This window comes from Pongo abelii, chromosome 6, assembly GCF_028885655.2.
Source record: "Pongo abelii isolate AG06213 chromosome 6, NHGRI_mPonAbe1-v2.0_pri, whole genome shotgun sequence".
NCBI classification, from domain to species: domain Eukaryota; kingdom Metazoa; phylum Chordata; class Mammalia; order Primates; family Hominidae; genus Pongo; species Pongo abelii.
The window spans coordinates 29,000,821-29,061,359 of record NC_071991.2 but is presented as its reverse complement, the minus strand read 5'-3'; the positions used below and the strand labels follow the sequence as shown (position 1 = coordinate 29,061,359).

The window sequence follows — 60,539 nt, the reverse complement described above, 5'->3', positions numbered from 1 at the left end:
CCCCTCTTTTGTTATCTTGGCTATTTCTCTGGCACCCATGGCTCCCTTGGGTCCCTTTTCTCCCAGGGCTGTAGGTCTGGGATGTTTGCCCTGTGATGGAGGCTCTGTCACGCAAGTGGGCAGACATGGGGACATGTGACAGGCTGCTGGCTGGCTGGGGCTCTGCCGATGCCACAATCCCCCTCCCCTCCAGCAGCCTCTGAGTCCAGCTTCCGCATTGACGCTGATTTCACCCAGCTCAGGAGCTGTCTGGGGTTGTCTGGGTGCTGTCTTGGCTCTTTAAGGCTGTGCTGCTCAGTGGCCCCTGAGAAAGGTCAGATCCAGGTGCCACCATGCAAGGGGAGTGTCTATGGCTCTACTGCTGGGGTTTCAGTGGGCTGGGCAAGGCCTGGTTGTTGGGGCCCTGATAGGGTTCAGGGCCAGGGCCTGTCTATGGTCCTGGGGGTGTCCAGGGAAGATGTAGAAAGAACAGGGGTTTGGAATCCCTGCTCAAAGCTGCACTGTGGACACCATGAGCCCCGGATGTCCAGGTCCATGGGGAGTTTGGGAGAGAATTCCAACACAGAAATCACCAAAAATCCCATGGTCTATCCTGAGATAGGAACAGGCTTGCCACATCTTGAGCCGCTGGGCCCCCAGAGAGTGGCCTGTTGCCCTGGGCTCTGTGGAATTCTTCTCGTGCTGCTGGGCCTTGGCTTCAGGTCAGCTTCTGGGCTTCTGGAGCTGGGCTGGTGGGCCAGGGAGGGCCAACCTATCCCCCTTGGGGAGGGCCTCCATGCTGAGGGATGCCCGCAGAGGCCTGGGTGCCAGAGACCCTCACTCCAGGACCAGGGCCTTCCTAGGGATCTTTGTATGTTTAGCTGAATGGAAAGCAAACTTGGTCCACTTCTCCCCCAAGCCCATCTGACCTTTGTACGGCTGGGCCCCAGGTATCTGGGTCCTTGGAGTTTTGGGGTCTCTAGTAACCCACCTGGTCTGACACTGAGGAAACACCTACAGCCTGCTGATCCCACAGTGAGGGATGTGTGCCACCCGGGGTATGGGCGCTCATGAGTGAGGGTCCCTGCTGATCCCACAGTGAGGGGTGTTTGTTGCCTGGGGTATGGGAACTCGTGAGTGGGGACCCCTGCTGCACTCTGGCCCTGTTGGTGCTCGCAGCTATGGGTGTGGGCTGGCACAGATGGGACCGAGCCCTCCAGGGGCTTCCAGGGTTTTGTAGGGCAGGAGGGGAAGGGTGTGGTGGGGGGCTTGGAGGGGTCTTGCCCTCATCCCCTGCCCTGTTACTGGGGTGAGTCCAGCACCTGCCCTGGGGCCCAGCTGGCCTGTTTTTAGAAGCTTCTTAAAGAAGGAAGAGGAGAAGGAGAAGGAAGGCCTGGGGAGCAGGGATGGGGGATCCTGGGCACTCCCCACTATTTACTGTCTTAGATGGTGACTCAGGAGGGGACCTGGTGCTGGAGACCACCTTGGGGTCAGTGGTCACAGTGCATGTTTCTGAGCTCAGCCATGGAGGCCTCAAAGTGCTTCACAACCACATCATCATCCATAGCCCAGGTATCGGAGAATGCGTCTTAGGAAAGCTCCCACAGGACAAACAAGAGAGCTTCAGGAGAGGGTCTAGGTTTGGCGCTGGGCATCAGGCCAGGAGGGGTCTCCTGGGAGGGGTCTGTGACTTCACCTTATTTCCGCCATGGGCACCTCACACTAGGCAGTGCTGGGTCCTTTCTAGATACCCCTGGGGTTCAGCTCTGCACAGGAGGCCACTAATGGGGGAAGGCCCAGGCAGGGAAGAGCTTGCCACACTCCTGCCTTTCATCTGAGTTTTGTCAGGGGTGGGTTCGGTTTCCAGGAGGACTCATGGTGCCCTGTCCAGTCCACCAGGCCTGGCTTGGTTTGGCCGTCCCTCTGGGTTAAAGCAGAGGGTCCTGTGGACAGTGTGAGCACTGCCCTCGGGCCGGGTTTGGTGTGCTTGTGTGCTCCCCCAGCACCCTTGGGCACATGGGGACAGGGTTCTGTGCACTTTCAATGCCGCATGTGCCCTGGCTATGAGCATGCGCTTGCCCTGCAGAAGGCAGATGTTCCAGAGCCTGAGGATGAGCTTGTGATGAGCTTGAAGTAGGGGTTTGTGGGAACAGCAGGCATGGGAGGACCTGGCCCTTCACGATGGAGGGCTGGTGGCCTGAGCAGGGCCTACTGGGTGCTCAGTCTGTGGTGCTGGGGGCCCCCTCTGCATGGGATGAGACCTCCCCCAGGAGGCTGGATCAGATAAGGTCCTGCAGCTCCTTATGGGGGTGTTCTCATCTCCATCAAATGTGACCCCTGAAAGAGGGGGCTCCCTGAGTGCTCTCCCAAGATGAGTCTTGGCCCAGTCTGCCCAGGATGCTGGCCCTGAGTCCCAGCCCCAGCCGTGTGATGCCCCCTCTCAGGCAGGGCACGGTTTGTGTGCCCTGCAGGGATCTTCCTCTGCCTCCTGTGCAGAGGAGGGGAGCTGGGTCCTGGAGGAGCCAGACTCCTGGGCAGGGTCCCTGGACTGGGTCTCCTGTGCACACTTGTCCCATCAATCAAGCACTGTAGGAGTCACTTTAAGGTGGCAATCTGGGTGCACAACATTTGCTTGTCTTCAAGGAAGGAGCAGAGGTGTTCAGAATCCCCTGGACTGCCCTGAAAACCTCACTCTTCCAGGCCCCTCTGCAGACCCTTCCCAAGGCCAGATCTCCAGGCAGTAGGGTGCGCTGTCACCCTCTTCTCTGAGACCCTACCCCTGTCCTGAGACCTCCCCACTGCCCCTCAGATCCCCCATCCCTCCAGATTTCCCACTTCCCCTGGCACCCTCCATGCCCCACATGCCTTACTTGATGTTGCAGCGCTCTCTGAACATGGTGTGGCTTGTGAAGGTTTGGCTCACATCTAGGTCATTCTGGTGCATGTTCAGAGGACATCTTGGCCTGCTCCATTTTCTATAGAGCAGGGCCAAGCCTCAGAACAGACACAAGAGTCACTATCAAAACTGCTGTCATAAAACAGCCATTCTGGAAGGAAAGGAGTCTTTTTCTGCAGATACTTCATTTCCAAAGCCAGGAAAGTCATCAGCACACAGCTCACCTGTGTTGCCCTTGCCACTGTCTGCCCAGGATGTATGACTGACCCCTTCCGCCCCTTTGGGGTTGACTTTCCCTCCATCTGGGTAACTGAGCTTCTGACACAGTCTGGCCTATGCATCCTGCTCTAGCTGGGAGTGGAAGGGCCAGACCTGGTGTTTCCCTGGGTTCTTGGCCTTTGTCTTCTCGACATTCAGTAGAAGTGACCATGCTGGGCCCCAGACCTCTGTGAGGATTCCTTTTTAGACCCAATGAGACATTTGTGGACAGAAGATGCTCTGGTGAGACAGACCTCAGGGTGACCCTAAGGGGGATCTGAGCCTAAGGATTCTGGAAGTTTCCAGTCTTTGGCTCCACAGTTCCTCAGGAGAGGTTCAGTCTGCCTAGGACTGGGCCTCCCTTTTCACGAAGAGTGGGCAAGAGCTCAGGTTGTGAACTCTGATCTGGATTTATTCCTTCCTATGGGGTGTCCAGAAGGTGTTCCTGTTCCTGGCTTAGAAGCAGCCCATGCCAAGGCATCAGATTCCTCCCAGCAAGGTGATCCTTGCAGGGATGTGCAGGAGGGCTAGGGACCAGGCCTGTTGTCCTTTCAGTGAGGAAAGTGTGTCCTGCCCTGTCTGAGAGGCAGGCAGCACCAGGAAGAAACCATGAGTACCTGCCCTAAACCCTGAAGAGCAGTCATGGGGGACCCTCACTCACAGCTGTGCCTTCTTGCTGTTCCTAGATTTATTCCGGTTAAGCATTTATAGGCATTTATCTGTGTGTCTGATGCCCTGATGTTTTTGCTGTAGGTAAGAAGTGATGGAGTGAGCTGAGCTGCCAGGCTTCCTGGAGTGATTCTTGGATGCTGGGTCATGTGCTTAGGGGCCCTGATGGGACTGAACTGGAAGGAACCAGAATAGGACAGAACCAAGCCCCTGATGAGTGGGCACTGGTGGCCTGGCCTCATGACCACAGGACACACTGTTCCCAGGGCACAGACACCCTGGGCTTTGGTTGGGTCTTGGCCTCCAGTTAGGGCCCTGTTGGGCAGCGGGCAGCAACTCCTGAGACACTACTGTGATTCTTGGTGGTGGCTGTGGTAAAAAACCTGCAGGGCTAGAGCTTGGGGTGAGATTCAGCAGTAACTGTGGCCTCTCCTAGTGACAGTATGTCACTCCCACTCCCAGCAGGCATGCCCACAGGCCATGGCCACCACATCACAAACCCCCCACCAAGTTGCCCATCTATGGAGCAGCTCCCATACGGAAGGGTCAGGCTCTTACCTCCACCTCCAGGGCACAGACAGGGGGAGCTCTGTCTCACTGTAAGGCAATGAGGAGAGTTGAGGGCCCGGAACAGGCTGGGGGCCGTCCCCTTTCCCGAGCAGGCCTCAGGGAAGGACCAGCCCCATCCCCATCTGACCCAGGTCTCAGCCCAGGAGCCTGCATAGGGAAGAAAGGACAGACAGGGCCTCCGTACTGGCGGACACTCAGGAGGGGCTGGGGCAAGAGAGCAGAGGGAGCGCAGGGCCGGGCAGGGGCTGCTGTATTGATGGGTAAGTGGAGAAAAAAACTGTGGGGGAGGTGTTTGTGTGTGTGTGTGTATAATACATAATGTAACATATTTCAGCTTTTAAAAAGGAGAAGATACTGCCATTTGTGATAACATAAATGACCATGGAGGATATTAAGCTAAGTGAAATAGCTTAGGGAGAGAGAAACATACTGCATAATTTCTGTTACATATGAAACTTTTAAAAAGGTTAAATACATAGAGACACGATAGAATGATGACTGGGGGGAGAAGAGACACAAGTCAACGTTCAGTTACATAAAATAAATGAAACTGGAGTACTAAAGTACAGTTTAAAGGTTATAGTTACTATTTTTATATGATATACTAGTAATTTTTGAATAGGGTAAACTTTAGGTGTTTTGACACCAAAAGAAAACTACATGAGTTCATATGTTAAATTGCTTTACTGTAGTAATCATTTATATGTATATGTATATATGAATATAATTATGGGCTCATTAAATTTAAATATTATAAATAGGTAACAAAGAATAAAGTTAATTGGAAAACTGTGTCATTAGACTTGATTTTGCCTAAATGACAAACTGAAAGTACCTCCTAAATATTAATATTTGTACATCACATAAATTTCATATATTGGAAATATGTTTACAGAAAAGAAATTATGAATTTTAATACAAAATGATGCAGTAAATGCAAAATGGTAGAAAGAGATGAAAATCTGATTAATCAGAGTGGTTAATTCTTAGATATAATTAATGATGTGTTAGGTGTAATTTCAAGACATATACATGTAGATTTAATACCAAAGAGTTCACTGTGTACACAGAGATTAATTAAATGAAAAATTGATACTTTACAATGATATTAATCGATTTTAAAATGATCACAGAAATCAACTGTCTGGTATAGAAAAAATAAAGAGTGTTAAGTAATTATTAGAAAGTTTGAAACTAAAAAAAAAAAAAAAAAAAAAAAAGCCAGGGGCGATGACTTATGCCTGTAATCCCAGCAATTTGGGAGGCCGAGGCAGGTGGATCATGAGGTCGGAAGATCGAGACCATCCTGGCCAACATAGTGAAACCCAGTCTCTACTAAAAATACAAAAATTAGCTGGGCATGGTGGTGCGTGCCTGTAGTCTTAGATACTCAGGCGGCTGAGGCAGGAGAATTGCTTGAACCTGGGAGGCAGAGGTTGCAGTGAGCCAAGATTGCACCACTGCACTCCAGCCTGGTGACAGAGATAGACTTTGTCTCAAAAAAATAATAATAATAAAGAAAGAAAGAAAGTTCGAAACTTTATTAGAAAGTTAATCAAGTGGAAAAGTGATCAGCATTTTGGGGCACTAAACACAGGATGGACAAAATTTTCTAATACCAAGAAAATCATTTAATATTGCAAGGTTTTAAATCTAAATTAGTGTCTTTAACTTCACAAAGGCAGAAACCCTATAAGCAATGATTCTTGAACACTGTAAAATGACAATAAAAATTAAAGTAACAAGTAACATGTAGCCACATGCAAATTTCCTTTCAGATTGTTTTATTTTTTTTTTATTTTAGATGAATTTTTATTTCAATAGGTTTTTGGGGAAGAAGTTGTGTTTGGTTACAGGGATAAGTTTTTTAGTGGTGATTTCCGAGATGTTGGTGCACCCATAACCCAAGCAGAGTACGCTGTACTCAATGCATAGTCTTTTATCCCTAAGATTGTTTTAAATGACATCTAGATTAAACAGAACATTCAAACTGAGATTACTTTTACAGCACTAGAGAAATGCTAAGGAGGAAGCTTCATGACTGAAACCAAAAGACCTGAATTTATATATTTAACTCTACTAACTAACATTCTTAATTTTATAGAAGAACAGCAATTCTGCCCACGTGCAGGAGTTATGCATTAAAGTGGAGTATGATCACTTCAGACATTTGTCTGAAACATAAAAATTCTTCCAAGTATTAAGAAAATATTTATACTTCACAGATAACATTAGTGTATAATACATGGGCATTGAATAAGAAAAATTAAAATTTCTCATGTGGCACTGTTCTACACAAAATATTTATGTAAAAATTTTTACTCATAACACGTGTGTACATTTGATGTTTTAGTACAGAATAACATATTTTCAAAGGTCATTTAATGTAGTAACTTAAAAATCTTTAAATTTTACAAGAATTCTAAAACTGCCCAACAGAACTGATAGAAAAATATAGGAACTTCCCATGACCAGAAGTGAATCAGGAGGCAAATTAACAGTCATGAAAGTGAGAAGTTAGAGCAGCCTTCAAAGACAGCTCTGATTGCAGGGCTGATTACACAGACCTTAAGCCTGTGACGATCGTCCACTCTGCCCCTTGGAATAACAGAGAAAATTGCTAACTGGGGCCATCCCAAATGTGAGATCTCTACAATGTAAGAACTAAATTGTAAATTATGAAGCACACAAAATAAGCTACCCAAAAAAGGGAAAGAAGAAATTATACATCACATAAACTTCATAGATTGGAAACATATTTAAAATAATTCAGTAACACAAATGGGGAAAGAGAATATCAAAATAATTTTGAAAACACATGAAGTTCTAAAGCGGGCACTGGGGGCAGTGGCTCATGCCTGTACTCCCAAGCACTTTGCAGCGGCCAAGGCAAGAGGATCACTTGAGGCCAGGAGTTTGAGACCAGCTTGGGCAACAAAGCAAAAGCTGTCTCTACAATAAATAGATATATAAAAAAATAAGCCAGGCACAGTGGTGTGTGCCTGTAGTGTCAGGTACTGGGGAGGTGGAGGTGAGAGGATCTCTTGAGACGAGGAATTTGAGGTTGCAGTGAGCTATGACCAGCACTGAACTCAAGCCTGGATGACAGATTCTGTCTCAAACACACACACACACACACACACACACACACAAAACAGGCATGTTTTGCAAAGACTCAAATAGAAATTTAACAACTGAAACTTACATAAATTTCATATACAATGTATGGTTTAATATTAAATTAGACCAAGTTAATAACAACAGGATTAGTGAACTAGAATACCGAAATGAATAAAACAACTATAGAAAAACAAAATGATCACAATACAAAAATGATTGTACATGTACAAAGAATAAAATGAGATGAAATCAAACACATTGGTTTCACTAGCTTACATACAAATAACAAATCACACTACTAACAAATATTTATAAATTTCTGAAACTGAATATCAGATAGGAACCCTTGAATGCAGAAGTGTATTGTGATTAAAAGTGACCACCAACAAAAAATACTCAACAGAAATAAAAGTCAAACTGCATAACACCAAAGAAAAGAAAAAAATATTTAAAACCATGAGAGAGAAAAGCAGGGAGAATCAATGAAGGTGAGAGCAAAGTCTCCACAGCCTGTGTTCAGCCAGAAAACAGAGAAATAAGTAAGAGTGCTGAGAGGTTACTGTTCAATCAATAATTAGATACTTCACCAACATATTTTGAATAAGTGAGGATGCACTAAATGATTTCCAAAAGCAAAAAAATGAGGAATCTTATTACCAACATGAGCTTATTAAGAATACACTTCAAAAAGAAAAAAAATTAAAATGAAGTTCAAGGAATCAAAATGAAATGCAAGAAACTGCAAACATATTGGGCTATCAAATCATGGTGGACAATGAACTAAAAGATCCCTCAAGTCTTTGGCAGCATCAGTTTTCAAATGATTAACATAAAATAACAGTGTTAAACTCTATAAATGTAACAAAATAAAATATCAAATTTTCTGATACTTCAATAATTTAACTGGTGTTAGAATCTCTTTTTCAGATAATTATTTTCAAAGAAAAAATATGTGATACTTCTGTCTCATCATTTGCAGAATATCAATTATCCTTTTTTCAGACCTTATTAGCACCAAAGGGCTCACAGTGGCATAGGCCCTGGTCACGCGCCTCTGGACACCTGGGACGACTGGGTCATATGTTGATATAGGGATCGAGTAGGATGAGAGACTCAAATCCATCCAGTACATGACCACAAAGAAACTCACCAATAGCAAGATGGTCTCGGCGGCCCTTTTTTTCTGGAGAGACTCTTGGGGACATTGTTTTTTTTTTTTTTTACTTGCTCAATCTCTTTATTTAGTGGCACGCATAGAATGAATGAATCAGCTCTTAGTTGTGGCATACTTAGTAAGTCTGATCTTGCCTATAGAAATAAGATCTTAATACTTCATTCTCAGAACACTTTAAAACCCAAGCCACAGTTTTTCTTTCAAGGATGTGGAAAGCATTCCTCATTCAAATCTGATTAACGGTTTTATAATGTATGTACCTCATTTTTACTAGTCATTATCTTCATGCTGGATTCTAATGTTCTTTTTGATGGTGGTGTGTTCAATGATAGAAAATTACAGAGAGAAAATTCCTTCCTTCTCAGTTTATAAACAAACATTTTAAAAGCAACATTTTTGACGTGGTAGGAAGACATTTATATGACATATGCAGCTACTGCCTTAAATTGGCAAAAATAACAAAAGAAAAAATTGTTATTTAATCTTTAAATAACGAGTCTCTATTTGCTACAAATCTACAAATATTTTAAATATATTTCCTTCTACTGCAATAAAAATTAAGACAACCCTCTGTTTAACGCTTTTGAAGATGTTAATTTTATAAGGAAATAAAAAAGATTGACTTGCCTCCCAAATATCCAGTGATAAACTGAACCCTAATTTCCCTACTTCAAGAACATAAAAATGATGTAAAGTGGACCAAAGTGTGTAACAATATTAACAATACTAAAAATGATTTTTCATATGGTCTTTCACTAAAGTAATCAATGTAAAAAGAATGTAAAAGTGTGTTTTTGCTTGAAGATTTAGTGAATGTCCAGGGAATCACAATTTTTGAGCTTTTACATCTAGGGTACTATACTATGTGAAAATACTATGGTGCCTCATATAAAAAAGCACAGTGATAAAATTTCATATGTAAAATAGCCTAAATATCAGTAATAATTACATTCTCCATAATCTTTTATTATCTAAAACTTCAAAGCCATCCATCTTTTTCAGTGCTTTGAGTGAGCAATCAAAACAATCGTGTTTATTCAGGTTTAAATCTTAATTTCTCCTCTTGAAATCTGGAGGCATAGATGGAAGAGACACTTAAGGTCATCTTGTCCAACTTCTTAAGCCCACGTATGTGGAAACAGTCTACAACGTTTCATTATATCATCATTGATGCACCTTCTTCACCAGTGGCATCGTGGGAAATATGAAGGTCTTCAAGCATCTCAGCCAGACTAATTCGAGGTGCTCCTTCATTATCATCACTTTCCACAGGGATGATTGACTCTCTGTAAATGTTGACATTTTTTCTAATTGCCTCATCTTCTTCAAGATCTTCAAGAAAATCTTGGTATTGCCTTTCATCATCTGTATCCATGTTCTCTCTCTCGCAAGCTCTTTCAATTTCCAGTTTCTACATCACTGATGTTTGGTCCAGTCTTAGTTCTTCTTGATTAATACCACATCTGGAACTCTATCTGAGTTCATTTTATTGACATGCTCATCATTTAAATTACAGCTGGCCAAATCAAACCCTAACACCAGCTCTCCAGGATTTACAAGATGTCCCAAATGAGTACGACAAAAGTACTGTTTATCTGTATTCATTTCAGATGTCTTCTGTTCCCAGACTTCCCTGAGGGTATGCTTTTTTACATCATTCCAGCATCTGCACCACATTTTATATCTCAGACTATGCTGCATTCCATCACAATAAACTCCTCTAGCTGTTTGGGGTGACATAAACTATTGAAAGAGTGACTCCAGAAAGTGCTCCCATCAATATCCGCAACTTGTAGGATGTTTGGATCAGTGAGGTGAATGGCACTGGTTACTCCAATACACACACAAATGTGGTTCTATTTCCCAGGCTTTGTACCAGTTTTGGAGACAGACAACTTTATCCTTGCATATTGGAACAAGTGTGTGTGTGTATGTGTGTGTGTGTCTGTAGACATACACAAACGTGTAAAGTAGACTCAGAATTGCTAGTCCATACCCTTTTGGGAAGCAAATTGTTCAACTAGAATACAGTGTTTTTGTATAGTTCTTGAGTCTTACAGTATCCAACTAAAGTACTGTTTTCCAAAATTGCTTAGGTCAGGACCTTCCATTCTCACACATAGAATGGGATATAGTTTATCTTAAAAAAAAAAAAAAATAGGCTGGGCATGGTGGCTCATACCTGTAATCCCAGCACTTTGGGAGGCCAAGGCAGGCAGATCACGAGGTCAGGAGTTCAAGACCAGCCTGGCCAATTTAGTGAAACGGCATCTCTACTGAAAATACAAAAATTAGCCGGGTGTGGTGGCGGGTGTCTGTAGTCCCGGTTACTCAGGAATCTGAGGCAGGAGAACTGCTTGAACCCGGGAGGCAGAGAAAGAAGTGAGCCGAAATTGTACCACTGCACTCTAGCCTAGGCGACAGAGGGAGAGTCCATCTCAAAAAAAAAAAAAAAAAAAAAACACCAAAAAATTTAACACATGCTACAACATGTATTAACCTTAAGGACATTATGTCAAGTAAAATAAACCAGTCACAAAACAACAAATTCTAAGTGGTTCATCTTTTATGAGGTACCTGGCATAGGTAAATGCATGAAGACAGAAAGTACAATAGTGGTTGCCAAGGACGGGGGAAGGGAAAACGGAAATTGTTGTTTAATGGGTACAGAGTTACACTTTTCCAAGATAAAAAATGTTCTGGAGGTGGATGGTTATGATGATTGTACAGTAATGTGAATACATTTATTACTTCTAAAGTGTACACTTAAAATAGATACAACTGTAAATTTTATAGTATGTGTGTTTCACCACTATTTTAAAAAGGGAAGTTGTCAGCTTTAGTATAATAATAGGCAAATACTATAAACCTAAAAATAGAAAATAATTAATTATCATTGTGTAAGAATACACACAGTTCTTAAATAATATTTTAAAAAATATATTACTAACTGATAGATGATTGATTCAAACACAAATAACATGAGAAAAACAAACTTAAGCATGATAATTTTATGTGATACTTGGGAAGGCTTCTGTAAATATAAAATAAAACATCAAAGTAATTTAGGATAAGATTAACACATTTGAACGTTTTTTCTGAAAGTTTAAACAGCAACAAAGTGAAAATTAATTAGAGACTATAAAATGAATTACAGTGTATTCTGTAAGCAGATAATTTATTTTAATAAAAACTCCAACAAAACAAAACTAACAAAAGTGGGCAAATTATTTTGAACACAAACAAATATTGCCTAAAAGTAAAAGTTCTCAAACCTACTCATAATTTGAGAAATGTGATTGGATATGAGATGAGAAGTCTATTTAAATAATTTTACCCAATACATAGGCAGTAAAAATTAATTTTTTGAGGCAGGTTCTTGCTCTGTCACCCAGGGTGAAGTGCAGTGGCATGATCTCAGTTCACTGCAACCTCAGCCTCCCAAGTTCAAGTGATTCTTGTGCCTAAGCCTCCCAAATAGCTGCAACTACTGGTATGCACCACCACATCAGGGTAATTTTTGCATTTTCTTTTCCATAGAGATGGGTTTTGCCAGGTTGGCCAGGCTGGTCTTGAACTCCTGGCCTCAAGTGATCTGCCAACCTCAGCCTCCCAAAGGGCTGAGATTACAGGCATAAGCTGCTGTACTCTGCCTAAAGATTAAATATTTCTGAAGACATCCATTGAAAGAAAATGTCAAAGTTGGTAAAATAGGGGAGAACAAAAAGTGGTCCCAAGGAGCCAATGCTACAACCCACAGCTTTCCCTGAAATGGCAAAACAAATCTAGCCCCCTGGGTGAGATTTTGCTAATCAAGGAAATTACCATAAGGAGGCTCACCTGGATGTGAAAAGCAGTGTCCAGAAAAATGAAGCCTCTCTCATAGGCCTGGATTTGACCTCATACCTCTAACCTCCAGTGCAACCACCATCATCTTTTCCACATCTCCCCCATGAAGTCCTCACAGCAACAGGAGGAATTCTAGTCAATTATCTCTTCTGAAAGGCCCTGTCCTTGAATTGTCTCTTCTCTTAGACTCTCAATGTTTCATGCAGCTATTTTCTTTTCTTTTCCTTTTTTTTTTTTTTGAGACAGGGCCTCACTCTGTTGCCCAGGCTGGAGTGCAGTGGTGTGATCTTGGCTTGCTGCAACCTCCACGTCCCAGGTTCAAGCGATTCTCCTGCCTCAGCCTCTCCAGTAGCTGAGATTACAGGTGCGTGCCACCAAGCCTGGCTAATTTTTTGTATTTTTAGTAGAAATGAGGTTTCACTATGTTGGCCAGGCTGGTCTTGAACTTCTTAACTCAGGTGATCCACCTGCCTCAGCCTCCCAAAATGCTGGGATTACAGGCATGAGCCACCGCACCCGGCCCATTCAGCTATTTTCACACAGAGCAGAGATCCATTGTCTGAGACATTAAAGTTTAGATTCCAACCCAGGTTGCACACTTATGCCCTGAGTGTATAGTGAACTGATTGCTATGGAGCAGGAACAGTCCTCAGGCTTCTAAGATGAAACCACAAGAGAACTCCAACACACACGACTCCACTTTCACATTTGGATAACCAACACCAAAGCCTACTTAAAACCATTCAGACACCTGTGTCTCTGACTGCATCTTCTGTGGGCCAATACCCTTGCTGGAGAAGACACACAATATGCACCCAGATATTGGTTCTCCAAGTCATTTACCTGAATAAGCAGCATTGGAAACACCTGAGAACTTGTAAAAAAAAAAAAAAAAAAGAATATTCTTGAGCCATGGACAAGAACTGCAGAGCAAGACATGAAGGAGAGGCCCAGTAATCTGTGATATTTCAAACCCTCCAAGTGATCCAGATGCACACTAAATTGAACAACGTCTGCAGGAATGAAGTCATAGCTCATCCCTGAGTTAACAAATTATACAAGGAATATACCACAGGCATGTGGCAATTTTGGAGTTTTGACTCAACACTCAAAAATATATAAATAAAAATCAATTTGATTGAAGACATACCCTTCATTGACTTTTCACTCTTTTCTGTCTCACTTCTCTCCCTGTCCTCTTTGTACTTCCTGGGATCACCTCCCAAATCAACCTCTTGCACTTATTAAGTATCACAATTTTCTAAAGGAAAACAAATGATAATTTATTCACTAATTTATCAAATACAATAGAAAATTCATACGACAAGCGAGTAGCAGATGGTATATTTGATAACATTTTTATTATTGTAATGTGCTTGATAAGTTTTATTATAAGGCCATAAATAACAATCAAACAAGTAAACAGATTTTCTTTTTTTTTTAATTATTATACTTTAAGTTTTAGGGTACATGTGCACAATGTGCAGGTTAGTTACATATGTATACATGTGCCATGTTGGTGTGCTGCACCCATTAACTCATCGTTTAACATTAGGAATATCTCCTAATGCTATCCCTCCTCCCTCCCCCCACCCCACAACAGGCCCTGGTGTGTGATGTTCCCCTTCCTGTGTCCATGTGTTCTCATTGTTCAATTCCCACCTATGAGTGAGAACATGCGGTGTTTGGTTTTTTGTCCTTGCGATAGTTTGCTCAGAATGATGGTTTCCACCTTCATCCATGTCCCTACAAAGGACATGAACTCATCTTTTTTTTATGGCTGCATAGTATTCCACGGTGTATATGTGCCACATTTTCTTAATTCAGTGTATCATTGTTGGACATTTGGGTTGGTTCCAAGTCTTTGCTATTGTGAATAGTGCCACAATAAACATACGTGTGCATGTGTCTTTATAGCAGCATGATATATAATCTTTTTGGGTATATACCCAGTAATGGGATGGCTGGGTCAAATACTGTTTATAGTTCTAGATCCTTGAGGAATCGCCACACTGTCTTCCACAATGGTTGAACTAGTTTACAGTCCCACCAACAGTGTAAAGGTGTTCCTATTTCTCCACATCCTCTCCAGCATCTGTTGTTTCCTGACTTTTTAATGATCGCCATTCTAATTGGTGTGAGATGGTATCTCATTGTGGTTTTGATTTGCATTTCTCTGATGGCCAGTGGTGATGAGCATTTTTTCATGTGTCTGTTGGCTGCATAAATGTCTTCTTTTGAGAAGCGTCTGTTCATATCCTTCGCCCACTTTGTGATGGGGTTGTGTGTTTTTTTCTTGTAAATTTGTTTGAGTTCATTGTAGATTCTGGATATTAGCCCTTTGTCAGATGAGTAGATTGCAAAAATTTTCTCCCCTTCTGTAGGTTGCCTGTTCACTCTGATGGTAGTTTCTTTTGCTGTGCAGAAGCTCTTTAGTTTAATTAGATCCCATTTGTCAATTTTGGCTTTTGTTGCCATTGCTTTTGGTGTTTTAGACATGAAGTCCTTGCCCATGCCTATGTCCTGAATGGTATTGCCTAGGTTTTCTTCTAGGGTTTTTATGGTTTTAGGTCTAACATTTAAGTCTTTAATCCATCTTGAATTGATTTTTGTATAAGGTTTAAGGAAGGGATCCAGTTTCAGCTTTCTACATATGGCTAGCCAGTTTTCCCAGCACCATTTATTAAATAGGGACTCCTTTCCCCATTTCTTGTTTTTGTCAGGTTTGTCAAAGATCAGATGGTTGTAGATGTGTGGTATTATTTCTGAGGGCTCTGTTCTGTTCCATTGATCTATATCTCTGTTTTGGTACCAGTACCATGCTGTTTTGGTTACTGTACCCTTGTAGTATAGTTTGAAGTTGGATAGCATGATGCCTCCAGCTTTGTTCTTTTGGCTTAGGATTGTCTTGGCAACGTGGGCCGTGTTTTGGTTCTATATGAACTTTAAAGTAGTTTTTTCCAATTCTGTGAAGAAAGTCTTTGGTAGCTTGATGGGGATGGCATTGAATCTATAAATTACTTTGGGAAGTATGGCCATTTTCACGATATTGATTCTTCCTACCCATGAGCATGGAATGTTCTTCCATTTGTTTGTATCCTCTTTTATTTCATTGAGCAGTGGTTTGTAGTTTTCCTTGAAGAGGTACTTCATGTCCCTTGTAAGTTGGATTCCTAGGTATTTTATTATCTTTGAAGCAATTGTGAATGAGAGTTCACTCATGATTTGGCTCTCTGTTTGTCTGTTATTGGTGTATAAGAATGCTTGTGATTTTTGCACATTGATTTTGTATCCTGAGACTTTGCTGAAGTTGCCTATCAGCTTAAGGAGATTTTGGGCTGAGACGATGGGGTTTTCTAGATATACAATCATGTCGTCTGCAAACAGGGACAATTTGACTTCCTCTTTTCCTAATTGAATACCCTTTATTTCCTTCTCCTGCCTGATTGCCCTGGCCAGAACTTCCAACACTATGTTGAATAGGAGTGGTGAGATAGGGCATCCCTGTCTTGTGCCAGTTTTCAAAGGGAATGCTTCCAGTTTTTGCCCATTCAGTATGATATTGGCTGTGGGTTTGTCATAGATAGCTCTTATTATTTTGAGATACGTCCCATCAATACCTAATTTATTGAGAGTTTTTAGCCTGAAGGGTTGTTGAATTTTGTCAAAGGCCTTTTCTGCATCTATTGAGATAATCATGTGGTTTTTGTCTTTGGTTCTGTTTATATGCTGGATTACATTTATTGATTTGCATATATTGAACCAGCCTTGCATCCCAGGGATGAAGCCCACTTGATCATGGTGGATAAGCTTTTTGATGTGCTGCTGGATTTGGTTTGCCAGTATTTTATTGAGGATTTTTGCATCAATGTTCATCAAGGATATTGGTCTAAAATTCTCTTTTTTGGTTGTCTCTGCCCGGCTTTGGTATCAGGATGATGCTGGCCTCAATAAATGAGTTAGGGAGGATTCCCTCTTTTTCTATTGATTGGAATAGTTTCAGAAGGAATGGTACCAGTTCCTCCTTGTACCTCTGGTAGAATTCGGCTGTGAACCCATCTGGTCCTGGACTCTTTTTGGTTGGTAAGCTATTGATTATTGCCACAATTTCAGCTCCTGTTATTGGTCTATTCAGAGATTCAACTTCTTCCTGGTTTAGTCTTGGGAGGATGTATGTGTCCAGGAATTTATCCATTTCTTCTAGATTTTCTAGTTTATTTGTGTAGAGGTGTTTGTAGTATTCTCTGATGGTAGTTTGTATTTCTGTGGGATCGGTGATGATTTCCCCTTTATCATTTTTTATTGCATCTATTTGATTCTTCTCTTTTTCTTTATTAATCTTGCTAGTGGTCTATCAATTTTGTTGATCCTTTCAAAAAACCAGCTCCTGGATTCATTAATTTTTTGAAGGATTTTTTGTGTCTCTATTTCCTTCAGTTCTGCTCTGATTTTAGTTATTTCTTGCCTTCTGCTAGCTTTTGAATGGGTTTGCTCTTGCTTTTCTAGTTCTTTTAATTGTGATGTTAGAGTGTCAATTTTGGATCTTTCCTGCTTTCTCTTATGGGTATTTAGTGCTATAAATTTCCCTCTACACACTGCTTTGAATGCATCCCAGAGATTCTGGTACGTTGTGTCTTGGTTCTCGTTGGTTTCAAAGAACATCTTTATTTCTGCCTTCATTTCGTTATGTACCCAGTAGTCATTCAGGAGCAGGTTGTTCAGTTTCCATGTAGTTGAGCGGTTTTGAGTGAGATTCTTAATCCTGAATTCTAGCTTGATTGCACTGTGATCTGAGAGATAGTTTGTTATAATTTCTGTTCTTTTACATTTACTGAGGAGAGCTTTACTTCCAAGTATGTGGTCAATTTTGGAATAGGTGTGGTGTGGTGCTGAAAAAAATGTATATTCTGTTGATTTGGGGTGGAGAGTTCTGTAGATGTCTATTAGGTCTGCTTGGTACAGAGCTGAGTTCAATTCCTGGGTATCCTTGTTGACTTTCTGTCTCGTTGATCTGTCTAATGTTGACAGTGGGGTGTTAAAGTCTCCCATTATTAATGTGTGGGAGTCTAAGTCTCTTTGTAGGTCACTCAGGACTTGCTTTATGAATCTGGGTGCTCCTGTATTGGGTGCATATATATTTAGGATAGTTAGCTCTTCTTGTTGAATTAATCCCTTTACCATTATGTAATGGCCTTCTTTGTCTCTTTTGATCTTTGTTGGTTTAAAGTCTGTTTTATCAGAGACTACGATTGCAACCCCTGCCTTTTTTTGTTTTCCATTTGCTTGGTAGATCTTCCTCCATCCTTTTATTTTGAGCCTATGTGTGTCTCTGCACATGAGATGAGTTTCCTGAATACAGCACACTGATGGGTCTTGAGTCTTTATCCAATTTGCCAGTCTGTGTCTTTTAATTGGAGCATTTAGTCCATTTACATTTAAAGTTAATATTGTTATGTGTGAATTTGATCCTGTCATTATGATGTTAGCTGGTTATTTTGCTCGTTAGTTGATGCAGTCTCTTCCTAGTCTTGATGGTCTTTACATTTTGGCATGATTTTGCAGTGGCTGGTACTGGTTGTGCCTTTGCATGTTTAGCGCTTCCTTCGGGAGCTCTTTTAGGGCAGGCCTGGTGGTGACAAAATCTCTCAGCATTTGCTTGTCTATAAAGTATTTTATTTCTCCTTCACTTATGAAGCTTAGTTTGGCTGGATATGAAATTCTGGGTTGAAAATTCTTTTCTTTAAGAATGTTGAATATTGGCCCCCACTCTCTTCTGGCTTGTAGGGTTTCTGCCGAGAGATCCGCTGTTAGTCTGATGGGCTTCCCTTTGAGGGTAACCCGACCTTTCTCTCTGGCTGCCCTTAACATTTTTTCCTTCATTTCAACTTTGGTGAATCTGACAATTATGTGTCTTGGAGTTGCTCTTCTCGAGGAGTATCTTTGTGGCATTCTCTGTATTTCCTGAATCTGAATGTTGGCCTGCCTTGCTAGATTGGGGAAGTTCTCCTGGATAATATCCTCCAGAGTGTTTTCCAACTTGGTTCCATCCTCTCCGTCACTTTCAGGTACACCAATCAGACGTAGATTTGGTCTTTTCACATAGTCCCACATTTCTTGGAGGCTTTGCTTGTTTCTTTTTATTCTTTTTTCTCTAAACTTCCCTTCTCACTTCATTTCATTCATTTCATCTTCCATGGCTGATACCCTTTCTTCCATTTGATCGCATCGGCTCCTGAGGCTTCTGCATTCTTCACATAGTTCTCGAGCCTTGGTTTTCAGCTCCATCAGCTCCTTTAAGCACTTCTCTGTATTGATTATCCTAGTTATACATTCTTCTAAATTTTTTTCAAAGTTTTCAACTTCTTTGCCTTTGGTTTGAATATCCTCCCGTAGCTCAGAGTAATTTGATCGTCTGAAGCCTTCGTCTCTCAGCTCGTCAAAGTCATTCTCTGTCCAGCTTTGTTCCGTTGCTGGTGAGGAACTGCGTTCCTTTGGAGGAGGAGAGGCACTCTGCTTTTTAGAGTTTCCAGTTTTTCTGCTCTGTTTTTTCCCCATCTTTGTGGTTTTATCTACTTTTGGTCTTTGATGATGGTGATGTACAGACGGGTTTTTGGTGTGAATGTCCTTTCTGTTTGTTAGTTTTCCTTCTAACAGACAGGACCCTCAGCTGCAGGTCTGTTGGAGCACCCGGCCGACCGTGTAAGGTGTCTGTCTGCCCCTGCTGGGGGGTGCCTCCCAGTTAGGCTGCTTGGGGGTCAGGGGTCAGGGACCCACTTGAGGAGGCAGTCTGCCCGTTCTCAGATCTCCAGCTGCGTGCTGGGAGATCCACTGCTCTCCTCAAAGCTGTCAGACAGGGACATTTAAGTCTGCAGAGGTTACTGCTGTCTTTTTGTTTGTCTGTGCCCTGCCCCCAGAGGTGGAGCCTACAGAGGCAGGCAGGCCTCCTTGAGCTGTGGTGGGCTCCACCCAGTTCAAGCTTCCAGGCTGCTTTGTTTACCTAAGCGAGCCTGGGCAATGGCGGGCGCCCCTCCCCCAGCCTCGCTGCCGACTTGCTGTTTGATCTCAGACTGCTGTGCTAGCAATCAGCGAGACTCCGTGGGCATAGGACCCTCTGAGCCAGGTGCGGGCTATAATCTCCTGGTGCACCGTTTCCTAAGCCCGTCAGAAAAGCACAGTATTCGGGTGGGAGTGGCCCGATTTTCCAGGTGCCGTCTGTCACCCCTGGAAAGGGAACTCCCTGACCCCTTGCGCTTCCCGAGTGAGGCAATGCCTCGCCCCTGCTTCGGCTGGCACACGGTGCGCTCACAAACTGACCTGTGCCCACTGTCTGGCACTCCCTAGTGAGATGAACACGGTACCTCAGATGGAAATGCAGAAATCACCTGTCTTCTGCGTCGCTCACGCTGGTAGCTGTAGACCGGAGCTATTCCTATTCGGCCATCTTGGCTCCTCCTCCTTATCTCATTCTTATAATTTTATTTTATTGCAAATTATTTCATTTATTTCTCTTAATTTTATTGTATTTCTTCATCTTCATTTTATTTTCACTGATCTTAATTACATTTCTCTTTATTTTTCTCTATTTTATTTCAGTATATTTGTCCTATTTTTCAATTACTTTAAATTTTTATATTTCTCTTGATTTCGTTTTTTCTCACTTTATTTTTCTATATTTTGCTTTGTAAAACAGAAGAGATGAGCTATTTTAGATTAGCCCAGCCATACTGGTCAAGACTTGTTTGCTGAGGCTGTCTGGCAGCCACTCTACCCCAGGAGTCTCCAATCCAGGGTATAGTCAGGGCCTTCTAGCAGGATTGCTAAGATCCCTTCACAGATCTTTTATTATTACAGGCCCCCCTAGCATTCAGTGCCATGGGCCATTTCTGCTGCTTTCAGAAGCCCCCTTCAAGCCTCAGTGTTTCTAGGCCGAGGCCCTGACTGACTCTTTGTGTCCTAATGAATCCCCTACCCATAATGCAGGGCACTGACTGTTCTTCCTTCAAGGACAAGGCCACACACACTCCACTCCACAAGGGCATGCCTGGACCATACGTGTCTCTTTTTGTTCTGAAAAAACAATTTTTTTTTTTTTTGAGATGGAGTCTTGCTCCGTCGCCCAGGCTGGAGTGCAGTGACACGATCTCGGCTCACTGCAATGTCTGCCTCCTGGGTTCAAGTAATTCTCCCGCCTCAGCCTCCCAAGTTGCTGGGATTACAGGTGCCTGCCATTTTTTTGTATTTTTAGTAGAAACGGGGTTTCACCATGTTTGCCAGGCTGGTTTCAAACTCCTATCCTCAAGTGATCCACAAGCCTCGGTCTCCCAAAGTGCTGGGATTACAGGTATGAGCCACCACACCTGGTCAAATTTTTTTTTATTTTAACTTGACATATAACTGATTATGAAAATGTCAACTTTATGGGTAGATATACATGCAAATATGTGCAAAAATGCTAATGATGTAAGAAGACGAGCATTTCTACATTTTATCTAATGATTTCATGGAGTTGCTATTTTACCTTTTCCTGTCTTTATATTTTCAATGGGAAAATCCTCAGTGAAGACTCCTCAGTATGATAGACAAAATGATGTGCAATCAATCATTGATAGATGCAGTGAAGTAACTTCTGGTTTTCATTTGGAGCTCTCACAGCCGGGATTAAAACCTCCTGGTTGTAAACTCACATGATGAGGAGTTATACTATGCTGTCCTCTTCTGCACATTTGTCTACCGTCAAAACTTTTAGAATTGCCAAAGGAAAAAGTGGAAAATAGTTTCCCTCAGACCTACTCATCTCCCTTTCATAGGTTTTCAGGTTGTGCATTGTTCAGATTGCTTAGAAGCTCATGATCACAGAGGTCATATTTGTCAAGAGAAAGCTTTGTTGCACAAAGATTAAGTGAAGGTGTTTAGGGCCCATGGTTCCTCCAGAGGCAGGATGAGCTTAAAAACCATCAATGAAGCCAGAACGTGATGACAGAAGTTGAGGGCTGCCAGAGGAGAAAGCAAAATGCTCCCTTTTCTTTCCAAATGGTCACTGCTTATTCTGGCATTAATCTTGCTTCTGACCATGATGTGTTTCTTAGTCATGTTTTTTGGTATTCCACTGATTGTGCATCTAAGAGGCCTGGATAAGAGCGGTAAAGACAATAACTGCATCCTTCCACAGCTGATGCCTTGGTGAGCTTTGAAGCACATTGAGCAGTCTGAAATCCTTCCTCACTATGGGGTAAGTTGTGTCAAATTCGACTCCCATGGAAATGGCACCATGTTGAAGATGTCAAAGAAGAAACTCAGAACCAGTGTATGAGATATGGAGTTTTACTGGGGACTTTTACATAGAAGGGAGAATGTCCAGTGTCTGTGGGCTTAGCAGGATAACCACACCCACTTGCAAAAAGTGTGTAGTTTGTATAGCATTTTTATTTAGCACATTTTTTCTGAACAACTTTTCACCTATCAGCCTTCATTTAACAAAAAAGGAATGGCCTCAATCCCCTGTGTGGCCTGTATTCCATTCCACAGAATGGGACAGACCAGGGGCTCAGATGTTCCTCATAGATACAAAATAATCTCCAGATTGGCCTCTACTAGAATTTTTAGCTTGGGACTCCAAACACTCAGAAGCATTTTTTAATACAGGGTCAGTCTCCAGGTATGCCCAAGTCAAGTTAACACTGTCAGTTGCATCCATCATACAGGCTGGTTCAGGCAGTGGAGGTTCTTCCTCCTGAGACTCGATTCAAAAAAGCTTTTGCTTTTTCTTCAATCGTTGGGTTGACAGTTTACTAAAAGGCCTGATGTGTGTGCACATTGCTGGTACAGTTGTCTAAGTTTATGAGATGGTTTCTTAGTTGATAGGGTCTGTTTCTGTTACAGGATGACAGGCTGCTGAGGTGCCCCTTCTCCACTTTTTCATTGGACCTTGACTATTCTGGGGCTCCAGTTCCACTATTTTCTAAAGTGGGACGTGCTAAAACAGACCCTGAAATTGTGATTCAGGGTGACCAGGCTGAGGCTGCCCTTTAAAAGGCAGAACTGCTAGGTCTGTCTTATTTGCCTTGTCATTCTAATGTATCTTTTGGTATGGAGACCAGAAAGAGAGTCTTGAGTATGTGACAACACTCCTGCTAGAGTTGGTACTATTTATACATGACTCTTAACAGTCAAGGTAGGTTGAGGCATCTCTCTTCCTGGCACAGCCTGAATAGGCTAGAGCACTGTGACCCTTAAAGCTTAGCTCATGCAGTCTTCAGAGGAATTTCAAAAACCATAAGATGTGGGGGGTAAAGAAAAAGCTGGTACAAATAACAAGTTGCGGGTGAAATAATTGGAGCCAGGAAGAGAATGGGACCTGCTTGGAACAGTACACACACTGCCTGGGTGCAGCTGAATAGTCAAGTGAGTTTTCTGATTTGGGCCTTGTGCCGTGGAATTAACAGGCCCACTTCTGCTCTGGCCTGGGTGCTGAACTCTGGTTCTAAAACAAAATGTGAATTCTGGACCCTGGAATGCCCATTGGGTTTCACAGGCCAGTGGAGTGAGGAGGCCCACAAAAGTAATTGTGGGTGGGCTTAGCAAACACAACTGGTTGCTTTTGTGCCTATACTCACAAAGAAGAAAGATCTTCATCCTCAAGGCATGCCAGGTCTGAGGCTTATGGGAGCCAGCGAAGAAAAAAGGTGATGCCTCAGCCCAGTGCTTTTGCCCCTGCTGGCTTGTGGCTTTGGGGGCTCAAATTGCTCATCAGAAAAATGGGCAATGAAAGCCCCTCAGTGACTGGCTGCTCACCCCACTTTTACCAGTCCACTGCGCAGTGCCCACCCCGCAGCTCCAGGTACAGCCTCTGCTTCAAAAGGCTGGGGGATCTCTGGGCTTTCAGGGCTGTGAGAGGGTTCTCCCACTCATGGACCACCCCCCCACATACCTACCCGTGTGCCCACCTGACAGCTCACCATGCCTGCAGTATGGCACCCTTATTGCCTGCTCTTGGCAAGCCCATGTCTCCCTGGGTTGGCTAGGGGCACATGTTCACTGAAGCCCAGTTGACCTGTCCATCCTTCCTCCAATGCACAGCCTCAGGCTGGTGCCACCCAGGTTTCCTCCTAGAATGTAATCTCAGGAGGTCACAGCAGCACATTCTGCTCTTATTGACTAGTTCTTCAATAAGTCACTTAATGTGCCAAGATGGGTGTGGGCCTTGACACTCTCCTACTGCTAGTGGGGCTGCATTGGGGGTTGCCATCCTGATTTCTTGGTGGAAAAAGCTAGCAGGTGAGGCAGGACTCAAGGGCCAGGGATAGGACAGGGCACCTAGGCTGGCCTCCCCCAGGGCCCTCTGAGGCCCTTGCAGGCAGAAGGGCTCAGTGGAGCTCCAGGCCCCTTTTCTAGGACGGTTCCAATAGCCCCTTCCTGGACCTCCAAGAAGGGCCTACTCTTTCTGCAACCTGCACCCACTGGTCTCTAGGAGGTGAGCATCCATTTCTCTTCGTGGACATGGCCTTCTGCTTCATTTCCATGGGATGTTCTCTTAAAAGAAATGCCTAGGGAATCCTGGGCCTGTGCTGGGGGTTCTCAAACTGCCAAAGTCAGTAAGACAGTCTCAAGAATATGATTAATAGTATTTTCTGCACATTACTATCTCAGGGCTACTTTTGTCCAATAATGTGTAAAAACAAAAATTAAGATGTTGATTCTTTACATTATTTTAATTAGGTCATCATACAAACCTTTCGTTTTCATGAATTTTCATGCCAGTCATTGAATTTCTGTTTTCCTCTTTGTTCAAATTGTTACCTGTTTTAGAGGCAAAAATCTTAAAAAAAAAAAAAAAAAAAGGCTCACAAATACTAACAGTTGACAGCAATTTATTTAAAATGTAATTAGATTTCTTAAATAAGTAAATAATTTAAGAAAACTTAGCTTATATTACTTGTATGAATTATTTTACATCTTATCTTCAATCTTAAAAAAATTTTAGCTAGGTATGCAATTCAAAATAGACAGATTTTTAAAATTACTATTATTTTGGAAAAATCGCCCAATTCATAGTCCAAAAAAAAATACCAATCTTACTGGGTTTTACTACTAGCAGAAGCTGGGTTATCTTAGGATCTGATGCAACAAAACCACTCTTTACATATCACTCAATTGCCCAAAATCTACCCAAAACTGAAGGCTGATCCTGTCAGTTCCTAAGAAGACAGTCTTAACACACACCCAATTTTCATTTAGGCTTGTTTCCCACTTCTATCTTCCAGTAATGTCTGCCAGAACTACACTTCTGAGAGCCCAGGATAGCAGGGCAGAAATAAAATCTCCTTGGGTTATAACAAATGTTTGGTTTTGTTCTTCCATATCACACAGGTTTTCTATCCTCGGAGACAGTAAGTTGAAGATGTGCTGTGTCAAGATCTAGAACTAAGGCCGGGTGCAATGGCTCATGCCTGTATTCCCCTTATTTTGGGAACCTGAGGGGGGCAGATCACGAGGTTAGGAGATCAAGGCCATACTGGCTAACACAGTGAAAACCCATCCCTACTAAAAGTACAAAAAATTAGTCAAGCATGGTGGGGGGGTTGACTGTAGTCCCAGCTACTTGGGAGGCTGAAGCAAAAGAATTGCATGAACCTGGGAGGTGGAGGTTGCAGTGAGCCAAGATTGTGCCATGGAACTCCAGCCTGGGTGACAGAGTGAGACTCCATTTCAGAAAGAAAAAAAAAAAAAAAACTAGAATAAATTCTACTTGAAATGGCTTGATAATTCTGTCTAAGCCAGAACATAGATGAGGAAGACTAAAACCCTATTTTGTTAATCTAAATGAAAAGAGTTCAGGGCATTTTCGGTTTCAAAACCTGTGGAGCATACTCTTAACATGTGTCAGCAATTCCAGATTTGACAGCATAGACTTCCCCTCTAACTCCCTCAATAGATGTTTAAATGTAGAAACATAATCCAAAAACTTTACAAGGTTTTCACTTAGTTTTGCTAAAATGTCCATCTCTTCATCTTGTTTTAATTGGGAGAGTCAATTGTGCACCATAGGTACAATTATGCTCTCTTCATATGCAGAATTAATGTCACTACTATAAATATTTTCAGTTTTTCACCTGAGACCACAAAATAATTTCAAAGAGAATATTGATTTCTAATTATGTAGCTTCTATTATATAGCTAGTATTGTTTTTGCTGGTTAACTTCATGTATATGCCAATATTAAATGTTCAACTGTTTACTTGAATAAATTGATCCAATATATTTAATAAAGTATATCAATTTTATAAAGTAAAATGATCAATAACTAAATGAAAATTGGATTAAATAGCATTCTCTAAACAAAATAGAAAATGTACTAAATAAATAACACACAATAATACACTCAGTGTGAAATTACTCACATGTGAAAATTGTTCTGTGAACACCATTAAATTTTATCAGTCACTTTCATAATCTCTGAGGGGATTACACAAAGAATGTTTTATGAAATTAGATGAACAGAAAATTATATATTATGTCTATGGTGAGCAACAGGCAAACAGACAAACCAAAAAAAGAAAAAGAGAATTTGCACAAAATAATTCTAAGCCAGAAGCAATAACATTTTAGATAAATGAATTTAATACAAAGCAGAGAAAATAGATTTGCTTTCAAAATCTTTGGAATTTCTGGTTTGCTGGTAAGATATCAACACTTGTAAAATTATCTGTTTCATTTTAATATTTTTCTTTTCTTTTCAAAATAGGTATACAACCATAAATAAATGATTACTTTCTCTATAAATCTGTTACAACTAAAGTTTATTTTATGGTTACACGTCTGTATATTTAAATCCATATATATCAAAACTAAAGGTCTGTATGTGTTTAGCAGACCAGATACGTCACATGTTCAACAGAAAAAAGTAGAATATTTTGTAACTAGTTGTTCAGAATTCAGAAACATATAGCTCCATTATGCTCATATAATCTTCATTACAACCATCATAATAACCTGTAGTTACAAGAAAAACAAAAATGTTAATTTGTAGGAATCATATTCTCCAAATTATGTTAAGTTAAAGACCACTGACAAAGAAATCACTAGGGATGTTATTCCACAGTCACACAATAGCATATTGTTACCATCTGTTGACCTACAACCTTGGGTAAGATGGGATAAGTTAACATCAGTGGCAAGATACACATTCGGTGTAAAATAGCCTTAACACAACAAGAACAATTTTGGTTTATTAAAACAAGTTCACACATTGTCATTAAAAAGGCATTTTGAAATTCACTGTATTTTAATTACCTTAGTTTGCAAATGGTAAAGCAATTTTCTTCTAAAATTCAAATTGTTTCTCTTACTATGCAGAATATTATCCTAATCACTTACCACACTTCTATCACCCTGTCACTTATAATACTGCTATAAGCCAACAACTAAGTGGCCTTTCCACTTAGAATTTCTTCATGTATCTTAGATTTCAGTTTCCTTAATCTTCCATGGGAAAGTATATAAATCTTTTTATCTAATATGGAAGACCTTCTCCTAACTCTGGTGCAGCAACCATTGACCATGTTCTTTCACATAAATTCTAGAATGAAGACATAGCATCAAATGTAAGAGTTAAATTATATGAATACTTGCTTTTGAAAATATATTAAATTCTTTTAAAATAAAAAAGTAGAAGGAGCTAGACTGTGTAGCTCTCATAGAGAGGAATGCAAGGTGTGTGTAGATACAGCACCTTCAACTCAAACATCTAGGTACTTGCATTGGGACTAATGAAAGAAACAACTTAACTTATGGAGAATGGAGTAAAGCAAGGCAGGACAATGGGCCACCTGGGAACAACATGGAGCGAAGGGAACCTCCCCACCCAGTAAGGCAGTGAGTGCATGTGTGACCCTAGAAACCCATGATTCTCCCACAGACCTTTGCAACCTTCAGGTGAGGAGATACCCTCATGAACCCACTTCACCAAGGCCTTCAGTTTAACACACAGAGCTACATGGAGTCTCAGCAGAGCAGCCACTGAGGCCCGCATAGAGATTCAAGAGTCTTAGATACTCTGGCTTTCCAGGCTTCCCAGAAAAAGTAGCTGCAACTCCAGCAAAGTAGGACATTACAACTCTGTACATACCCATAGGAAAGAGGCGGGACCCAAGTGGCTGAGCAGTGATGGTCCATAGGACCCACTTCCACAGTGCCTCACAGGGTAACACCTACTGGCTTAGAATTCCAGCCAACCACTGGTAGCAGCACTGCACCCCCCCAGGGATGGAGCTACCAGAAAGAGGAATGGGCCATCATCTTTGCTTCTTGGGCAACTTAGCCATTCCAGCCTTCATGCTTTGAAGAGCCCAAGCTGACTGGGGGCAGAAAGGATCTCCTAGCACAGTACAGGTCCTCTAAAAAGACATGGCCAGACTATCTGTTAAAGCAGGTCCCCAATCTAGTTCCTCCTAACTGCAAACTACTTCCCAGCCAGGGTCTCCAGCTACCACCACCGGTGCTCTTTGATCAAAGGAGTTTTGAATCCTCTTTGGGATACAGTTCCTAGAGGGAAGAGTGAGCTGCCATTTTTGTTGTTTGTGTGACTTAGCTGTTCCAGCCTTCTGGCTTTGCAGAGCCCAAATAAACTGGGGGTGGAAGTGGTACTTCAGCACAGCAGAGCTATCCTATAAAAATGTGGCTAGACTGCTTTTTTTTTTTTGGAGGGGGACAGAGTCTCACTGTCGCCAGGCTGGAATGAAGTGGTACAATCTTGGCTCACTGAAACCTCTGTCTCCTGGGTTCAAGCAATTCTCCTGCCTCAGCCTCCTGAGTAGATAAGACTACAGGTGCATGCCACCATGCCCAGCTAATTTTCTTTTTTTGTATTTTAGTAGAGACAGGATTTCACCATGTTGCCCAGGCTGGTCTAGAACTCCTGAGCTCAGGCAATCCACCTACCTTGGCCTCACAAAGTGCTAGGGCAACAGGCGTGAGCCACTGCGCCCAGCCTACACTGCTTTCTTAAGTGGGTCCCCAATCATGTTCTCCTCACTGGCTAAGACTTTTCAACAGGGGTTTCCAGGTACCTCCTACAGGTGCTTTGGGGCTGGAAACAGTCCTGTACCTCCCTGGGATGGAGCCCTTAGAGAAAAGGGCATGTTGTCATTGTTGCTGTTTTGCAGCATTCAGTGGTGTTAGAAGTCAGGTGCTGGAAAATCTCAGGTGACTAGAAACTGCAGTGGACACCCAGCATACTGCAGCAGCTCTTCAGTAAAGTGGCCAGACTGTTACGTGAGTGCCTTTTCTCATATATTCTCACTGGTCAGGTTCTCCAGGCCTGGGCCACTAGCCAATTTCTTCCAGAGCTATTGAGCCAGTAGCAACTTAGAAACTCCCTGGACAGAGCCTCCAGGGGCAACTGAAAATATTTCTGCCTCTGTTTCTGCAGTAGAACTCTCCTTGCTACTCTCAGACTAACGAAAAATCCAAAACCCTAAGTGCCTTATTCACACCTCAAACAAGCTGCAGTTTACCCAAGGAGAGGAGGCCAGTCCATCCTCCATGGGTCCCACAAACTACACACTGCTCATCACCAGACAGTGAACAACTAACTTGGCCAAAAGCACAGATCCTCCATCCTGGGCAGACTGCACTGAGTGATTACTGGCCTAAATGTCTCTGAGATGCAGCCCCCAGAAGACAAGCAAAGAGGTGGGACAGCAAGCCAGCTCATGTGGTGCCCAGAGGGTTGAGCTCAAGAGCATCTGTAATAAAGTGTGGCCATTGATGGCCATTTCTGTAGGCTCAACTTTCTCCCATAAGAGACTTTATCCTTACGGGAACTGTTGGACCTAATTTCTGCAGGATGGTCTTGCAAATCAGAAGAAGCTGGTCCAACTGAGCACTCCTTGGTCTGCTGGCCTCTCCCAGGGACCCAGTCTGACCACAGCTGCTTACAGGGCACTCTCAGGTACATTAGGAGCCCATATCAGAGCATATGCACTGGTGGGCCATGCCTGACCCATGAAGAGCTACAGCAAGGCAGCCTCTATGAATGGACCGGCCCACATGTTTCTTCCCCATACTACAGCTTCCCCTGAGACCATGACAACTCCCCAAATTAGTTTGCTGGCATATGTCTGCAAAGGTGAGTTTGGCTTTGCTTGCCCCACCATCAAATGGAAATGCAGTATGACCCTGCCACCCCCAAGCAATTGCCATTGTAGGTGAAGCTTTGGTGGGTAGACAGCCAGAAAGCCCCACCCTGGCCTTTGTGGTAACACTGTGCGGAGAACAGGGTATCCTCCCACACTCTGAACAATCACTCCTTCTTGGGGGACACAGAGAAGGCATCAAAACCTTCACTGGGCAGTATCCTGCCCCAAGCCAACACCACCTTTAGTGCAACAGCACACAGTCTCCAGCAGGTAACCCCCACTCCCCATCCAGCAGCTTTGCTCCTGCCACTGAGGTGAATACCCAAAGACAGGCAGAAACCCCGTATCCACTAGCACTCTGCTACAGCTGTGGCACCTTAGTCCCATAGAGTGGTGGACTCCAAATCACAAGGAGCCACAGAACACAGTTGGGGTTCAATACAAGTCCCCCAGAGTTAGAGTATACAGACTGAGTTGTGAGCTGAGCATTACCTCCTCTCCACCACCAAAAAACAAAAACAAAAACAAAAAAAAAACAAAAAAAACCTCCCAGGAACAAAGCTTGTTGGCTGAATCCACCTTTTACCACAATCAAATACTCAAGACCATCAAACAGCATCCAAAAGTCCAAAACCCCATTCAAGGTTCAGCAACTTCAAAGATATGCCCACAGAGATGAGAGAAAATCAGTGCAAAAATGTTGAAAACACAAAAAGCCAGAGTGACTTCTTTCATCCAAATGACCAAATTACATTTCCAGTATGGCCTAAGTTTAATGACAGAAGCAAAATTCAGAATATGGATAGAGACAAACTTCATTGAGCTACAAAAGTAAGTTGCAAGGAAGGACAAATGCAAGGAAGGACAAAATTGCAGGAACTAATGCAAAAAACAACCAGTCTACAGAAAAATATGGCCAAATAGAGCTGAAAAATACAATACAAAACCTTTATAATGTAACCACAAGTATTAATAGAAGAATACACCAGGCAGAGGGAAGAATCTCAGAGCCTCAAGACTGGCTTTCTGCAATAAGACAGACAACAATAGTGAAGAAAGAATAAAGCAGAATGAACAAAACCTCTAAGAAATATGGGATTATGTAAAGAAACCTGTGAAGAAACCAAATCTATGATTAAAGAGAGTGCCTGAAAGCAATGGGAGTAAGAAACAACTTGAAACACATATTTCAGGATAACATCCATGAGAACTTCCCTAACCTAGATACAGAGACCAACATTCAAAGGCAGAAAATGTGGAGAACCCCAGTGAGATACCTCCTGAGGTGGTCATCCCCAAGATACATAATCATGAGATTCTCCAAGGTCAAAATCAAAGAAAAAATATGTTAAAGGCAGCTAGAGAGAAAGACCAGGTTACTTCTAAAAAGAAGCCCATCAGACAAACAAAGCTTTCAGCCGAAATCCTACAAGTTAGAAGAGATTAAGGGCCAATATTCAACATTCTTAAAAAATAATTCTAACTCAGAAGTTCATATCCGGCCAAAGTAACCTTCAGAAGCAAAAAATAAATATGATCCTATTCAGAAAACCAAATGCTGAGGAAATCTGTTACCACAAGACCTGCCTTACATGAGCTTTTGAAGAAGGCACTAAATAAGATGATTACCAGTCACTACAAAAACATACTGAAGTACACAAACTGCTGACACGATAAAGCCACCACATAAAAAAATGTGCAAAACAGCCAGCTAAGATCATACTGACAGAATCAAATCCACATATATGAATACTAACCCTAAATGCAAGTGGGTTAAATGCTCCAATTAAAAAATAGGTAGCAAGCTGAATAAAGAATCAAGATCTAACGGTATGCTGTAATCGAGACACCCTTCTCAAATAAGTTCAAAATAAAGGGAAAAAGAAAAATCTACCAAGCAAATAGAAAACAGAAAAAGAGCAGGGATTGCAATCCTAGTTTCTGGAAAAAGAAACTTTAAATCAACACAGATTTAAAAAAACAAAAAAAGACAAGGGCATTACATAATAGCAAAGGGCTATATATGCACCCAACACAAAAGCACCCAGATTATAAAGCAAGTTCTTAGAGACCCTCCAAGATGTTGAATGTTCTTCAACAGTCATTAAATTTATACTGCATTTGTTCAGTATTGTCTCTGATGTTGAACACAATATGACAACTTGTTAAAGGCTTCTCCACATTTTTAACACTTGTGGAGCTTCTCTCTAGTATGAATTCTCTTATGTCTAATGAAGTGTGAGAACGAGCTCGATGCTTTGCCACATTCTTCTCATTTGCAGGGTTTCTCTCCAGTGTGAATTCTCTTATGATTAGTGAGGTCTGAGAAGCACTTAAAGGTTTTGCTGCATTCTTCACATTTGTAAGGTCTCTCTTCCATATGAATTCTCTTGTGGTTAATAAGGGTTGAGGAGCGGGTAAAGGCTTTGACACATTCTTCACAGATGTAGGGTTTCTCTCCAATATGAATTATTTTATGTTGACTAAGGGCCAAGATACATGTAAAAGCCTTTCCACATTCATTATATTTGTAGGGTTTCTCTCCAGTATGAATTCTCTTATGTTGACTAAGGGCCAAGATACACGTAAAAGCCTTTCCACATTCATTATATTTGTAGGGTTTCTCTCCAGTATGAATTCTCTTATGTTGACTAAGGGCAAAGATCCACGTAAAAGCTTTTCCACATTCATTACATTTGTAGGGTTTCTGTCCAGTATGCATTACCTTATGTCAAGCAAGGTTTGAGAACCACCTGTAGGCTTTGTTACATTCTTCACATTTGTAGGGTCTCTCTTCCATATGAATTATCTTGTGACTAATAAGGGCTTAGGAGCGGGTAAAGGCTTTGCCACATCCTTCACAGACGTAGGGTTTCTCTCTAGTATGAGTTTTCTTATGACGACTAAGGACCGAGATCCACGTAAAAGCTTTTCCACATTCATTACATTTGTAGGGTTTCTCTCCAGTATGAATTCTAAATATAAAATAAGGACTCTAATGTATGACAAAATTCTTAATAATCTTAAAAGAAAACATATTTTAAAACCTTAATATTGGTTTTGAAAATGAATTTGGGATACAACAGCAAAAGTACGGCAATAAAAGCAAATATAGACAAATTAAACTGCATCAAACTAAAACACTTCTGCATAACCAAGAAAAAATAGAATAAGAAAACCATATCTAGTAAGTGGTTAGAATCAAAAATATATAAGAAACTCATACAAATAAAAGGTAACAACTATACTAATAGTAATAATAAGAAGATGTAAAAGATAAGCCAAGGACTAAATAAATGTTTATTAATGAAAACATTTAATTGGGCAACAGGTATATAGAAAGGTGATCAATGTCACCAATCTGGCAGATGCAAATTAAATTCATGGTGAGATATTACTTATACCTGTTAGGATTGCTAATATCAAAAAGAAGATTTATAGCAAGTGTTGACAAGAATATATTAAAGAAAAGAAATGCTTTACGTTCTTGGTGATGTGTAATTTTTTGACACATTATGAAAACCAGTATGAAGGTTCTTTAAAAATTTTTTTTAATAATACTACTGTACAATTTAGCTATCTCACATCTGCATATACAATAAATTTACTATCTCAAAGAAATACCTGCACCTCCATGTTCATTGAAGCATTTTTCACAATTGTCAAGATACAAAAGCAATCTAAAGTGTTTGTGGAAACTGACTGCACAAAGAAAACATGGTATATATACAAAACAGAATATTATTCAGCCATAAAAAGTAATAAAACCCTGCCATTTCTACAACATGGATGGACCTAGATGACATTATGCTAAGTGAAACATGAAAGAAACAGAAAGTATAATCTCACTTCTATGGAGAATATAATAACGTTGGACTCCTAGAAGAAGAGAGTACAGAGGTGAGTGCTAGGCCGTGGAGGTGGGGAAAGTGGGATATGTTGTTCAAATGGTACAAATGTTCAGTTAAAAGACAAATAAGTTATGGTAGCCTAAGGTACAGCTTTATGACTATAGAAAGTAATACTGTCAGGCATGCTGAAAATTTGCTGAGATCTTAATTGTTCTCACTACAAAAAAGGTAAGTAAGGTCATAAATGTGTTTGTTCACTAATTTGATTGCATTAATCATTTCATTATGTATACAGATATAAAATCAATACACTGTATACAATATATAGGTATTCAACTATTTGTGAAAAAAATGTTACTGAGATTATATATGTGTGTCATACACATACATCTATACACGTGTTTATATATATACACATATGAATGACACAGTCACAGTAAGCTTTATACTAAATAAAATCACAAAATGATGTCATTTAAAATAAAGTTAAAATTGAGAGTTTAATATGTACTCAGCAATGTTTCAATCTCTCCAGTGACATAGTATATTTAATAAATGTATGAAGTAGATACACTGAACTATATTACAGTTGAGGAATTTGGCCACATTTACGAACATTTGTTTATATGAAAAGAATAACATTTGAAGTAACACAATTTTAGAGTTTGTTTCATTTAGGGAGATGCTTAGTGTTTTGATATAATTACTGAGTATAAATTTCTGTAAAATCACGTTTGAAGGCTCCATAGAATAGAAAATTATAAAGCAGGAAGCACACATCTTTTTGTGGTGTTCCTGGGATTTCTGATCCAAATTGCAACATCACCAAAACTTAAATATTTAGACATTATCTGAAAAGAGAACTTAAAAAATGGTTTAATATAGTTTCTCAAAAATACAAATATTGCTGTTTCTCCCAAGCAATGGAAAAGCAGTTAAATCACACATTTTCTTTTAAGCCATGAAAACAACTTTCATTATCACTGTAAACTTAAAGAAAAAAAAAAAACAGCAAGAACAACAACAAAATACATTACTGAAGGGGAAGTACAGTGCTTGGAAAATTCACAAGAATGGGACAAAAAATATCCCTATATTAAAGCAAGAGAAAGAAATGAAGGCTTCTCAGAAATGATTTCCACTGGAGCAGAGCTTCTGGAAGCATGTTTAAAGGTCTGGCTTCCTCCTTGACATTGGGATCCGTCATTGGTGTCATTTGCTTCATTCACTCCCACCTACCTGGGTGTTTGGCTACTGTCTTCTGTCTCTTCACTTTCCAGGGCTCTTTTCTTTGCTCCAGACAGGTCATCAAGTCTGGCATAAAGATAGCAAGACCTGTTTTATTAGAAAAAAATAACATGACTCTTGCTAGGATAATCTGATTACCAATCTAGTACTGTGCTCAGTAGAGAAGAAAGAACATTATAGAAGACTCTAGAAAATTAATTCCAATCTACTGTTTCCTAACATAAACTTTAGAATACTTAGAAAGTATTTTAAATTTGTGGGTTCTTAGCTCTATTACCCAGTAATACTGAATCAAAAGTCAGTTGTGAAAATTGCATTTTTAGGTGTGGGTAACAATATTTTATGCTACTAAATTTCTGATATTACCACTAATTTAGACTGTATACAGATGAGCTCAAAAAAGGGAAAGATTAATGTTAAGATGAAACATCTTGAAGATTATATTTTCTACCTGAACAGATACCCAATTTTTTCTTTTTAAAGCAGGATTCTGGAACTCACTTATGCAAAGCAGAACTTCCAAAAAAAAAACCAGAATAAAATATTTAATGTAGAAAATGAGTTGTATATTGAAGTTATTCTCACCCAAGGAGACCAGATTTCCGTAGTTCTCTAACATCACATCCCTATACAAATCCTGCTGAGCAGAGTCCAGGCATTCCCACTCTTCTGGGGAGAATTCTACAGCCACATCCCTGAATGTCAACACTCCCTGAAAAACAAAACGTATTTACCAAGTGACCACAGAAAGAATTCTTGATTTGACATCAGGTAAAATGAGAGTAAAGAGAGCTGGTTCTGACTTACATGAGTTACTGAAGTTATCCAATAGGATACTTTCTAGCGCAGAGATATTCTCTAATGTATTTTTAACTCTGAGAAAAGATGGCATAAGATCATGAAACCAGTGTATGTGCAATACTTTTCTTGATGATACAGTTTAAATAAAGGACATCAACACAGGCATGTACATTTCTTAATGCTATATTTACATAATATAAGATGAGTTGTCTATACTTCCCATATGGAAACTTCATGGTGAGTTAAAAGCATACTTCTCACATCTTATTCTCAAATCAATTAACAGGAGATCTTGTTAAAATGTAGATTTTGACTCTGAAGATCTAGGGTAAAGCTTGAGTTTTTGAACTGATAGTTTGCCAGTGGTATCACTGCTTCTGGCCCAAGGGGAATATTTTGTCAAAAATTCAGTAAGTGGCACAGCCTAGGTTTTTAGTTTATTTGACCAGTAAAGAAAGACGAGAGCCTTCACTTTCCATAGGAAGCTATATGCAAAGAGAAGGTAAGAAGAAGAGCTGTCAGATTAAATGTGGTTTAATCTTGTTTTTGTACATCACTTGCTAAAACTCAAGGTACCTATTAAAAATAAAGAGTAAAATAATTAACCCTAGAGTGAAAAAAATATGTCAAAGAGCATATTTACCAAGTAAATAAATGAAGATCAACTACATTAAAAGAAGTTTGTATCAGGTGCTGATTAACAAAGAAGGATATGACACTACTGTGCTATTATTAACATTAACACAAAAAAGGGTGAACTTAAACTGAGTCTAGTCATAAAGAAACATCAGTTTTGAGCAAAAATTTAAGCTACAAATATCTCCCATGTTCTGTAATCTCTAATGGTGTACATAAATAAGTCTTTCTTTTTTTTGGTTAAACTTTTTTTTTTTAAGTTCTGGGATGCATGTGCAGAACGTGTGGTTTTGTTACATAGGTATACATGTGTCAAGGTGGTTTGCTGCACCTATCAACCTGTCATCTAGGTTTTAAGCTCCACATGTGTTAGGTATTTGTCATAATGTTCTCCCTCCCCTTGCCCCCAATCCTGACAGCCCTCAGTGTGTGATGTTCCCCTTCCTGTGTCCATGTGTTCTCATTGTTCAACTCCCACTTATGAGTGAGAACATGCAGTGTTTGGTTTTCTGTTCCTGTGTTAGTTTGCTGAGAGTGATGGTTTCCAGCTTCATCCATATCTAAGCAAAGAACATTCTTTTTTATGGCTGCATGGTATTCCATAGTGTTTATGTGCCACATTTTCTTTATCTAGTCTATCATTGATAGGCATGTGGGCTGGCTCCAAGTCTTTGCTATTGCAATAGTTAGTGCAATAGCTAGTGCTATTGCAATAGTTAGTGCAATAGCTAGTGCTGCAATAAACATACATGTGTATGTGTCTTTACAGAATGATTTATAACCCAGTCATGGGATTGCTGGGTCAAATGGTATTTCTGATTCTAGATCCTTGAGGAATTGCCACACTGTCCTCCACAATGGTTGAACTAATTTACACTCCCAAGAATAGTGTAGAAGTGTTCCTGTATCTCCACGTCCTCGCCATCATCTGTTTCCTGACTTTTTAATGATCACCATTCTAACTGGCATGAGATACTATCTCATTGTGGTTTTGATTTGCATTTCTCTAATGACCTTGTGGTTTTGATTTGCATTTCTCTAATGACCAGTGATGATGAGCTTTTTTTCATGTGTGCTGGCTGCATAAATGTCTTCTTTTGAGAAGTGTCTGTTCATATCCTTTGCCCACTTTTTGATGGGGTTGTTTTTTTTTCTTGTAAATTTCTTTAAGTTCCTTGTAGATTCTGGATATTAGCCCTTTATCAGATGGATAGATTGCAAAAATTTTCTCTCATTCTTTAGGCTGCATGTTCACTCTGATGATAGTTTCTTTTGCTGTGCAGAAGCTCTTTAGTTTAATTAGATCCCATTTGTCAATTTTGGCTTTTGGTGTTTTAGTCATGAAGTCTCTGCCCATGTCTATGTCCTGAAGCCTAGGTTTTCTTCTAGGGGTTTTACGGTTTTACATTTAAGTCTTTAATCCATCTTGACTTAATTTTTGTATAAGGTGTAAGGAAGGGGTCCAGTTTGTTTTCTGCATACAGCTAGCCAGTTTTCCCAGTACCATTTATTATATAGGGAATCCTTTTCCCATTGCTTGTTTTTGTCAGGTTTGTCAAAGATCAGATGGTTGTAGATGTGTGGTATTATTTCTGAGGTCTCTGTTCTGTTCCATTAGTCTACATTATCTGTTTTGGTACAAGTACCATGCTCTTTTAGGTACTGTAGCCTTGTAGTATAGTTTGAAGTCAGGTAGCATGATGCCTCCAGCTTTGTTCTTTTTGCTTAGGATTGTGTTGGCTATATGCATTTTTTTGGTTCTATATGAAATTTAAAGTAGTTTTTTTTCTAATTCTGTAAAGAAAATCAATGGTAGCTTGATGGGAATAGCATTGAATCTATAAATTACTTTGGACAGTATGGTCATTTTCACGATATTGATTTTTCCTATCCATGAGCATGGATTTTTTTTCCATTTGTTTGTATCCTCTCTTATTTCCTTGCTTTAGCATCCTAGAGAAGAAGTCTCTTCTAATTATTTTTTATTTAGAACTTTCTGAGTTATCCCGGGCAATAAAGACCATTCTCATTAAATGTGTGTTTTTACAAGCAGTTTTGCATAGATTTAATGGAAGCTAAACAGTACATGTTCTCCTTCACTGATAACCAAGGACCTGATCCCATCTCAAACAAGAATCTTGGGCATCTACATCTTTCTATGTTCTACAGCCACAAAAGGAACATTTGTAATGTTACAGGTTATAAATTCATGGTGACAATTTTTTCATGGCTTATTAAGAGCTGGGATGTAGAGAATAAAGATGGATCTGTGATCCCTTCCAGGTGTGATTATCTGCACAAATTAAATCTGTTTCTTGAGAATACGCCTTTGAAGCATCAGTGAAACTCCTTCCCTTGAAACCACCACACCCACAGGCAGAAGGACCTAGAATTGCAGATAAAGTCTGCCTTTGTTTGTCCTTTATCACAGGAGAGGTTCAGAACCAGTAAACTCCTACATAAAAACAAAATGTGAGTTTCCCCCTTCCAATACTCGTTGCCCTTCTCTGCCACAGATGCCAGCAATTTCTACTGCAGCAATGGGAATACAGGCCGCACTGACCTGCACCTACCAAACCCAAGCAGAGCAGTCTCTATGATCTTTATCTGGGACTAAAACTAAACTCACCTCTCGTGAATGTATCTGAAAACACCTGTGGTTGACCCTGGGCTCACCTTAGCCTCACATGTAGCACTTAATTCAAACAACATGGCTGCAGGGGGGAAGTGGAGCAAGATGACTAAATAGCACCCTCCAGCAACCATCCCCCGGATAAAACACCAAGTAGAATGACTATCCGAATAAGAAGCATCTTCATAAGAACCAAAACTCTGGGGAGCGATCACAGGACCTAGTTTTAGCATCACATGAAAGAGGCACTGAAGAGGGTAAACAAGAAAGTTGTTAATTGCCAAGAGCAGCCCTCCTCCATTCCCTGGCAGTGCAGCTTGGCAGAGAGAGAAAATCCATGTGCTTACAGAAGGGAGAGTGCAGTGATTATGAGACTGTGCAGTAAAACTCAGAGCTGCCTGTCATAGCAGAAAGCAACACGGGGCAGAATTCAGCGAGAGCCTACAGACGGAGCACTCAGAGTAGCCATAGTCAGAGAGGAAGTGTCCATTTCAGGAATCAAAACCTGAGTTTCAGGTAGCCCCATCACCATAGGCTAAAGCACTCTGGGGTTCTAAATAAACCTGAAAGGCAGTGTAAGCCACTGGGACTGCAATTTCTGGGCAAATCCTGGTGCTCTGTGAGATGCCAACTGTGATGGTCAAGAAAGTGCCTGCATCATCCTTACCCCAGGCACAGGCAGTGCAGTTCACAGCTCCAGGAGAAAATCTTTCTTTCTACTTGAGGAGAGGGGAGAGAAGCGTAAAGAAGACTTTGTCCTGCAACTTGGACATCATCTCAGCCACAGTAGAATACAGCACCAGAAAAAGCCCTGAGGCCCCCTTTCTAGGACTTAGTTCCTGGGTGACAGTTCTAGACATAGCCTGGGCCAGAAGAGAACACACTGCCTTGAAGGGAAGGTACCAGTTCTCACAGGATTCATCACCTTTGGCCATGAATAAACATCAGCAGTAACTAAGTAGTACTTGCTGCAGCCCCTGGGGTGTAAGACCCAGTGCAGTGCAACCCAAGCTGTAGCAGCCATGTGGAGAGACTCCTGCTTGAGGAAAAGAGAGGGAAGAGTAAAAGAGGCTTTGTCTTGAAGCTTGATTACCAGCTCAGCCATAGTGAGGAAGCAGTAACAAGATAGCTCCTGAGGTCACTGATTTCAGGCCTTGGCTCCTGGACGACATTTCTGGAACCACCCTGGGCCAGAGAAGAACCCACTGCCCTGAAGCAAAAGAAGCAGGCCCAGCAGATTTCACCACAAGCTGACGCAAGATCCCTTGGGTCCTCACTGGATATCAGCAGTAGCCTGGAAGTACTTACTGTGGGCTCTGGGTGGTGGTGACCATGGGGAGTGGCTTCTTATGCTTGAGAAAGGAAAGAAAAGAGTAGGAAGGATGTTGTCTCACGGCTTCAGTGCCAGCTAAGCCACAGCAGAATAGGGCAACAAGTAGATTCCTAAGGCTTCTGACTCCATGTTCTTCCTACCAAATGGCATTTTGCTACCCCCAGCCCAGGGTGGGTAAAAGCTCACTGCCCTGAAGGAAAGGACATGAGCCTGGCTGGATCCACCACCTACTGACTGAAGAGAACTTGGGTCTTGAGTGAACATCAGCAGTACCTAGGTAGTGGTCACTGTGGGCCTTATGTGAGACCCAGTCCTGTGCTGGCTTTGGGTCTGACTTAGTGTAGTCCTAGTGATGGTGGCCACAGGGGTGCTTGTGTTTCACTGACCCCAGCCCCAGGCAGCTCAGCATGGAGAGAAAATTCCACTTATTTGACAGAATGTAAAAAAACAGAAAAAGAGTCTGCCTGGTAACCCAGAGACTCTCTTGGTTCTTACCTAAGACCACCAAGGTGGTACCCCTACAAGTCTGCAAGGATCACAGTGTTATTCAGGTTGGGGTGCCCCCTAATGCAGATATGACTGCAATGATCAAAGACTTAGATTACAACAGTCAATTCCCTTTGAATACTTGGGAAGCCTTTCTAAGAAAGACAAGTATTAAAAAGCCCAGAATGCAAAGACTAAAATAAATACCTGACTTATCAATGCCCAGACATCAATGAACATCCACAAAAATTAAGACTATTCAGGAAAACATAACCTCACTAAAACCAAATAAGGCACTAGTGTGCAAATCCTGAGAGACAGAGATATGTAACCTTTCAGACAGGAAATTCAAAACAGCTGTTTTGAAAAAGTTCAGCAAAATTCAAAATAACAACAAAAAAAGAAATTCAGAATCTGATCCAATAAACTTAACAAATTGATTAAAATCATTTTGAAGAATCAAGCAAAAATTCTGGTTCTGAAAATTTAAATGATATTGAAGAACGCATCAGAGTCTCTCAACAGCAGAATTGATCAAGCAGAAGAAAGAATCAGTGAGTTTGAACACAGGTTATTTGAAAAGATACAGTCAGATGAGATTAAAAAAAAAAATAGCCTCAAAAGAGCTAAGAGTTATGGCCTTCAAGAGGAGGTAGAAAAAAAGTTGTGGGTAGAAAGTTTATTCAAAGGTATAATGAGAACTTCCCATACCTAAAAAATTAATATTCAAGTATAAGAAGGTTGTAGAATACTAAGCACAATTCACTTAAATATGACCACCTGAATGTCTTTAATAATAAAATTCTCAAAGGTCAAAGATAAAGGATTCTGAAAATAGCAAGAGAAAAAAAACAACATTCAAACAAGTACCAATATGTTTGACAGTGGACTCTTCAGCGAAAATCCTACAGGCCAGGAGATGATGACATGAGATACTTAACATACCGAAGGAAAAAACTTTTATCCTAGAATACACCCAGCAAAAATATACTTCAACTATTAAAAAAAAAAAACTAACAAACAAGATGAGAGATTTTATTAACAGCCCCAGACCTGTCCTACAAAAAATGCTAAAGGCAGTTCTTCAGTCTAAAAGAATAGAATATTAATGAGCAATAAGAAAACATCTGGTACAAAACTCACTGGTAATATGAAGGACACAGACAAACACAAAATTTTCTAGCACCGTAAATGTGGTGTGTAAACTATTCATATTTTGAGAAGACTAAAAGATTAGCCTATACTTAAAATTATTAAAAATAATAACTCTCTATCTCCTTTTTAAGGCCATAACTCTCATATTTCTACTTTTTGGATAACTGTTATAGTTATCCAAAATACGAATTAAAACAAGTTTAAGACATAGACAGTATAATAAGATGTAAATAGAAACAACAAAATGTTAAAAAGTTGGGAGAAAAAGTTAAACTGTATTTTTTATTAGTTTTTCTCTTTGCTTGTTTGCTCATTTTTACAGTAAGTGTTAAGTTGCCATCAGTTTAAAATAATGGGTTATAAGATGTTATTTGCAAGCCTCATGGTAACCTCAAATAAAAAAACTTACAATAGACACACATACATAAAATCAAAAATTAAAACATACCACTAGATAAAATCATCTTTACTAAAAGAAAGACAGGATGAATGGGAGAGAGAAAAAGAAAAATACCACAAAACAACAAGAAATCAGACACCAGAATGGCTGACGTAAGTCTTTACTTACTAACACTGAATATAAATTGATTTAACTCCCCAATCAAAAGACATAGATTGGCCAAGTGGGTAAAAATAAAAACAAGACCCAACAATCTGTTTCCTACAAGACACACACTTCACCTATAAAGACAAAGACAGACTGAAAATGAAGGGATAGAAAAAGATATTCCATGCAAACAGAAATCAAAAAAGCAGGAATAGCTACACTTATATTAAACAAAACAGATTTCAAGAAAAAAACCATAAAAAGAGACAACAAAAGTTATTATATTATAATAAAGTGGTCAATTCAGCAAGAGAATATAACAATTGCAAATTTATATGCATATGCACCTAACACTGGAAAACTCAGATATATGAAGTAAATATCAGAGATAAAGAGAGATCAACCACAATACAATAATAGCTAGAGACTTCAACAACCCACTTTCAGCAGTGGACAGATCATCCAGATAGTAAAATCAACAAATAAACATTGGACTTAATCGGCACTGTAAACCAAACAGACCTAATAGATATTTACAAAGCATTTCATCAAGAAGCTACAGAATACAAATTCTACACCTCAGCCCCTGGGTTATTCTCAAGGATAGACCATATGTTAGGTCACAAAATAACTCTTAAAATAATCTCCCCCCAAATAAAATTGTATCAAGTATTTTCTCTGACGATAATAGAATAAAACTAGAAATCACTAACAGAAAAAACTTTGGAAACTATACAAACACACAGAAACTGAAACATGCTCCTGAGTGACTGGTGGGCCAATACAGAAATAAAAAATTAAAATGTTCTTGAAAAAAATGAAAATAAAAACATAATGAAACTATGAATAGAGTGAAAGAATTACTTAGAAGGTTTATAGCAATAAGTGCCTACATCAAAAACAGTTTTAAAAAAATCTCCAAATAAACTATTGATGTATCATATAGAACTAGAAAAGAGCAAACCAAACCCAAAATTAGAAGAATATAAAAATTATCACAGAAATAAATGAATATAAAACAAAATATGAAAAGATAAACATAATGAAAAGTTAGTTTTTTTGAAAAGATAAACAAAATTTACAAAATGTTAGCCCATTGGCTAAAGATTTGGGATTCAGGTTCCCATGGTGTTGGAATTACTTTCAGGTCTGAAGGTGCCAAGTGCATTGAAAGATGGAGCTGGCATGGCTGATTGCTCTGCTGTGAAGCTATTTTTCTACAAATCTGGCTGAACTGCTCTGGAAGGGACTGTGTATCACAAATAGGCAGAGAAATATTCTGCCTGCAGATTTTGGGGCAAGCCAAAGAGAGAAAAGCCTCTCTGAACTAAAGCCTTGTGCGTACCTCCTGTGTTTATATCCTGTCTGGTAATTCTGTACAGTGTTTGGAAAGCATAATTAAAAACAAAATTATCTCCAACCTCAGAGACACTCTAAAATGGTAGAAGAAAATTGTTTTATTACATAATTAAACCAGAATGTGATATACATCATAGGCAATCTGCTGAGATTACAAATGCAGAAATAAAAATCACCATATTTAGTCTTTAAGTGGAAGACTTAACAGCATTATCTGTCATATAGTTTATCCTAAATTAAACTGGTAATTGAGAAGGCTATCTGTACATTGCGTATATTCAATGAAAATTTAAATTGGCTATATTCAAAAGCAAAATAAGCTTTCCTTGGCTTCATAATATTTTATGAAGTTACCTACTGTCCAGCAGAAACATAAACCATTTATATTTCAAAGCAATGGTTCCCAGGTCCTAAAGAAAGACATTTCTAAGTTAAAAAGACTGACAAAGTCCTATGTACCTATGTAAATGATTTACATGTATTTAATAGAGACACAAAATAAATTTATGTATAAAAATTTTTTTTAATATTTTTAAAAAGGAGAGCAAAATGTCTTCTTTTATATTCAACTTGGATAATTAAGTCTGGTATTTCTAATTTGTATTTGCCCTTACAACAGCCAAGTCTAAGGCCATGACCTTGAACTCATGGACATCTGATTTCCAGTAGGCATTTGAATCAGGCACCTGAGGAGTGGCATTGGGTACAATTTTTCACATGAAAGAGGGTTTGGTCAGGAAGTAAAGGCAGAAGAAAGATGTTATGAAGAACTGTTAATCTGAAATAATCTGAATAATCAATAAAGCCTCAACATCCAGTTTTAGAGAGTTTATTCAAGCGAAAAGCTAGAAATAGTCATCCAGGAGACAAAGGCTCTAGTGAAATGAGATGAGTGCTTCATAGCTGAAAGTTAAGTTCTTATTTCTACAGGCAAAAAACAAAGAAATTTAACAAGGCTACAACATTTTCTATACATGGCTGGTTTAAGATTTACAAAACATTCATCAGTTACAGTGTTTTTTTCCTACATTTTTTTTACAACTGGTTTTTCTTTCCTTTTCAACCTAAGAGTGTATTTAACATTTCACCTTAAGACAATACAACAGGCGGCTGGGTGTGGTGGTTCATGCCTGTAATCCCAGCACTTTGGGAGGCCGAGGCAGGCAGATCACGAGGTCAGAAGTTCAAGACCAGCCTGATCAACATGGTGAAACCCCGTCTCTACTAAAAAATATAAAAATTAGCCAGGCGTGGTGGCACACACCTGTAATCCCAGCTACTCAGGAGGCTGAGGCAGGAGAATCGCTTGAATCTGGGAGGCAGAGGTTGCAGTGAGCCGAGATCACACCACTAAAGTCCAGCCTGGGTGACAGAGCAAGACCCCATCTCAAAAAAAAAAAAAAAAAAAAAGACAATGCAATAGCCATAGGTAATAGGTTAATCTATAATGAAAGTCAATAGTGAAGGGTAAAGAGGTCTTCCATGGGGCACTTCGGCCATTTACAACACCTGACAAGAGAATGCAGGTGTGGAAGTAGGTATAATCCATAAAAAGAAAAACAAAGGTTACAGCTGCCTTGTGACTGCTGCCTGCCGTATTACCCAGATCTTGTATTTACATTCCTTTAAGGCCTGGAATAATTTAGAATATCAAACAGCTTAAATTTTGAATTATTTAGTTTTACAGGACCTATGGGCAGGGGAAAGTCCACAGTTAGTAGAAAGACTAATTTGTGCTACAGATAGTGACTCAGAAAGGGTTAGGCGCTGGCTTATTTCTGTGTCTGTGCAGGTAGAAGAGACTATGATCAGGTGACTCAGAAGCCCAGTTGAGTGGATGGAGCAGGTTGTTGACACAGATTTAGGGTCTGGGGACAGGGGTAAGTCTCAAGTCCTCTAGGCACTTGTGTTTGGCTGAAAACTCCAGGAGCAAAGAAAATGTGGTTGCAATTCGTGAGCACGAAGATTAGTCCTAAGAGGGGTGTGAGCACATTATTATGTAGTGTGCATGTGTCCAGGTGGGCAGAATCACATACTGGTAGCTAAATGGGAGAAGGAGTCTGCCCTCATAACTCATTTCCTATGTATCCTCAGTTCCTGTTGATCTTGGGAGAAACATGGAATCACAGAACAATTTACAGTGTGACAATCTGTGTGCAGCAGAACAGAACCTCCCTCTTCTGAGACACCTGGAGTCTCCCTTCAGCCCAGGGCCTGCCTGACACATGCTGAGTAATTCACAGGCACACACATGTCCTTGGCTCCTCTTATTTGTAGTAGATGATTGACCCAAGTGTCAAAAACATGAGCAAAACAACTCCATTTTCTTTTGAGTAACCCAGGGCATATTGTGAGAAGTTACTATAGCATGAGCATGAAGATGTTTTTATCCCAGCTTTGTTGGAAAATTAACAAATCAAAAAAAAGAAAGAAAGAAAATGAACAAATCAGCCACAATGGACATGTGGTAGGAATAGATGGAAGCCTTTTGACAATTACGCCATGAATCCATATTCTATAATATATAAGGAATAAAGCAGAATATAACCACATTAAGAAATCAGATTATATTGTTTTCAAATAGTTTGTGTGTATGTGTTTAGTACGAATTTTTGTACTACAAATATCCCCACTTTTAGGTATTTATTTTTTTACTTTTTTTAAAAAAATGAATTTTATTTTAAGTTCCGGGTCACATATGCAGTTGGGCAGCTTTGTTAACATAGGTAAATGTATGTCATGGTAGTTTGCTGGACAGATCAACCTATCATCCAGTTCTTAAGCTCAGCACCCATTAGCTGTTCTTCCTGATACTCTCCCTGCCCCTGCCAGGACCCAGGGTGTGTTGTTCCCCCAGTGTGTCCAGCTTCCACTTACTAGTATGGGAGCATGCAGTGTTTGGTTTTCTGTTCCTGTGTTAGTTTGCTGAGAATAGCAGCTTCCAGCTCCATCCATGTCCTTATCAAGGACATGATCTTTTTCCTTCTTACGGCTGCATGGTATTCCATGGTACATATGTACCACATTTTCTTTATCCAGTCCACTGTTGAAAGGCATTTGGGTTAATTCCATGTCTTTGCCATTGTGAATAGTTTTGTTTTACTTTTTAAAACAGTATACTGGTTCAGGTTAATTAAAAAATACAATGTAAAAACATACTTTGAGAGCACTGAACCTATTGAAATGTAATAAGTGTTTCATACTCAACAAACAACTGTAGTTTAATATTTGTTATAAATAACTCTTTGTTGGCTGTGTTTCAAAATTTCTTATCTAGTATTTTTCAAAAATGTTTATGACTTCAAATGAGTGTCCACAATATGGTAAAGATATAGATTTCAAATAAGAAAGAACTCACAAAATTTACATGTTTCAAGGAAAATGTCACAGCTATAACTGGTTAGAATTTACATAAAGGCAGATGTCTTTATACAAACACGTAAGACAGAAAAGCAGAGAAAAACTGTGGTTTGCACCAGGCAAGATAAGGAAAAAAAGAAGGAGCTAAAGAAGGGAATCCTGATAAACAGTGTGGTTGAGGACTGTAAGTTTAGGTGGCCCTAGAAAGGCCTTACTAAGAATCAGGAAGTTTTTAGTAATTAATAGAGAATGACTAAGTAGTTTTGTAAAAAGTTAACAGAAAGACATACATTTTTTGTAGGATTAAAATGTTGACACTCCTACTAAATAAACTATTATTTAATCTATTCCAATAATTGACATATTCTTATTGTTATCTCAGTTAACTATACTGATAAATATTTTAATTTTCAAGTCAGGATATTACTTCTGTCTCTTAACATACTCAACAATAAAATAAATAATCTGTTATTATTTGTTTCACAATGAGAGCTGTGAGACACAAAGAGCCTGTGTAACTTATAAAAGTTGACTCTTTAATTGTGGGGTTTAGTTTCAGGCCCTTTTTTAAGCCAACTTCCTTCTCTATTAGATGTCTTTTGTCACATTCTCAGCCATAATTCTAGAAATGTCTATGTCTTCACTCCTGCTCACACTGTATTTTGATGTCACGAGTTACTATCTTAACACTTCTCTAGAACAGTGCCTGGCATATTGTACATAGCATTATCAAACATGATTCCCAAAGGAAAAAAATAAAAACAAAATTTCTATTTGTAGATGATATAATATACCTAGAATTCCAAGAGATTCAACAAATACCAAGATTTAGCATAGTGGCAGGATATAAAATAAACCTGTTTATAAAATAAATATAAAAATTAATGTTCTATCATATTGAGATACCACTTCACACGCATGACAATTGCTATTACACAAAAAACAACATAATCCCTAAAAGAGCAAGTGGTGTAAAGAACAGGGAGAAATTAGAATGCTTTTTAACTCCTGGTGCAAATGTAAAATGGTGCAGCCACTATAAAAACAATGTGGACATTTCTTGAAAAAAACAAACAAAATGAACATTCTTCTATTTAGAACATAGAATTAGATGATCCAGCTATTTCATTACTAAATATATATCCAAAAGAATTAAAAGCAGGGGATTGAAGAAATATTCGTATGCTTGTGTTTATGGCAGCACTATTCACAATAGCCAAAAGCTGGAAGCAACCCATGTTTTCAGCAATGAATAAACAAAATGTGGTATTTACATGCAATGAAATATTATTAAGTCTTAAAGGGGAAAATAAATTTGACACATGCTGAACCTTGAGGACAGTATGCTAACTGAAACAAGCCAATTCCAAAAGAACAAATACTGTATGACTCCACTTACATAATTTACTGAGAATGGTAAAATTCATAGAGAAGTAGAATGGTGGTTATAAGACAGTGGAGAATAGGAAATACACAGCGTTTTAACTTTGCAAGACAAAAAGAATTATGAACACGAATGGTGGTTATGGTTGCAAAACAGTGTTAATGTACTTTATTGCCACTTTATCTATACTTTTTCTTTTTTTTTTTTTTGAGATGGAGTCTCACTCTGTCACCCAGGCTGGAGTGCAGTGGCACGATCTTGGCTCACTGCAGCCTCTGCCTCCTGGGTTCAAGTGATTTTCCTGCCTCAGCCTCCTAAGTAGCTGGGACTACAGGTGCACACCACCAAGCCCAGCTAATTTTTTTTTGTATTTTTTAGTAGAGACGGGGTTTCACCATATTGGCCAGGCTGGTCTCAAACTCCTGACCTCATGATCTGCCCACCTCAGCCTCACAAAGTGCTGGGATTACAGGCCTGAGCCACTGCGCCCAGCCTATGTACACTTAATAATGGATTAAAATGATAAATTCTATGTTATGCATATTTTTCCACAATATTATTTTTAAATAATTTTTATATAGAAAACCAATGAAAATTTAGCAAATATAATAAGGGGGGGAAGATGACATTACCAAAGCTACAATAAACACATCTAGGAGAAAATTTTAAAAAGATATGTAAAACATATAAAAGAACAACCTTAAAAGACGTTAAAAGACACGAAAATAACCTAAAATTTTTTGTAACATCCTAGAGACTTCAATTTTAACACAATTTTCAGTACTTCACACAATAGACAAAAAGTTGATGAATAAAGGCAGTTGACTCACAAACTTGAATATCATAAAAATGGAAATGTACACTAAGACTACAGAGATATACCTATTTTTACCTCTCAGTTATAAAAAATTCCACAATATTCAGTGATGCAGTAAAAACAGACACTCCTGTGCAATCAAATTAGAAGAGAATATACAAAATACCTAAGCATGAACTTTGAACCTTAGAAACTCAATTCTGTGACTATACCATGCAACAGAGCTTCACAAACATTAAACTAATATTGCTGAGGTTATTCCCTGTGACTGTCATAGCAAAATAACAGAGCAGCTATGCTATTTATAGTGCAAAGGGTGAACAGTCTCACACCACCATCTATATTAGAACACTCAGCAGCTATTAAGATAGAAGAGAGAAACCTCTGTGTGCCCATATGGAGCCTTGGTCATAGCATACTGTAAAGGGCTGTGTCAGTGTGAGAATGCGATTACAGCAAAAAACATATATTGGTTTCTACCCCAGCAAGTTTAATTCCTGAGGTTCTAAGCAACCTCATCTTTCTCTCCTTTTCTCATCTCAAACCTGAAGATGAGTTTTTCTTTCACTGCATAGACCAACCAGAAACTGAGGTGTGCTTTCAGACATGGGTGTGCATTGAGGGAAGGCCACCCTCGCATCCAGGGCACGGCTTTTCTTGCAAGCAGAAGCCAGCCCAAAACAGCTACTTACTGAGAGAGCCTCTGCATATACTAATTCCTGCTGTACATCCGTGCCTCCTCCACAGAGCCTGGCAGCTCATGGTTAGGGTATTTATGCCCAGATGGGTGGTCCAGAACAGCCTTCTCCCCCTACTGCTTCCACCCGTGTGCTGGATACACATAATCTATTAACAATGAGAAATCAGATACAACTTTTTTATCTGATTAATGTGAGTAACCTCTAAATTATTAGGCCCAGAGGCACAGGAATGAGGAAGCAGTCATGTCCTGCCCACTCCCTGTATAAGTATGTTTTCATGCTGCTGATAAAGACATACCTGAGACTGAGCAATTTACAAAAGAAAAAGGTTTAATTGGACTTACAGTTCCACATGACTGGGGAGGCCTCACAATTATGGTGGAATTGTGAGAAGGAATTGTAAGAAGGAACAAGGCACATCTTACATGGATGGCAGCAGGCAAAACAAAAAAAAAAAAAATGTGTGTAGGGGAGCTTCTCTTTTTAAAACTATCAGATCTCATGAGACTTATTCGCTATCAGGAGAACAGCACAGGAAAGCCTTGCCCCAGTATTCAATTACCTCCCACCGGATCCCTCCTACAACATATGGGAATTCCAGATGAGATCTGGGTGGGGACACAGACAAACCATATAATTCTGCCCCTTGCCCCTCCCCAATCTCATATCTTCACATTTCATAATCAATCATGCCTTCCCAACAGTCTCTCAGAGTCTCAACTCATTTCAGCATTAACTCAAAAGTCCACAGTCTCATCCAAGACAAGGCAAGTCCCTTCTGCCTACGAGCCTGTAAAATCAAAAAGCAAGTAAGTTACTTCCTAGATACAATGGGGGTAAAGGCACTAGGTAAATACAGCCACTCCAAATGGCAGAAATTGGCTAAAACAAAGGGGCTACAGGTCCCATGCAAGTCCGAAACCCAGCAGGGCAGTCAAATCTTAAAGCTCCAAAATGATCACCTTTGACTTTATGTCTCACATCCAGGTCACACTGATGCAAGAGGTGAGCTTCCATAGCCTTGGGCAGCTCCGCCCCTGTGCCTTTGCAGGGTATAGCTCCCCTCCTGGCTGCTTTCATGGACTGGCATTGAGTGTCTGCAGCTCTTCCAGGTGCACTGTGCAAGCTGCAATGGATCTACCATTCTGGGGTCTGGAGGGCAGTAGCCCTCTTCTCACAGCTCCACTAGGCAGTGCCCCAGTAGGGATACTGTTGGGGGGAGCTCTGACCCCACATTTCCCTTCCAGACTGCTCTAGCAGATGTTCTCCATGAGGGCCACCCCCTTGCAGCAAACTTCTGCCTGCGCACTCTGGCTGGGGAGGCCTCACAATCATGGTGGAAGGCAAGAAGGAGCAAGTGATATCTTATGTGGATGGCAGCAGACAAAAAAAATAAAAGAGAACTCGTGCAGGGGAACTCCTGTTTAAAAAACCATCAGATCTCACGAGACTTATTCACTATCCGGAGAACAGCAAGGGAAAGACTTGCCCCCATAATTCAATTACCTCTCACTGGGTCCCTACTACAACACGTGGGAATTCAAGATGAGATTTGGATGGGGACACAGCCAAACCGTATCATTCCCCATCTACATCCTTGAGCTTAATAATTATTTCTTGAAGCTACTCGCTATGTGAAATCTAGACTTATTGATGCCATGAGTAGCTATAAACTATTCTGCCATATTAGACAACATAATTCAGACTGTAGTTCAACAACATATAGCTAATCACTAATCACTAATCAATGTTATTTCTGCAAACTAATGAGAATTCCTGACAACACTGGCCAACTGCTTATTCTGCTTCTTACTTTATAAACCGTATTAAAAAGGCCAAATTTCATATCTTAGGTAACATGCATCTGGGTCTTACAGGAAGCTGTCCTCACCTTGACTCAAGTAAATTCTTTAAAATTTTATTTTTTGCTCCTGCTTCTTCCTTTAGATTGATATTTCTGGTGCTGTGAGCAGGATTCAAAGAGACACCCCCAACCATCCAATATCCCTCTTGAACTCAAACTAGCCAATGAGAACCCCTTGTATTCTTCCAGCTCCCAGTACATCATTGAGTGTAAGGGGTGAGTCCTCGTGAATTCAGATCTCCCTAATATTTCGTGAGGTCTAGACTTTGCTTGAGCTCTTCTTTTCAACCCTCACTTTCTAGAAAAAAGATTTCCATTTTTGGCTAAAGTTTGGAGATTTCAATTTCAATTTTTTTTTAACTGCTTTCTCTGCTTCTGTCTCAGGATAGAAAATCTGGTTCATAATATTGGCAGTCTAGCACTGGTGGTTTTACTTTTTTTGTTCTAAAATTAGGTAACATGCTTTAAAAAAAAAAAAAAAAAAAGCTGTTTTCTATTGTTCTAATTTGAACTTGACTTTTTATTTGTGACCAATTCCTGTCAGCTTCAAACCAAAAGGTGCATGGGAGTGAATTCTCTCATCCCAAAGAGAAAAGGCAATTTCTTTATCTGACTCATTTGGGTGCTCTAGGCAACTTGAGACTTTGTAGAGCTGTTAGGATGATTTTCAATGATGTGTACCAGTCTCATAGGGTCTTCCCAAAAGAAAAACACTTGTAGAGACTTTTAGCTAAGCTGGAAGGTAAACATAAGCATTGCTTACCCAGCACTATAATCAGCAACTCTCGGGTGACACCTTGAGGAGTGACGCAGATACACACCACACTTAGACCTGGTACACTGTTCTGGCCATGATCACCTTTGAAAAATTTCTAAATTATGGAAAACTGATCATCAAAACCATACTTTTCCTTCGAGGTAACATCCCTTAGAAACATAAGCTGAACTTATGTATAACACCTATGGAGCTTCACCTTGCAAATGCCTGGGTAAATGGACCAACATGACTTCAGATGACCCCAAAATGCAATAGCAAAAATGAAGGTCTTTTGACATTTCTAAATTAATATATTTCCATGCACAATTGGAAAAGGCAGGTTTTAGAATGAAATTTAATGGAAGGCCTTCTTTCTGTTTTGCCTGGCTAAATTCTAACAAGAGATTTCAAAGTAAGTTTTAAGAGGGCTCTTTTACTTTCTGAAAAAAGCCTTTTGAATGTTCAAACTGCCTGTTTGACTTTGCTGCAGGATTTACAATACATACATTTTCATTTACAATACATACATTATTCTTTTCTCAGTCTCTCAGAGATGTAAATCTTACCATGTATTTGAAATGTTAACATCCAGAGAATTAGCAAAACAGCATTCCAGCTGAGATCAAATTGGAAAAAAAATTGAAGTCTTTTAGACCAAATTTCAAAATTTTATTTCTCAGTAAATATCTCTAGCTTAAGCAAGAAACATTATATACATAATAATTAATAATTTATTTCTTATTATTTTATTATTACTTTTGACCTTTTGGAGTGCACATTTGTAAACCTGTCTACTCCCACAGACAGCTTTTGTTCTCCTGTTTGACCAATCATTTCCTAAAACATTGTGTACCAGGAAAATAACATGTGTTTCTTGGTGAAAAAAATTATTTTAGAAAGAGACAAGAGGATGTGGTTTTTCTTAAAGGCAATTTTGCTGAGTTTAGAGGTTATTTAAAGGATACGTAAAATTGAAAGAATAAAAGATAAAGAAAATGAGGTAAACTTAATGAATATAGAAAGTTGGAGAAAGAATAAAGAAAATGTTAAGGGGTTACAAAAGGTTTATAGAAATCTTATGTTGTATGGTCAAAGCTGATTGACATTGAATACATCTGTTTATAAGGTTTACTTAAAATTAGCTTTAATAATAATACAATAATACAAGAATAAAATTTGATTTTCTCTTTTAAACAAGATTTTTATGAAGAAAAAGATTTACTACAAATTGGTTGGAAGGAACCATATTAGATTTTCTTGGCCAATACCTGTGCCGCTTAATTGAAGGCCAATGTCTTTTAGAATATTTGGTCATCGCCCTCTCTATACATAGCTGTGAGAAAACCCAGTACTGGACAAATTGTAACTTTTCCGCAGGCATGGCCACCAATCTGTTTTTGATGAAGATTCTATTTGAAAAAAATCTGCTAATTATCTGCCTGGCTTTCAAAACACAGCTTCATGCATTTTATTGGAAAACATGCTTTTGCCTTGGTGAGTTGTCACCTCCCATGAACATATGATTACAGTTACTTTTATAAGATTAGAAAAAATTACTGATAAAATTGTTGCATCCATTGCAGCTTAAAAAAAAAAAAGCTACTGATTCACTGACTACGATTATACTAGACAATCATATGGCTTTAGGTTACATATTACCTGACCAAAGATATGTATGTATGGTGGCAAATAACTTTATTGTGTACATATACTTCCCATGAAATAGAAATTTTTCTAAAAAATACCGAGTTGCCCACTGTCACAAATTCTCCACCCCGCACGAGAGAAACTGATGTTTTCATGAATGTTTGTAATTTACGTGTTAATCTACCACGCTTTCTTGTAAAAATGTATTTATTTTTCTGCAACCATCCTGAGAGAGACATTTCCTCTGTCTTTTCCCAGATGGCATTCCCAAAGCTAAGCCCTGGGATTCTGTTTGAAATCACGCTGAAATAGAACAGACCTCAGAATCTTACTACACTCACTATGCAAAATAAAAATAAAAAAGGTAAATGAGAATTTTTAACCAATGGAATATAAACTTCTTTTTCTGAAATCTACTCTTTTCTCTTAGAAAACATTTGTGTTTTTTAATCTTTCAAGCTCTAATGATAAAAATCCATTATACAATTAATAAAAACCTGAAGTCGAAATAAGTGAACATATTCCAAGGCGAAAAACACAAGAAGCAGTGCTGACTAGAACACAGATGTATTAGACTCACGTGTCAATCACTTGAGAGATTCTCCCACCCCCATTCTGCTCACTAAACTACTTGATCACCAGCCTCTCAAAAGACACTGCACTTGCCCCCTGTGTGGCGGATGTGTATTTTGCTTTGCAAATTTATACAATCTCTCACTAGGGTGGGTCTTTCCTATACTTTGGGATAATTATTCTCCTTCACAAGCCTGAAAGAAACCAGAGGGCATGATGCATTTGTGCCTTTTCCCCTCAATACCAGCACCTGATTGGTTGACCACCAATGTGTCTGCAAGAAATGAAAGCTAGGGTTGAGAGGAAAAAAATTATAATGTTAAAACAGTTAGCTTTTTAGAGGAAGGGTATATCAGGAAACTGCTCTCAGCACGAGGGCATCCAGCTGCTCCCCTGAGAGGCTCCACCCAATACCTCAGGCTCTTCTCTGAAAGGAGATGACCCAGGAGCTAATGTTTGGCTAGACACTTCAAGAGACATGGTCCTTGTGGGTATCTTGGATCATCCCCAGAAAGTTGTAATACTTGGAACCAGGAAAATACAGGAGAGTGGCTGAGGACACATGACCGTGCAAAGGTTCCAAAGACATTCTGGGAAGGCGCGTGTGCCTAGAGAAGATGAGAGGAGATGCGCAGAGCATCAGGTGATTACTCTTTGCTTTCCTGTCATGTGAAATGTTCACGAACAGACAAATATATTTAAAAGAGCCACCTACTGCTCTGTTAAACAAAAATAAACAATTAAAATGCCACATCCGTTTTAAAATTAAATAAAGGACTAATAGTTGATAATGTGATCTGGAGAGGGATAGTTGGCATTTGGGAATGTGGGAAAGAAATTGGAAATGTAGAATTTTCTACAGTCCCTAGAACAGGCTGGGAGAACAGTCATGGATTTGAGACCCTGCTTGCCAAACATTTGAAAAATGAAGAGAAAACCAACGACCTTGTAGAGCATTAAAATAATTAAATAGCTTGCAATTAGGCTGAAGTGGCCTTGGTGCTCTGGGATTCTGCCTAAGGAAACCTAACTACGTCAAAGGAATTTCTTGTAAATTACTAACTTTGAGGAAAAAAAAAACCAAAACAAAACTTAGGCTTAACCAACCACAAGCTGCCAATAAAGCTCTAATTACATAACCAGGACATTTCCACTGGATGGGTGCAAATGCAGTACCTAACTGTAACCAATCAAATATTGAATCTGGTTTGCTTCCTCATACCTCTTACAAAAGCCTTTTGTTCCAAGTCCCTCCTTTGAGCCCCCAAACAACAAACCATAGCTGGGTGTTCTCTGTTTCATAAATTGCTGTTTGTGCAAATAAGCTGTTTGTATTAATTTATGTAATTTATAAGAAAGAGGATTAAATGGCTCGTGGTTCCACAGGAAGCATAATACCAGCATCTGCTTCTGGGGGGGCCCCCACCCAGGAAGCTTAAAATCATGGTGGAAGGTAAAGCAGGAGCTTAAGGCAAGGGGGATTGATATACACTTTTAAATAAGAACTTCAGGGAACTCATTCACTATTGAGAGGACAATACCAAAAGGAATGGTGCTAAACTATTCATGAGAAATTCGTGCCCATAATCTAACTACCTTCCACCAGGCCCCACCTCCAACATGGGGGATTACATTTAAGTAGGAGATTTGGGCTGGAAAACACATCCAAACTATATGCTAAAGATGCCTCAATTTAGGCTAGAGCGGTGGCTCAGGCATGTAATCCCGGCACTTTAGGCGGCCCGAGGCGGGCAGGATCACCTGAGCTCAAGAGTTCCAGACCAGTCTGAGCAACATGGCAAAAATCTGTCTCTCCAAAACAAAAAAATACAGGCATGGAGGCGCACCCCTCCAGTTCTAGCTACTTGCAGGAGTGGGGTGGGAGGATCATCTGAGCCAGGGAGGTGGAGGCTGCAGTGAAGCAAAATCTTGCCACTGCACTTCAGCTTGGGCACAGAGTGAGACATCGTCTCAAAAAAAAAAAAAAAAGCCAAGCTGGAGTGCGGTGGGGCGATCTCGGCTCACTGCAACCTCCGCCTCCCGGGTTCAAGCGATTCTTCTGCCTCAGCCTCCCGAGTAGCTGAGACTACAGGCACGTGTCGCCACAGCCAGCTAATTTTTTTTGTATTTTAGTAGAGACAGGGTTTTACCATGTTGGCCAGGATGGTCTCGATCTCCTGACCTCGTGATCCGCCCGTCTCGGCCTCCCAAAGTGCTAGGATAATAGGCGTGAGCCACCGCGCCCGGCCAAAGAGCCACAATTTTTTTTTTTTTTTTTTTTTTTGAGACAGAGTCTCGCTCTGTCGCCCACGCTGGAGTGCAGTGGCGCGATCTCGGCTCACTGCAACCTCCGCCTCCCGGGCTCACGCCATTCTCCTGCCTCAGCCTCCCAAGTAGCTGGGACTATTGGCGCCCGCCACCACGCCCAGCTAACTTTTTTGTATTTTTAGTAGAGACGGGGTTTCACTGTGTTAGCCAGGATGGTCTCGATCTCCTGACCTCGTGATCCGCCCGCCTCGGCATCCCAAAGTGCTGGGATTACAGGCGTGAGCCACCGCGCCGGGCCCACAATTTTTAAAAGGAGAAAGGAGGGACTGGGGACCCCACTGCCCGCTGCTTCTTCCACGGAGGTACTCCAGACCCTAAATGAGGATTCTCCTCTTATGACCCTCCCATCATCCCCGCACAATCTGGAGACTCGGGATTGCGGCACAGAGCTGCCCAAAAAAGGCTCCTGGATGGGGAGAAATTCGCGCTTATGGACAAAAGAAGACGCTCGGGTTTTGGCTGTTGGCTCAGCCTCTAATCTGCGACGGAGGGAAGTGAGGACTGAACTGTGCCCGTGGGGACTCAGAGCTGCAGACTCCAGAGCCAATCACTAGAAAGCCCAGCTCCCACCGCAGCCGGTTCTGGCCGGATTCAAACAGCCTCTTCCCGCTTCTCTGGACACCCACTCCGCGCACTTACCATTTCCCAGCCTCCGGATGTTCCGCCGTCCTCCCTATGGATCTCCCAGTACCTGCAGGTCACGGGAAAACAGGGGCTTTGATAGAGTCACCGAGGAGCTCCAGGATCGGAGGAGATGGAATAGTGCAGATGGGAACTGGACTCAAAGCCCAGGAGCTAGGAGACAAAGGCCCCGCCATATCGAAGAGGCCGCCTCTTCCTCTTTAGCTGCGCACTGGATTGGACAATTTTCACACTAGCGCCACTGATTGGCTGGGGCTCTAGGCCTCACCCATTTAGACCGTGATTGACGGGAGATGTAATCAGATACTATGCTGAATGAGGCAAGAGTGACTGGTTTTTGCCTGCTGCATTTTCAGGCAGAGATTCCTCCCTGTGTTGGGGGCCTGGCCCTGCCTAAGGGACATTTGTATTTAACCTTACATATAAGATTATATCACTTTCTGATTATATTTACCTGTGTGTATGTGTATCACTTTCTGAATTATAGTTACGTGTATGCTGCAGGACCTGTCTCAGCATCCTTTCTTTCCCTTTAGTTGCAGGAGATCAAAATCCTCCAGGAGATGCAGCTGCTCCAGCTGGCTGCAGACAGTTATCATCTTCAGTCGGTGAAGTAATTTTGGGTCTGCTTCCAATTAATGGAGTGGCTCAGTGAGACTGAGAGGTGAGGGCCTAGCAGATTGGTTAGAGGTGCCACTCGCCCAGGCCTCCCAAAACACCCTGTCTCTTTCCCACCAAAGCTGAGCCTGCCTGAGGACCTAAGCAAGCATAGAGAAACAAGATGGGACCCTAGTCAGGGATAGTGCTGGGCTGTGGGTTAAAGTCAGCTAGGACAGGGCCTCCAGGTGCGGGACGGAGCCAGCCTCTTCTGTAGGGCCCCGGGCAAGTCACTGCCCTCTTTGGGCCTCTGTTTTCTTATCTAAAAAATGTAGGGATGATGAGCCTCACAGGGTAATGATTAGCTTCAAAGGAGAAAAGAAATTTGAGAGTGCTTGTGCCTGGCTCTTCCTGAGAGATGATGAGAACAATGGTGACAGCTACATATAACTAACTGAGTCCTCACGAGGCCCAGTGAGGTAGGTGTGGTTCCCATCACACTTTCAAGTTGAGAAAAACCGTCTCAGGGAGGCCTGGCTGCATGCCCAAGGTTCCACACACAGTGAGTGTTGGAGCAGGGAGTGAATCTAGAATCAGAGCTTACTGGAGGTGGCGTGAGCATTGGACCAGCTTACTCACACCAGTTATCCAGGGTACCAGGTCAGTGTAACTGGGGCATAACTGGATGAAGGGAGCATAGTCCCACTGACCTTGTCCTTGACCCTGGCAGGTGAAGACATCCATGTTGTCCACCCTAGAGAAGAAACCACAGAGAGCCCAGATGAGGCTAAAGCAGCAAAAAGACAGTGTCCCTGTGATGGGGAGGAACTCCAGGGAGTCAGAGGGAAGAGCTCCTCCCTCCCAGCTGGAGGCCTCCACATCAAAATAGCAAGGGGCCTTTCTCCCTCAGCCCTTCCCTCCTGTGGCAACAGTCCCTGAAATGCCTCTGTAAGAGAAATCAGAGTAAAGGCCTGGAAGAGCTGGGCTGAGTGGATTTGGGAAATGGTGGGGCCGGGGATCATTGTGACTTGTTAAAATCTCACCACAGAGTTAACAAGGGGGTGCTTCATGTTTTTGGAGGCCAGCTAGGAGGAGGGGAGAGAGTTGGGGAAAGGCAGCTGAGTGTCTTTGGCTTTTTCAAGTGGAAGATGTGGATAGGAGGGTCCAGGAGACAGGGGCTTATGAGATTTCAGGGGACAGACCTTGAATGGACACTCAAAATTGGATACTCATCCCCATCACTACCGGATGGCACAGGGTGTTGCCTCCATCCTGGGCACATTTTCCAGTTGTCTGATGATGGGAGACCCTGCCAGAAAGGATTATATGGATGGGAGTGAGCCTGGGATGGGCAGGGCTGGAACCAGGATCCTGAGGCTTGGGAGAAGAGAATGCAGGATTACACCCTCAGATCTCAGCACTTGGCAAACCTCCTCCCATGAGAGCCTCACAGCTGCCTCTGTGAGCTGAGGCGTCAGGCCCCTCTCCCCTATGAATGTTGACGACTCCACATCAGCCACCGGTCCCTGTTCCCTGAGTAGTGAAGCTGCAGAGCTGCCTGCTTGCAGAGCTCAGTAAGGTTTGGCCTGAGCTGGACTCAGACTCTCCCTCAGGTAGTGCCAATGGAAAGAGAGTAAACTTAGACCTCTCCAAGGGCAGGCGGCTCATATGTGGCAGAGCACTTTTTTAATGCGAGCCCTCAGTTTTTCTGTCTGTCATCAGAGAGAGTTGGGGCAGGAGGTCCCTGAGCCTCAGCTCCCATTGTCCCCTTTGAACCCTAGAACCTGACGCAGAGCGAACTCCTGCTTTGTGCACATCCCCTGACCCTGGTGGCCCTGGCAGTAATGCAGCATGAAGGGAGTGGGGAGGGGGCCTAGTCAGGGTCTAAGGAACCTTTTTGTTTTTTGTTTTTTTTTTTTGAGACAGTCTCGCTCTGCCGCTCAGGCTGGAGTGCCATGGTGCGATCTCGGCTCCTTGATGAACACTGGCTGTCTGACTTCCAGGGAAATGTGAATAACACCCAGAAAAAAAAGGAAGGTGAGCACCTGGGGCAACATTTGGGGAGAGTGGAGAGGTGAAAGTCAGAGATGCCCCCGGGGAGGATACTCTGTGTATCTAACTTATTTATTTATTTATTTTGATATAGAGTTTCTCTCTATTGCCCAGACTGG

General features: G+C 40.8%; 1 protein-coding gene and 2 pseudogenes across 1 annotated transcript; all 3 read right to left on the bottom strand.

The window, feature by feature from the left end:
* Positions 8,430–8,779, bottom strand: PONPYGV1R-PS1948 (vomeronasal 1 receptor ponPygV1R-ps1948 pseudogene; annotated as a pseudogene).
* On the bottom strand, positions 9,783–32,372 carry LOC100443301 (60S ribosomal export protein NMD3-like; annotated as a pseudogene).
* Positions 30,056–58,396, bottom strand: LOC129047307 (putative zinc finger protein 727). The gene is made up of 5 exons (XM_054546769.2): positions 58,226–58,396; positions 57,769–57,820; positions 35,335–35,461; positions 34,741–34,815; positions 30,056–32,625 (listed from the first exon to the last, which is right to left on the bottom strand). Exons 1-5 carry the CDS (start codon positions 58,288–58,290, stop codon positions 32,456–32,458), a joined length of 489 nt encoding a protein of 162 aa, XP_054402744.1. The 5' UTR covers positions 58,291–58,396; the 3' UTR covers positions 30,056–32,455.
* Between the last annotated feature and the right edge of the window lie 2,143 nt (positions 58,397–60,539).

Excerpts from the sequence above, each read along its gene's own strand:
- LOC129047307 (XM_054546769.2), bottom strand. The coding sequence starts at position 58,290 with ATGCTGAGACAGGTCCTGCAGCATACACGTAACTATAATTCAGAAAGT. Across the intron at positions 57,821-58,225 it reads AGTGATACACATACACACAG|GTACTGGGAGATCCATAGGG; the intron begins GTAAATATAATC and ends CGTGACCTGCAG. Across the intron at positions 34,816-35,334 it reads CGGAAATCTGGTCTCCTTGG|ACTTGATGACCTGTCTGGAG; the intron begins GTGAGAATAACT and ends TCTTTATGCCAG.